At 43.3% G+C, this 72,089-nt stretch overlaps 1 long non-coding RNA gene and 1 pseudogene across 1 annotated transcript; one reads left to right on the top strand and one right to left on the bottom strand.

Annotated features, from left to right (window-relative positions):
• Positions 1-42,120: 42,120 nt before the first annotated feature.
• Positions 42,121-58,502, bottom strand: LOC125091163 (uncharacterized). The gene is made up of 3 exons (XR_007124593.1): positions 58,425-58,502; positions 54,793-54,891; positions 42,121-42,134 (listed from the first exon to the last, which is right to left on the bottom strand). It is a non-coding gene; the product is annotated as an uncharacterized LOC125091163 (long non-coding RNA).
• LOC125091162 (heterogeneous nuclear ribonucleoprotein D-like) lies at positions 48,540-49,331 on the top strand (annotated as a pseudogene).
• Positions 58,503-72,089: the final 13,587 nt, after the last annotated feature.

The following is a 72,089-nucleotide window of genomic DNA, read 5'->3' as shown; positions in this document are numbered from 1 at the left end:
TCAGGGAAATAAAAATCAAAACTACAGTAAGATACCACCTCACACCAGTCAGAATGGCTAAAATTAACAAGTCAGGAAACGACAGATGCTGGCAAGGATGCAGAGAAAGGGGAACCCTCCTACACTGTTGGTAGGAATGCAAGCTGGTGTAGCCACTCTGGAAAACAGCATGGAGTTTCCTCAAAAAGTTGAAAATAGAGCTACCCTACAACCCAGCAATCGCACTGCTGGGTATTTACCCTCAAGATACAAATGTAATGATCTGAAGGGGCACATGCACCCAAATGTTTATAGCAGCAATGTCCACAATAGCCAAATTATGGAAAGAACCTGAATGCCCATCAACAGATGAATGGATAAAGATGATGTGGTGTATATATATATATATACAATGGAATACTATGCAGTCATAAAAACCCCCCAAATCTTGCCATTTGCAATGACATGGATGGAACTAGAGGGTACCATGCAAGCTAAGAGAAATAAGTCAATCAGAGAAAGACTATTGTCCTATGATCTCTCTGATATGAGGAATTTGAGAGGCAGAGCAGAGGGTAGGGAGGAAAAAAATGAAATAAGATGGGATTGGGAGGGAGACAAACCATAAGACTCTTAATCTCAGGAAACAAACTGAGGGTTGCTGGGGTGTAGAGGGGAAAGGAGAGGGTGGCTGGTGATGGACATTGGGGAGGGTATGTGCTATGGTGAGTACTGTGAGTTGTATAAGACTGAAGATTCACAGACTTGTACCCCTGAAACAAATAATACATTGTATGTTAATTAAAGAAAGAACAAAAAATTCTCTCTCTGCCCCTTCCCTCCCCCAGCCACCATATGTCTCTCTCTCTCTTCCTCTCTTAAAAAAATGAAAATCAAGAATTCACAACAGAATGAGGGAAATAAATATACAAACACATTATTTGGACACATCGTGGCCCCTGTGGCTGCTCCACATTGGGATCCTTTACGACAGGTCCACATGCACCTCAGCAACCCTGCCCTTTCCCCCAGTTAATAGGCTCTGTGACTCTCTCCTAAATTTGGGATAGACAGATGTAACTGGCCCAGCATGAGGCCAGCTATCTGCCCCTGGTGTAAATAGCACTTGCCATAGTGAAAAGAAGCTGGGACAGATGAAAGGGAAATGAAAATGGGCTGAAGGCTAAGAAGACAGTGGTAGGAAAAGATTAGTATATCTTGTACAGACTGTCCCTCAGTGATGGGATTATAGATGATTGCTTTTTTTATAATTGCTAGTATGATCCAATTTTCCTAAAATGGCATGAGTTAGGGATAGAATGACTAGTGCTTACAGATATAAGCTCTGGAGTCAGACAAAACTGGGGTCAACATTCTTGCTCTTCCACTTCCTGCCTGTATGGCTGGAGCAAGCCCCTTTGACTCTCTGAGCCTCTCCTCATCTGAAGTGCAGGGTGTTAACCTTCCCATAAGCTCTTGTAAGCATTAAGTGAAAACCAGAAACAAAGCATTGAGCACAGCATCTCATTCATAGTGATCATTCAAGAAATGCTATTATACAGGGCACCTGAGTGGCTCAGTGGGTTAAGCTGCTGCCTTCGGCTCAGGTCATGATCTCGGGGTCCTGGGATGGAGCTCCGCATCGGGCTCTCTGCTCAGCAGGGAGTCTGCTTCCTCCTCTCTCTCTGCCTGCCCCTCTGCCTGCTTGTGATCTCTCTCTGTCAAATAAATAAATAAAATCTTTAAAAAAAAAAAAGAAAGAAATGCTATTATACATTATTAGTAGTATATATAATTTTTATAATTAAAAATTATTAACCAAGGGGCGCCTGTGTGGCTCAGCAGGTTAAGCCTCTGCCTTCGGCCAGGGTTATGATCTTAGGGTCCTGGGATCTAGCCCCACATCAGGCTCTCTGCTCGGCAAGAAGCCCGCTTCCCCCTCTCTCTCTCTGCCTGTCTCTCTGCCTACTTGTGATCTCTCCCTCTGTCAAATAAATAAAATATTTTAAAAAAAAATTATTAACCAAAACAAATTAAAAAAAACCTTTGCAAACCTATGCCATCATTGAACACTGTGGCTACTGTTTTTTTCCCTACCCCACTCCTCCTTGGAATACAGAATTTATCTGTGCTGGAAATGGCTGTTGGAAATTACCACTGTGTACCAAGTGCTCCCCTCACCATATAATCAATAAACTAAGACAGCTCCCTCTTTCTACTAGCTTTCATCACTCATCCTAATTGATCATTAGGAGGCATGCTCAGAGGGTCCCTAGACTCATATGTTAATTGACTGCACACCCACTTAATGGGGAACTCCCCAATTCCCCAAGCGTGAGCAGACTCTATGCTCCCTCCTGCACCCACAGTGCATTCTGGGAGCCTTTGGAGGAGAGAAGGTTGGCAGGTGGTGCATCTGATAATTAATTAGGAGCATGCTGAGAGGTTTGACTCCAAGCCCATCTAATCGCATCATTAAATCTCCACCCATCCTCCATCCCAGTTCCCAAACTAGAAGGCTCTCTACAGCCTGCCATTCCTGTTTGTTGATAGGCAGCTGGAGGAAGATGTGAGCCCTGCTCAGGTCTGTCTAAGACAGAGATAGTCCCTCCTCCTCCTCCTGCTCCTCATTTCTGAGACTGAAAAAAATGATGAGGAAAATACTGTTACAGAGCACCTGGGAATGAAAGTGAACTAACTTCCTCAAAAGGTTGTGTACAGATTAAAGGAAATAATAGAGAATGAAAGGAAGCTTTTTGGGGTGAAAAAACTCAACCTGTATTAGATAAGCAAAGCCTGTTGATCTTTTCCTCGGAAGATGCTGTGCCAGACACATCTCCCTCTCCTGCCCACATCCAATCTCCTCTTCTTTACCATAGAAACCCTGCTTTTATGTGCAACTAAAATAAAATGTTTTTCCCAGGCTGCCTTGAGAAAGGAGTGACATACTGCTTGACATACTGCTTTTTGGAGAGAAGTAGTAGTAGACCTCAGAGAGGGAAACACTGCACAGATAATAAATGGGGGCACTTCTGCCTCCAGCCCTTCACCTTCTCCTTCCTCCTTTCTTTAAGACAGATGCAATGCCTGGGGGTGAAGCAACCATTTTACCATCATGAAGAGAAAAGCCAACCTCCAAGGATGACTGAACTTAAAAGTGAAAGGAGTGTGGGACTCTCACAGCACTGTGGACAGCCATGACAGCCTGGGCTGCCTCTCTGGATTTGCTGCTATGTAGGAAAATAAAGCCCTATCTGGTGAAACCATTGTGGGCAGCAAGTCCCCCCTCATCTGAACACACTCCTGATACCCATCCTGACATCAGGCTGACACACAGATGTGTCAATGTATCAAGTAATAGAAACAATAACATACTATGATCACATCCTATAGAATAGGATTACTGGGATGTCTGCATGAGACAAAGTAGTTAAAACTCTTAGTACAGGGACAGGCACATGGCAAATATCCACGAATCTTGGCCTTCATTAGAACTCAAGGTTGAGAAAACTTATAAGACCTATCAAGAAGTTGGAAGGGAAACCAACACCAAGATTTGGGGAGCCACACACACACACAAAGTGATAATACTCATCCTAGGCTCAGGAAACTTCCCCCTTAGTGAAGATCCTGAACCTGCTTCTTATAAGCTGTGCGACCTCAGTTTCCTCTTCTGCAAGATGAGGTAATTATGAGGATTAACAATGAATGTAAGAACTTAACACATGTGGTTAGCTCTTGCCATTAATCCCACCTAGAAATGGGCAGGAGTCTTAAAGGAGAGAATCTCCCAAGGCATCAAGAGAGGTTGTGAGCCAATATCTCAGTCTTTTGGCAAAGGTGTTTTTCATCAGGCCCCATGAAAAGCAAGAGGAGGCACTCAGCATATTTCCCACTTTGATAAAAATCTCTCAGAGAGGCAGTGAATTACTGAATCCTTGTTTCAGCTAAATCAAAACATACTGCAGATTCCATTGGCATCTAATACTGATATTATAGCCCCTAGGAATAACAAGTGAAAGTAATTAAGTTTAATGATTCCAACGAACCCAATATGCTTGATTGCAGTGTGTATGCCTAATTATCTTCCTTTTTTTGTTGTTGTTGTGTGTGTGGTATAAATAAGGCCTATTTGTTTTAAAAAAAAAAAAAAGGCACTAATTTTAAGACGCATTAGGGAAAGTTGCATCCGCAGCACCTTTCTGAAGGGCTCGCTCAAAACCCTGAGTGGGGAGAAAGTCACTTGGCTTGTCAAAATGGCAAAGAAGGGATGATGTAATGCTTAGGTCTCTAAACTGAGGGACAAAACCAGCCTTCCCAACAGCAGAAGAGGAAAGTAAGGAGGCCCAAGCCTCTAGGTTCTCCTATCCTCTGTCCTCACCAGGGTAAAGGAAATACAGAGGTAGAGCAAAGGCTAGAAGCATACCCAGAGGAGGAAATGGTGAGGTCTGACTATTGCCTTCAGGCATAAGTCTGCTCTGCTTACCTGGAGAGATGCCCCTGTGGTAGACTGAATCATTGGTCCCAATGCTCTTACACCTCCCTCTGCCATGACTTTCACTTCTGTCCACTAAAAGGACAGAATGCATTTCCCCACCACTTGACTTTGGGTCCAAAACAAGTGACCCACTTTGGCCAATAGGATGAGGTGGAAATGATAGGGTGCTAGTTGAAACCTAGGGCTTATGAGATCTTGAATATTTCCATTCACCATCTAGTGTTTCTGTCATTGCTCTCTGATCATAGCTAGGCTAGCCTGCTGGTACCAAGTGGAGGAGGAGAGAAAAACATGGAGCAGAGCCATTGAGTCAAGCCCAGCCTAGCTCAGCTGGACTCCAGCCAAGCCACAAATATGGCAACTAAATACACGCTTGTTGTTGATTTATTTATTAAATGCCACTAGGATTTTTTTTTTAATACAACATAAGGGCTTTGGTATAACAAAACCTTGAAATACAGGCACATGGCAAATATGAGAATTTTGTGACAATAAGCAGTTTTCCGGGGAGCGGTTTCTCAGCTTTCAAGGGATTCTAAAAACTGTACCTGACCCAAGGAAAATGAGAAATGCCCTGTAACAGTTGACCACACCTACCCGTACTTGGCCACAAGCTGACAACTCCTGAGGTATTCTTGACTCTTCTCCCTAACCCCCACTGTCTCTTTCCAACTCCACATTCAGTGGCATCACATTAATAACTTCAAATCAGCCACGATGGTAGTATTTATACCATATAAACCAACAAACACTATACACCAGTGCACTTTTCCTCCAGAGAACTACCAGTATACTAGTGCTTCCTACTATCAGTTGGCCAGATTATCCTGCTGTTTTGACATCAGTAGTGTCTCTTGCTAGCAGAGATGCTTTCTCACTCTTGACTCATCCTCATCCTCATCTCCACTGTCCTGGCACAGAAGTAGCCTACAGCTACAGAGCACATGTCAGAGTCAAATGGTCTGTGTTTGAATCCCAGCTCTGTTACTTAGCAGTTATAGGATCCTAGTGAGTCCCTTAAACTTTCTCAGCCTCGTTCTCCATATCCGTAAAATGTCAATAACGAAATAGTTTCTAACTCTTACAGTTATTAGAAGGATTCAGTGAAATAATTCAAGGGAAGCACAGAGCACTGTTTCTGACACCCCTAAGCCCACAGTAAGTGACAGCCATCATCTCTTGGTCCGAGTTCACATCATCTTCTGCCTTGGTTATTGTCAACACCTTTCAATGGACCTTCCTCTTATTGGTCTGACCCTCTTTCGCTCCATCCTTCCCACAGCAGATGAACCAAACTTGCAAAAACACAAATATAGTTGTGTCACTGCCTTTTGCCTTCAGGAGACGGTCGCAATTTACAAACGGGGAATCTGAAGCTTGAAGAGGCTAAGGAATTTGTCCCAGGCCATGCTAGTAATAAATGACAGGACTGGAACCCAGGCTCCCCATCTCTACATTCTGCCTCTCTAACTGCACTCTATACCTGAAGGTGAAAAGACGGGGAGGTAGATGGGATAGATGAGTGAAAAATGGAACAACAAAAAGACAGAAAGGTGGAAGGATGGATGGAAGTCTAGAAAGGATGGCAGACTCTGGAATGGAAGGATGGATAGATGGATGGATGGATGGATGGATGGATGGATGGAAGGAAAGACAGAAGGACAGAAGCACACAAAGAGAGAAGGATAATGGATTGAATTATGGAAAGATACAGTGAACTGACCAATTCTGTGCTCTTCCAGAAGCTTAGGTTTTCCAATGACCAGGGACCAAATGTTATATCTTGATAGCTAATATACACTAGGCATTCACTATATGCTAATTACATAACTGTCTCATTTAATCTTCATGATACCCTTATACAGTAGGTACCATTATTTCTTCCATTCTGAAGATGAAGAAACAGAATCACAGAGAAGCTAAGTAATTTGCCCCAAGTTGCACAAGTACAATGTGGTGGATCCAAGATTAAACTCAAGCAATCACACCCCAGGACTTGCATTCATAATGACTGCACTATACTTCTGTGTCTCTCAGCTAGCTCAGCTGCTAGCTGCATTCTCTGTATTTGGATGGATGAGCTATTTCCAGTCCATGAGGCATCACATTTTCTCTTCTGACCTCACCTCAGCATTTCTCAAACCTCTGCCAATTTATACTAATAGAAGCAGCTACTAAATACAGGCTACGGAATATATCACCATTACCAAACCAGAGCAGTGTGTGCCTAAGACATCTCCCACATGGGGTTAGAGAACCTCTGACATCTTGCCCGAGAAAAACACTCCTAGAACGAGCATGGCCTCACTGGGGGAAAGAAAAGACCAATGGTCGTTTCAGAATCTGGCAAACCTGGATTCAGTTAAACTGTATGACCTTTGGCAAATTACTTAACATCTCTGAACCTTGGTTTTCTTATCTACAAAACGGGAAAATAGCAGCTAGTATAAAGAGTTCTGAGCATTAAATGAGATAATATGTATGGGCTCCTGGGTGGCTCAGTGGGTTAAAGCCTCTGCCTTCGGCTCAGGTCATGGTCCCAGAGTCCTGGGATTGAGGCCCGCATAGGGCTTTCTGCTCAGCGGGGAGCCTGCTTCCTCCTCTCTCTCTGACTGCCTCTCTGCCTACTTGTGATCTATCTCTCTGTCAAATAAATAAATAAAATCTTTTAAAAAAATAAAATAAAATAAATGAGATAATATGTATGAAGGGCCTGGTACAATCAGAAATATACAAATGATAGCTATTGTGCTGTGTTGTTATAACATGACCGTAGCTGCCTTTCTCTGGGTAGATTATCTACCTGGAAATTTCCTGAACAATGCTAGATTGTAGGAAAATATCTCTGTACCACTGAGACACATTATACAGTATACAACTGCCTGGGGAAAAAGGCAACATTTCCCGAATGTGTGTGTGAGTGATTTTTGTGTTTTTGTTTTTGTTCTTTTTTTTTTAACAAAGTGAAAAACTCAGTTAACTCTGACCAAAGGCCCAAGTCCCAAGGCCCTCACTCCCACTGCTCCTTGTCTTCTTTCCAAAGCCCCCTGCCTCCTGCGAGAGAATCAGTTGGTCTGGTTTGGTTAGCTTCCACTGGTTAACTGACAGGGTTCAATGCAATTTAATTTCATGGGGAGGAAGTGGTTCAGAAATCAAGGTCATTTAATTTCTGAAAGACAAGTGAAGGGTTGCCTTTCCCAAATGATCTTTCTGCCATCTATTTCCCCTAAAATAAAAAGTACAGTGGTTAATACAATGGCTTCAAGGTCATGTTAGATCACTTTTCCAAATAAGAGAAGAATTCTTTCCATGGGATTTTAATTAGGTCAAGTATAACTAATTCTTCCTTTGCCACTTATTCCATTTCCTTTCCTTTCTGTAATTACTGCCAGTGTAACGCTCCTCCAACACACAAATGGAGCTGAAGAAAGCCATGCGATTATCCTTTATTTCTCCTTCATGCAAGAAAGGTGGGAGTTATCCACTGCATTCAGTCTTTAGAAATCTGCAGACTATAGTCCCAACAGCCTTATACACGTGAGTGTCAGCATCATTATAAGGAATGCAGGGGTTCCTAATGTGATTGTAAAACTGTGATACACAGTTCTCCCCTCCACCTGGTCTATAGAAAATGACTAGTTATCAGGACAAAGAAAATCAACTCATGTGCAGGTTGTCAATTGATAGACATGTATTAAGTGCCTACCAAGGGCTCGGTAGGGTGTTCAATGCATGGGAGTGGGGGTTTCAAAAAAGACTAAAGAGCTTAGCCAGGTTTTGTGAGACAGATAATTAGCAGGTAAAATAAATCAACAATATGCAACCCAGTCCTAGAATAGCAAAAGCACTGTGTGTGGGGGTGGTGATGGGGGCTGGGGACAGACAACAAGAATGCTCTATATGAGAGGTGAGACTTGAGCTGACCTTGAAAGTACACGTAGAATTTAGATCATTCACTCATTTAAAGACTTCCTGAGTGCCTAATATGTGGTGGACAATGCGTAAGTACCTTTATATGTGATATTTCATTATTTCTCACTTCAGTCCTGCGGGGCAGATGCTATCCTTACACCCACTTTATAGATAAGAAAACTAAGGCTCAGAAACATTAAGCAAACTGCTCAAGGACACATAACAGTGGCAGTGCTTGATTTACAGACAGATTTTTCTGATATCCAGACCCCAAGACAAAAAGGGAAAAGAAGACCATATGATCTAGTAATTGCACTACTGGGTATTTACCCAAACAATGCAAAAACCACTACTCAAAAGGACACATGCACCCCTGTGTTTATAGCAGCATTATTTACAATGGCCAAATTATGGTAGTATCCCAAGTGTCCATTGATAGATGAATGGATAAAGAAGATGTGGTATTGCACACCTACACACACACACACACACACACACACACACAGGAGTATTATTCAGCCATAAAAAAGAATGAAATCTTGCTCTTTGCAACAATATGAATGTAGCTGGAGAGTATAATATTAAGCAAAATAAGTCAGAGAAAGACAAATATCATACACTTCACTCATGTGTGAAATTTAAGAAACAAAACAAATGAACAAGAGAAAAACAAAGAGACAAACCAAGAAATACTCTTTTTTTTTTTTTTTAAAGATTTTATTTATTTATTTATTTGACAGACAGAGATCATAAGCAGGTAGAGAGGCAGGCAGAGAGAGAGGAGGAAGCAGGCTCCCTGCTGAGCAGAGAGCCCGATGCGGGGCTCGATCCCAGGACCCTGAGATCATGACCTGAGCCGAAGGCAGCGGCTTAACCCACTGAGCCACCCAGGCGCCCCAAGAAATAGACTCTTAACTACAGAGAACAAACTGGTGGTTACCAGAGGGGAGGTGGGTGGGGGAATGGGTGAAACAGCTGATGGGGATTAAGGAATTCACTTGTTATGATGAGCACTGAATAATGTATAGACTTGTTGAATCACTATATTGTTCACCTGGAACTAAAATAATACTGTATATGAGCTATACTGGAATTAAAATAAAAAAACTTAATAAAAATGAAAAGTAAATTGAAGGATATATGTTTAAAAAAGGGCAGGGGAAAGAAGAATGGAACCCACTGAGAAGGGAAAGATCATACAGATTGTCTAGATATGTAATAAAACTGTATAAGAACCTGGTGAGTGCTATGAAGTGTGTAAACCTGGCGATTCACAGACCTGTACCCCTGGGGCTAATAATACAGTATATGTTAATAAATAATAAAAATTAAAAAAAAAAAAACTAACAGAACCTTTACTCAAAGTGCCACAAGCCAAGCTCTGTAGGAAGTGTGTCTCTTTTTTTTTTTTTAAAGCAAATTTTTATCTTTTTCTTCTTTTATTTATTCACTTGAGAGAGAGGAGGTGGAGAGAGAACATAAGCACTGGGGAGGGGCAGAGGGAGAGGGAGAAGCAGACTCCACACTGAGCAGCGAGCCCAATGCGGGACTCAATCCCAGGACCTGAGATCATGACCTGACCCAAAGACAGACACTTAATTGACTGAGCCACATGGGCACCCCTCCTCAGATACCTATATGACCACTTTGTTTTCATCAGAGTACTTGTCAGTACCTGCTATTTTCGTGCTTTAATCATTTGTTTTATTAATCTCCTCCTCCTCCTTATAGAATGTGAACTCCAAAAGAGGAAGGCCATATCTGGCTTGATTACCATAGCATCTAGTTCTCTGACTGGCACAAAATAGGTGATCAACAAGTACATATGGAATGACAGACTGAATATCATCTCCCAAAAGCCAAGGGAAGGAGGATGCTACATTGTAAACTCCAACAAAGCAGTCTGAGTGCCTGTCTTGTGTGCCACAGTGTTATCAGTGTTATCAGCATGTAGGATAGCACCCACAGCAGGTGGCAACTACACAAGGAGCTTAGATAAAGTGAAGAGAGGAAAAGTGGGGAAGAGAGGGAGGGAGAGTAAAAGGGAAGGAGGGAAGGAAGAGAAAGGAAAGAGGAAGAGAGAGAGAAAAAGGAAGGGAGGGAGGGAAGAAAGAATCAACTGGGGCAGAAAGACATTAACCAGTTTAGCAGAAAGCAGATTCAAGTTCAGCTAAATTATTATTCCTGCTCACTGACAGAAGAGACACCCTGCTAGAGGATGAGCCAGGGAAAAATCACTGCCCTGAATCCATTCTCAAAAAGTCCCAAATGCCTGGCTATTCCATATCCCTGAAGATTCTTCTCTGCGCATATCACCCTGACCTGAGAGGAAAGAGAAAGTGTCCTCTGGACCCTGAAGACAGCACCAAACTTGGGTTGTCTTTTCAATAATTTGCATTTTCCGAGGGAGTATTTATTCATGTAGTTACTGTTTGGGCAATTATTGAAATTATGTCTAATTATATGATGACGGTAAATAATAACCTACCTGCAACATGCTCTGTTCCTATTATGGGTAAGGATTTTGTGCAATTTACTAAGAAATATTCTAAGGTAGCCATGCTGATTAGGAAGAATGGAGGGTGTCATTTTAAATATTTGGTTGAGTGATCACTATTTCTACCCAACTGCTATGCAGGAAAGGTCCTATATCTTTCCCTATCTTTTAAAAAAAATCTAGCCCTAGGGCTACACTCTTTGAATATTATGATCATGATTACTATTAATAATAGCTACTCTTAATTCAGCATTTACACTGTGCCAGATCCATTTTAAATCCAAATTAAAATTCAATGCAAAGTTAAGTGCCTCCAGAGACAAGAAAGTACGGTAACTGACTGAAGCAGGCTGGGGTGGAGAGACGATAGAGAGCAGTGCGGTCTGAGGTGAACTGCAGCTTTCAGACTGGGTCTAATACCACTCACCTACAACTGAGTATTGCCATTTGGAGATGTGAGAATGGTACTGCCAAATCTTCTGACTTTTCAGGAGAAGCCAGAAATATGGATTTGCATGTGAAATTCCCAGATTTTTTTAACTACTGTGTGTGCCAACAGTCTGTGCACCGCCTGTTTATAACCCTTTAATCTCTGGCATCCTCCATCAGAAGCTTCTGGAAAAGACTGGTCTTCAAACAGGGGCCATGTGGACTTTGTTGATTATGGTATGGGGGGAAGGAAAGGAAACACTCCAATTAATGTGGAGCCATTGTGGAGGTTGTAAGAGGCCATTTCTCATTTTTATTTAAATTTCATGGAAGTAATTTCAGAGAACAATGAAATATCATCAGAAGTCTGATAAGAGAGGAGAGGCCAGTGAAGGGGACAGCTAGAATTACTGGCAGCACAGATAAGGAGAGCCAGAAACAGATAAGCCAGAGTCATGAAGAAAACTGTCCTCCTCCTAAAGTCTCCAATTTGGAGGCAAGGGGGTACCACATGCCCCGAGACTGGCTAACATCCCTGCATCTGCAGAGATCTGCCAGGCTGCCCAAGTCAGAACCCCCAAGATCAGGAACAAAAAGGCTGATCCTGCTCTTATGTAACAGGGGGACAAGTCCCCATGCTTTTCCTGTCTCAGTGTAAGTGTCACTGCTCAGGAAGTCTGGCCAAGTTCCAAACTTTTGATATTCCCTCTCCATACTTCCCTTGGTCACATCCATTACTCACAGGATTATCTGCTTACGTCTGATCCACTTTCCCTCATGGATATGAGAATAGGGGTTTTATCTGACTTGTTTACCACAATCCCCCCAGAACCCAGAGGGCTTGACACATAGTAGGGACTCAATAAATGATGACTTATAAATGAACCAGTGAATGAATACCCTTTGATTTTAGGCAGAGGTTACTTAATCACACAATATCTCACCTGTGAAACAGGGAAAATAATAGTACCTCTTAGAATTGCTGTCTTGTCTGCATCAGAACCGAAGGAAAATTTGTACACTTGTGTGTTTCATCTGCTATGAACATCTCCACAACAGGTATATGAAGTTGGCAGGGTTTTTCATCTCAACATTGCACTAAGGAAACCAGACTTACATAGGTTAAATAACTTGCCTAAGGTTACCCAGGTAGGAAGAGACACAGTGGAAATTCTAAGTCTGTTTGAGTCTTTATCGCTTTTTCCACAGGAATTTAGAGAGTGAGAAAGCCATTTTATCAAACTGATGGGAACCAAAGCAAGCTTCACAAAGGAGGTGCATTTATCCTGGGTCTTGAAGAATTTAAGAGAACCTGAAAGGCAAAGGAAACAGACACAGTATTCGAGGTGGAAGGAATGACTCAGCCAAAAGCAAAGAAATAACAAGTCAATTCAAGGACTGGTGAGTGGGTCATTTGAGATAAAGGGGAGTCCTGAGGAAGGCTGAAACCATATTGTGAAAACTTTGAATTGACTCATCCTCTCAACAATTATTTACTGAGTGCCTGCCATGTGTGAGACACGGGGCCAGGTGATGGGAGAGGGAACAAAGCACCTGGCTACCCGGCCCCATGGAGCTAACAGTCTAGCAGCCTGCTACACTGATTCCATAGCATTGTGGCAAGGACCAGATAAAGATGCAGACAAAAAATTACTTTGAAAAGCTAAACTGTGTCATTTAAATTCTCTCCTCTGTTCTACTATGTCAGATAGACACTTCACGGTGATTAAGTGAAAACCCTAATTCAAACTGGCTTTCACGGAAAAAGTATTCACTGACTCAGGTAAAGAAAAAACAGAGTAACCTGGCCCCTGTCCCAGGGGCTTTACTAAGTGAACAGAACCAAACTGACCAGGAACCTGCTCGTTTCCCTGTGTGGGGGGGCTTCATTCTCAAGACAGCCTGCTCACTCTCAATAGCCCCAGACCTCACACCTTCTCACGTTCATAGCCCACTGAGACGAAGCTCCTCTTCCCCAACAGCTGAATCTGAGTTCAGCTCTCACTGACCAGAAAGTGACTAAGTGCTCACCTTAGTACCAGTCACTATACCCAAAGGGAGAGACTATACTAATTTTCATAGCTAGTCAGAACCTCCTTTTTGCCCAACCAAACAAAAACATAAGCTAAGAGTTAAAGAAGAAGGTTCTTCAAAGAAAATTCTGTTAGCACATGCAATAGAATGAAACTGAACCACTATCTCACACCATACACAAAAATTAACTCAACAGAGGTTGAGTCTCAACATAGATCTTGGAGATGATTTTCTGAATCAAACATCAAAGGCAAAAATAACCTGGTGGAACTACATTAAATTAAAAAGCTTCTGTACAATAAAGGAAGCCATCAACAAAATGAAAAGGCTACCTACTAAACAGGAGAAAATATTTGTAAATCATATATCTGGTAAGGAGATAATACCCTAAATAAAGAACACAGACAACTCAATAGCAAAAAACCCACAAACAATCCAACAGGCAGAAAATCTGAAGAGCCACCTTTCCATAAAGACATACATACAGATGGCCAACCAGTACATGAAAGGATTCTCTACTTCATTCATTACTGGGGAAATGCAAATCACCTCACACCTGTTATAGTAACTATTATCAAAAAGACTAGAAATAAAAAGTGTTGGTAAGGATATGGAGAAAAAAGAACGTTTGTGCACTACTGGTGGGAATGTAAACTGGTATAGCCACTATGAAAAACAACACAGAAGTTCCTCAAAATATATAAAATAGAGGGGAAGGTATGTGCTATGGTGAGTGCTATGAAGTGTGTAAACCTGGCGATTCACAGACCTATACCCCTGGGGCTAGTAATACATTATATGCTAATAAAAATTTTTAAAAATGTAAAATAGAACATGATCCAGCAATTTAATGATTCAGCAATTCTACTTCTGGGTATTTATCCACACAAAACCAAACCACTAGCTTGGAAACATATCTGCACCCTCATGTTTACTGCAGCATTATTCACCATAGCCAAGATATGAAAACCTAAGTGTCCATTAATAGACGACTGGAAAAGAAATTGTGGTGTATATACATACAATGGAATATTACTTAGCCATGAAAAGGAATGAAATCTTACCATTTGCAACAACATGGTAGATCTCAAAGGCATTATGCTAAGTAAAATAAATCAGACAGAGAAAGACAAATACTATACACACATCTTTCATATGTGAAATAAAAGAATCTTTTTTTTAAATAATAAAAAACAGGGACGCCTGGGTGGCTCAATTGGTTGGGCAGCTGCCTTCGGCTCAGGTCGTGATCCCAGCGTCCTGGGATCGAGTCCCACATCGGGCTCCTTGCTCGGCAGGGAGCCTGCTTCTCCCTCTGCTTCTGCCTGCCATTCTGTCTGCCTGTGCTCGCTCTCTCGCCCTCTCTCTCTCTGACAAATAATTTTTAAAATAAATAAATAAATAAATAAATAAATAACCAAATTCATAAGTACAAAAAACAAACTGTGGTGGCCAGAGGCAGGGGGTGGGAAAAATAGATGAACTTTTTCTGTTTTCTTCTAGTTTAAATAATTTCAATTTACAAAGAGAAAAGAAAACTCTTGGGATAATTTTACCAGAAATCAAAGCATGGCACTCAACTTATTATCAACAGGAGGTCTGTGATCTTAAAAAATTTTACATTATCAAAAATTACATTATAAATACAATGTCAGATTTGCAAAGCCAAAATTTTATGTGGGGGGGGGGCAGAGATTTGACAGAAATCTCACTAAATACATTTGTTTTGTCACTGCAAGCTATAAAACTGACCAAACATTGCTGAGCAAATCCTCAGCAGTGCTTGAGATCAGACCAGAATCAATGAGCCTCGAGAGTGATGGTTCTCAACCCTTGGCTGCACAATAAATCACCAGGAACGCTCTTAAAAATGCACATGCTCAAGCCTCACCCACAAAATTCTGATTTAATTTATTCAGGGTGTGGTCTGCTTGTGGGTTTTCTAATTAAAACAGGGGTTCTCAACTTTGGCCACAATTAGAATCACTTGGAGAGTTTTTATATTTTTTAAGATTTTATTTATTTAAGAAAGAGAAAACATACAAGTGGGGGGAGAGGGGGCAGAGGGATAAGCAGACTCCCTACTGAGCAGGGAGTCCAATGCAGGGCTCATCCCAGGACCCTGGAATCACAGCCTGAGCCGAAACCAGACGCATAACAGACTGAGCCACCCAGACATCCCACTTGGAGAGTTTTCAAAAATCCCAAAATCCAGGGTAAAAGCAGACCAATTCCACCAGAATTTATGGATGTGGGACTCAGGCATCAGTATATTTTGAAACTCCAATGAGCACCACAGTTAGTAGCAACCAAAAGGAACTTAAAGAACATGTCCCCAGCAAGCAGACAATGGCTCCATGAAGCTGCTGGGTGTTCCTCTGCAACGTATGAGATGATTTTTCTTTTGATATCCATGCTCTGGTTCCCAGTTTGTTCCCATTATATGGAACAGAGGTATGAGTTAGTTAGGCAAGCCATGTCCACTACTTAATTGATGGTATCAGATCTATTTCTTACTATAAAAACTCGTGCGGAAGAAGAGCTAATTTTCATGGCTCACCCATGAGATACCACAAGCCACCAGCATTGTCAATGAGCTGAGTTAAGGATTTGCATTAGGAGCTAATACTAAATGAGGGTTTAAGTTTCCTCTAGGCCCTGTTCTAGACATGACTTATTTAATCTTCAGAAAACTCTGTGTTATCACCATCCCAATGTTACGGATGGAGAAACCAAGACATAGAGAGGTTCAGTGACTGGCCCAAGATACCATGGCTACCAAGTGGTTGAGCCAGGATTTGAATTTCCAAAGTCTGTACACTTAACCTCTACATTGCAGAAAGCCTGGCTGGAAGTCAAAAGTTAAAATGCATCTGCCTCTACTGCCACCCTAGAGTGATCACATTCACAGCTTGAAGGAACCCTCCCCTATGTTCTCATTAGAGACCATGCTGGTGGTCTCCAGACTAGTGGCCTTTCAGATTAGGTCCACGGGGTTCCCTCTTTCATCCACTGGCTCAAATGATTTGATGAAGGTTAAAATATATTCCAAGAGGTGGAGGAGTAAGACAGAGGGAATGCGTATTCACCACTCTTATGCCTCAGTGTCTTTACTCAAAACTAATGTTCTCTCTTCATCTCCTTCTCTAGCTAACAGCAACTTCACCTCTGTGACAGCTCAGGATTAGCATCCCCTCTGAAAAAGTTCCCCACCTTCAAACCCTTCCTACTCCCAGGTCTTCCTTCTCTCTCCCATGAAAGGTAGAGCCAACAAGTCTCAGATTAAGAGTTGAGATTCAGGCAGAGGGCTGCAATTGTTTAGTAGTAAAACCACCTGGATGAACAATTTTGGTTGTGGAAAGATGGTCCTTAGGGTCTGGAAGGATTAGGACACCCATGAAAAACTGAATGTCTCTGTGTAACAACGTGGGAGGAATCTGGAAGCTGCTGGGAAAGATGAAGAGTAAGAATGTGAGGAGATTCTTGGAGGGGAAGGATAATAGCATAGCCACAGGATAGGAAACTTGAAGAATGATGTTAGGGGAAGGTAAGTCCCCTAATATTCTTGCAGGTCTGGCAGAGGGACCTTATAATAGGATGTACTCTTCAGTCCTACTGTGCTATAACTGAACCCCTTTTATTACCACTCCTCCTCTACCCTCCACCACAAAAAATTTAAGTGAATGTTGACTTCATGCAGTTCTCTTGGTTGACTGGCATTTTGGAGATGCAGGGGAAAGTAGCTTGGTTGCATATTTGGGCTGATGCAAAAAAGAAAGAAGAGCATAGCCACAGAAAGAAAAAGACAAATGCACTGAAAAGGAAATGGAAATTAGAGCTGGAGATAGGAACAGAAGCCATAAAGATTTAGGAAAATCTTGGGGAAGACTAATCCGATAGCATGAGATGCAGTTAGGGACATGAGCCAATGTTATTTAATTCTCAAAGGACAAGGCAACCTCAGCTATTATTTTAGTGTCACAAAGTTTCTCTTAATGATGGGTCTGCTAAAGGCACTAATCTCTCCTTTGCAAGTTGCTAGCATTACACAAGAAGCTTGCACAAGCAACTTTTTAATAATCCTGGTTTGGCCATACTGAACCATTTTAAGCACTGCAAACACTTCACATGTTTATTCCCCTACAGATTTTTGTATGTTTTTCCATCTGTCTGAAACATACATGCCCAACATCTCTGCCTATTTTAATTTCTTCTACTTTTCCAGGTCTTAACCTCTGTTGTCACTTCCTGTGATGTTTAATTTTTTTAAGATTTTATTTATTGGGGAACTGGGGTGGCTCAGTTGGTTAAACGTCTGCCTTCAGCTCATATCATGATCTTGGGGTCCTGGGACAGAGCCCCCTGTCAGGCTCCCTGCTCAACCTGCTTCTCCCTCTCCCTCTCCCCCTGCTTGTGCACTCCCTCTGTCTCTATCAAGTAAGTGAATAAAATCTTTTAAAAAAATAAAATAAAATACCTTTTAAAAAAATGTTATTTCTTTATTTTGAGAGAGAGAGAGAGAGAGCACATGAGTGATGGGGAAGGGCAGAGGGAGAGGGAAAAGCATGGGGAGCCCTATGTGGGGCTCAATCCCAGGACTTTGGGATCATGACCTGAGCCAAAGGCAGACGCTTAACTGATTGAGCCATCCAGACACTCCTCTGAGGTTTAGTAAGGATGCTTTACACTGCCAGGAAGAAACAAAATTCACCTCAAAATGTCTTAAACAACAGGGTATTTACTATTGAATTCAACACCTCCTACGTGTCACTCTGATCCTCTCAGTGCACTGGGTTCCTCATGTCAGCAGCAAGGAGTCAAAGAATGAGCCACTAAGGTTCCTTGATTCTGAGTACATGAGGCACTAGGGGTGCAAACACAGAATGGGGGCAGGGAGAAGTCACTGAAGCATCATGTGCTGCCCCCATGCCCCATGTGAGCACAAGACTGGCAGTTTCAGGAACCATGGTCCAACAAGGGCAAGGGCTCAGAGAAACCTCGAAGAGGGCGGAGGGCGGAGGGCGAAGGTGAGGCGTAGGAACGAGGAGCTCCGCACCAACTGCAAGAGCAGGGATCATAGTTTTACAAACTCTCCTGCCTTGAGACTTGTCCGAGAATTTAGCTGGCTCCCAGCTGGATGCGGACTCTGTGACTAATCAGACTTGCACATTTTCTCTCCGGGAAGAAGGAAGGACATCTTGTTTGCAAAAGCAGAGGTCAACAGGGAGCTCTTGTTGATGCAAGGGGCGGACCACATGAGACACCGCTTCACCCGACTCCTACCAACCCCTGAGATGCCATGAGAAGCAGGTGCCCTCGGACTGCACATCAACTCACCCCTTCACCTGGACCCCACATTTCTCATCTTCCCAAGGCTTCCCTGTTAGTTAGTGCCAAGCTGTTGGCGCTTGGGACTTGAGCTGGTACCCTGGCATGCAAAACTCAGAAGTCCGAGGCAATCAACACACCACAGGCGAACCTGTGACCGATGGAAGATGAGAGCTGGTGGGGAAAGCATCCCCCCACACCAGCCCTCTAGAGGCACTGGCCTGACATGCAGTTTACAGGACTTCTTAGGGGACAGTCACACTTCATGGCAGCCAACTTGATAATGCTTTCTCATATGGGCTCTTCCTCCTCCCCATCCCCCACACGTGTTCTCTGATATCACACCACCCAACAAGGGGCATATTAGCCTTCTGCCCTCAGAATTCTGCTTTTATGAGCAAACCAAAGATATCACGCAGAACAAAAAGTATAGAGGTAGGAAGTTCCTGAGTTCAGATGGATATGTGCCCTTTTTGTCTCTCTAATCTTCCATTTTTGATGGGCTAGGTTTTGTCTTCACACTTAATCCTTTCCTGGTTTAAAAGGACTGCAGTAACTCCAAGTATCAGAACATCAAACAAAATTGTTTAAATTCTGAAAGAGGGGAAGAGGGCATTTCCCTTTCCCCCCTAACACAGGGGTTCAGTCTCCCAGAAGCTCCTCAGAGTTCTGCGAGATAACTTCTCACACCTCGTTGGCCAGAACTCCATCCCATTCCTATTCCTAACACCATGAGGAAGTGAATTTCTTAATCCAGGCATCACCTGGGACTGGAAAGGATCCAACCTCCCCCCAAATCACATTCCGAACAAATCCAGAAAGGAACGAATGGCACCTAGCACAGTTGGTGACTATGTCAGACAATCAGCTAACTCAAGAGTCATTTTCAGCACTCCACCTTTGTCCACCTTGCATTATAAAGGCTAAACAAGCAAGACACTCACTTTCCAGTTTCCCCTACAGCTAGGGAGCCATGTGATCTATTTCCAGACATGTGTATAGAAGGGGAAGTCCTCTAAGGGGCTTCTTCTAGGTCCTCCTTGATAAAAATATAATGACATGAAAAGAGCTCTCTCTCTCTCCCCCTCCCTCCCTCCATGGTTACCTTTCTGATTAATGTCTTTAGACTTGATCGTGTGAGGATATGATTCCCGGAGCTTTGGCAGCCATCTTGCAACCATGGGGCAATAAGCCTAAGTATGAAAAACTAATAAGCTGATACGGGGGGAGTAGAATGATGAAAAGACCTGGCTCCTGAATTACATCCCTACACCACTAAAGTAGTTCTATGATTGCTACTCTCCGAAGTTTTTAGTTATATCAGTCAATTATCTTTCCTACTTAGCCTTTATTAAAGTATTCTATTAAACGCAGCTATCTACCTGATAGACCAACCAACAGTGTCAGCCATTTCTAGGAAGTATTGCTGGACCTACAGACTACAGTAGCCATCCCATCCCCTGACACTGCTATCACAGTTATTACTGCACTGTGCTTTCACTATTTGGTTGAACAGAGAGTCCTTTGAAGTACCTCAGGTGCACAAGCCAAAGCTGAGCCACAGCCATGGAGACTGTGGTACAGGATACCAGTGGGCCAGAAAGTGACCCGCAAAGTCTCTTACAACTTGGAAATCTATTATCCCGATTCCATTCACATAAATGCCCCTTTTCCGTGTATAAAAGTCTTTTTACTTAGATTGTGTCATAACAAATTGCCAGTTTGTGTTTCAAGATGGGGAAATACAACAGTGCGAACTGTATAAATGTTCCTACTCTGTTTGTAATGTGGGGAATTTCCAATTTAAATTTCCACTTTGCAGATAATGTGGGGGTTATTTGTTATTCTGAACAGGCCTGTCCCCATTCTCCTTCAGCAGTATGGAGAATGGATATGGAAAAGAATGACTGTGTACAAACATTTCCTTCATTCTGAAATGATATTAATAAAGTAGTTCCTGTGGCTATGGCTATTAAGTCACTTGTTTCCTAAATTTTCTGTGTGCAGTAAAGGCACATGGAAGAATTCTCATCCATATGCTCTTCATGGAAATTGAGAACCCAAAACCTCTTCACACTGTGTGGTATTTGTAGAGTTCATTATTGTCTATAATTAACAGAGGAACTGCCTTTACAGAAAAACAGAAAACAGAAGATTAAAAAACTGACGAAGGGCGCCTAGGTGGCTCAGTTGGTTAAGTGTCTGCCAAGGTCCTGGGATCAAGCCCTATGTTGGGCTCTCTGCTTCCGTTTCTCCCTCTCCCTCTGCCTTTTGCTCTGCCTACTTATGCTCTGTCTCTGTCAAATAAATAAATAGGATCTTTTAAAAAAAAATCTGACCCCCCCAAAAAAATTGACCAAACAGCAAACAGAAACCTTTTATAAGTAGCAATGACACTTTAAATTTATAATACATCTTTTGTTCAGAAAACATTCCCAATATTTTCTCTCTCTTCAGTGCATGACTTCTTGCTGGCTGACCAGAGAGAAGAGAAGAGAATGAAATCAGGTCTCCTCCAATTTTGTGCCACATGCTTTACAGGTATTACCTAATTAAGTTTTTTGTTTTTTGTTTTTTGGTTTTTGTTTTTTTTTTTTTCATTTAAAAAATACTTTTTAGGGACACCTGGGTGGCTCAGTTGGTTGAGCAGCTGTCTTCGGCTCAGGTCATGATCCCAGTGTCCTCGGATCGAGTCCCACATCGGGCTCCTTGCTCAGCAGGGAGCCTGCTTCTCCCTCTGCCTCTGCTGCCACTTGGCCTGCCTGTGCTCGCTCTCTCAGTCTCTCTGGCAAATAAATAAATAAAATCTTTAAAATAAAAAAAAAAAAACTTTTTAAAATCACATAAGTAACAAACATTCATTGTAGAATTTTCCAACAATTCGTGAAAGTTTGTTTTCACCCCTTTACCTCTCAATTTCACTCACATCCCTGGAGATAATCTCTGTATCCTCATGTGTGTCCATCCAGACTTCTTTCTGTGCGTTTTCATAAATACACATATTCTTTTTTTTTTTTTTATTTGCCAGAGAGAGAAAGAGTACACACAAGCAGGCAGAGAGGCAGGCAGAGGCAGTGAGAGAAGCAGGCTACCCGCCGAGCAAGGAGCCCGATGCGGGACTCGATCCCAGGACCGTGGGATCATGACCTGAGCCGAGGCAGTGGCTTAACCAACTGAGCCACCCAGATGTCCCAAATACACATATTCTTACAAGAATACATAGAAAAATCATATTTCATCTATTCTAGGATACAGGGTTTTTTGGTCAAATTAAAAATCTCGGAAATAAGAATGCATCTTATAATTAAAGACATTGTATAGTGGCCAATTTCTTTCCTTTTTAGTGGCACATAAAATAATGGTGCATCTTGAAATAAGTGGCATTTTAGAGTAACAAAATACAATAGCTATAGCACTTATACCATTACACAGATGTACAGTTCTGTGAATTGCTATGGACAGCTTTCAGTACACATGAGTCTGTGTGATCTGTCATTATATAAATGTACTGCCTTTATTCAGCCATATCCCTTTTAGATAGATTTTCAGATTATTTCTACATCTTCCTCATGGGAAACAGTGCTCCATGACCACCCCTGTCCCTAGTCTTTGGGCCCAGCGCAAACAGTTGTGAAAAAGAGATTCTTATCTAAGTTCTCACAGTTACCCTGCATATTGGGAAGAACTGATTTGTTCAGAACTCCACTAGACTCATAGGCAAATCCTGGCTCCAGGAATGCCATGGTGAACAACTCAGGGGAGTTCAAACTGTCATCTGGGAGAGGAGTCAGCAAACTACTTCTATAAAGAGCCAGATCACCAACATTTTAGACTTTGTGGGCTATAGTGTGTTGCAGCTACTCAACTCTCCAACATAGCATGAAAGCCGCCACAGATGACATACAATAAATGAACATGTCATTCTGTGTTCCAATAAAGCTTTATTTACAAAAACAGATGTCAGGCTAGATTTGTCTCAAGGGTCACAGCTTGCTGATCTCTGGTCTTAGTGAATGTTCCTTCCTGGAGTTGTGCAGTGCCCAACTTGAGCGGCCCTACATAGCAGCCCTGCCTGACCCCTTCCCCTCAAGGATCTGACTCAGGATAAATGTTATATAGCCTTTCCAACCTTGAGTTAACCTTTAATTGTGTAATGTAATCATAAAATATTTTAAAAGTATGTGTTTTTGAATGAAAGTAAACACCTGAGTGTGTGTATATGACTCAGTTTCTTCATAAAATAAATCTCTGTTATAGCGATCATGAAAATAGATGGAATGCTACATGTAAAATGTTTACAGGTGCTTAATGAATAGTATAGCTATTTTAGAACTTTTTCTCCTTTTACTAATGAGCAAATCATTCATCATTATTAATTCACAGAGGCAGGACACAAATCAGGTGACTTTGACTCCAAAACTGTGTCTCTCCTACAGCACCTACTAGCTCAAAAGGAAGGAGCTACTGCATAGAGAATCAGAACCCAGAGAGCCTAACAGGCTTTTATAAGTCCCCACCAGGTAAGCATTGGGCATAGTGGCTCCGGATCTCAGAGTATCTGGCAAATACACACACACTACCTACCACAAGAAGTTTCTGTAAGACCCAGCATTCTGGGCTTGCAGACATCCCCAGCCAGTGGATTTTCCTGTTATTTATGCCGAATTAATCTGATTGCAATTCTATTACCAGGTTGGAAATGCAGCCACAAAAAGGTTGATAAAGCTGTCACAGCAAGATGGAGATAGTAAGTCTCATTAATATTAAGAAAAGAACAAACCCATAAATAAGAGATTATCAAGTGAAATAAGATAGTCTTCCCTCCAACTTCTAACAAATCTCGGGTGCAAAACCATGTAATTTCCCCAGGCGTACTCTCTGCCAGCCAGATGTACAGAAAATGATTCGTGCGGGAGGGAAACTGACATGCAGAACAACGAGCCGGCAAAAGCATTCCAGCCGTGAGGCTCCCTCGTCTTGCTGTTTATCTGAGAAGTCACCAAGTAGAATCATGGGGTCCAGACCACACTGATTATGGTACACATCAGTCCTTGAAAAGAGCCTGGAGATGACGGAGAGGTGATGCAACTGTCCCCTTGAAGGTAAAGACAAAGCCAAGCCCGACCCGGTGAACAGCTAAGAGCCATGTTCCCATAGGGTGAAGAGCAGGTGCTGCTCCCTTGGTGGCACTACCCTGCCTCCCAGTCACATGCCCCCTGCCCACCCTACCCACTGAGGGTCCAGCCTCCCGCCTCCCTCTCACTCTGTGGCTCAGTCATCCAGACTGAGGTGGTCACTGGCATTCTCCTACAAGGAGCCACACCCAAAGCCACAGGCAGATGGACGTTACATACGAAATAAAAGATTTATTAAGTTGCTGAAATGTGATTCATTCACTAAGAGCCCCTTGCACACATGGACTGGTTGGACCTGTATCTTCAGGGGTCCCCCAGATGAATGGCTGGTGTGTGTGTAGGGGGTCTAGAGATCTTTACTGCTTGAAACTGAGTAAAGCCACCAACAAACTATTCCTAATGGATGAGAGAGAAAGGGAGAGACAGTGAGAGAGAGAGAGGAAGGAGAGATTATAGGCACAGGAGTGAGGAGGAGGAGGAGGGCAGAGAAAGTGACAAAGATGCTTGAATGTGCATTGAGCAGAAGAGGTGGAGGAGAAGCAGAGACAGAGAAGGGAAGAGACAGGAAGTGGCCACAGACAAAAGGACAAGAGGGGAGGCAGAGGTGAGTGGGATGTGAACTGGGCAGATGGGGCAGAGACAGGGACAGAGAGAAGCAGGTGGGGGGGGGGGGGGACAGAGGGCTGGCAGCAAGGTGGGCAAAGAAAGACACACAGTGCAGGTGCACCAAACAGGAGATGGACACAGAGATTGTCAGACCCCCACACGGGAAAAAGGGACCCAGAGACAGGTAGAATATAGCCAAAGCCTGAGAAAAGACTGTGTGGGGGGAAGGTTTGGAGGGGCAAAAGATTTTCCCAGTCTCCCAAGGGAATCCACATTCTTCTCAGTTTGGTGTTCTTTCTACTCAACTAATTCTCCAACAGAGAAACGACATAAGAAAAAATGTCTTTCTGGAAGAAATGTGTCCTGAAATTCTGGGAGCCCATTACTCAGGTGGTGGGGAATGTCCTTCATCTCTAGGCTATCTGCCAACTCTTCCATGGATCTGGAGACCTGGGCTTGCATCTCAGCCTCAGAGAGCATGGATGGGGGCTGACCCTTCTGGGCTCCAGGCTCCTCAAGGTGGTTACCTGTGGCCTGGAGTGTACTCCATCTACCCTCCTAGAGTTTAAAAAAGATCAGCTCAAATAACACCATGAAAGCCTTCTGAGAAGTACACTGCCCTCTAAGAATATCCAGTGATGAAGGTGAGAACTTGGTTTGATTTGGGTTGACTCTTATTTTCATTCTCATCCCCCCTCCCTCTCTCACTCCCCTTCTCCTACGACCTTCTCCCCTCCACCCCACAACATCCCTTCTCTTTCCCACCCCCACCACACTTTCACATCTGATTTCTATTCCAAAGAGACCTTGATTTCAGCCGTCAGGTCATGAAATATTCAATTCACTTGGACACTTTTTAATTAATCTGGGGTTTGATTCAGGCCATTGCGCCTTGACTCCTGCCTCTATAACCCTTTCCTGGATCCAATTAGCTGGCTTCGAGCACTGCCCTGGAACCCGAGACAAGACAAGAGTCCCTGCTCTCCAGAAACGGATTTGCTGAGGCATCTGCAAACATTCTCTTTGCCATCCCTCCATGTGTGCCTGGAAGAGGTAGCAAGCATGATAAGATCTGTCCTCTAGGAAAGTCAGAGGTGGCTTCTGAAGGATGAGAAAAGAACGCAAACCAATGCAACCAAAGCAACCAAGAGCTCAGGCAGCAAATATCCAGATGACTAACAGGCTGACTGGATCAGGGATGCAGATGTTCCATCAGAATTCCACAGTTGTCCTCACCTGACTCTTTTCAGCAACCCCACCTCCCGTATGGACTCAATTATCACAGGATTCATTTGCACTTGTTGACATTTTGCTCTGTTTAAAAAAAAAAAAAAATTGGGTTTTTCATTGCTATTATTATATTGCGCTAGTAGGTTTTGTCTCACAGGTTGATTCCTAAATAAAATTAAACACATTGATGCACATTAAGACTTCTAGCAGAGTGCCAGGCACATGTTAAGTGCTTGACAAAGAATGCGTATTTTGATTGATTATTGTCATAATCATTATCACCATATTTATGTTGGGGACAGACCTGGTATTTAGTTCTGTGTGCAGTGGGTCACATAATATTCAGCACTCAGGTATTCCTAATAAGGTTTGCCAAGAAGCTGTGGACTGTTTTTGACATTGAGTGAGTACAAGATTCCCAAATAGCTGTGCGCACCACAGGATTCTTCCTCTTCCCTAAGCTTCAATTCACTCAACAAATATTTACTAGGCACCTACTAAATGCCAAGCATTCCTAGGAGGCAGGACAGAAAGTGTTCTTGTCCTCAAAAACGTAAAGCCACAGCACTTCACACTCATGACAGTGACAACGGCAGCTCTTCACATGGTACAGCCAGACACCATTCTCAGATCCCTACTGCCTTCCCACACTTCATCCTTCTAACTGGTCTGTGGGGAGGGGACTACTACAACTCCCATGTTACAGTTTAATGTGGCTAGAAACTAAGGCCCAGAAAAGTAGATTGGTCTTTCCAGCACCCACAGCAATGAGCAGCAAAGGTGGGATTTAAACACAGGAAATTTGGCTCCAGAGCCCACACAACCAACCACCAAGCAATGCTGTGTCATCTGGTACATGTTGCTTCTTCCTTTAGCTATTTTTTTTTTTTCATTTGTTTCTTGGGGGGGGGGGGTAATTTATTTTGAGACAGAGAAAGAGAGAGAGAGCATGAGCAGGAGGAGGGGCAGAGGCAGAGAGAGAATCCCAAGCAGACTCCCCTCTGAGCACAGAGCCTGACTGGGGCTCGATCTCACAATGTGAGATCAGGACCTGAGCCAAAATCAAGAGAGGATGCTCAACCAACTGAGCCACCCAAGCCCCCCTCAACATCTCATTCTTTAAAGATGAGAATATCTTCGGGGCGCCTGGGTGGCTCAGTGGGTTAAGCCTCTGCCTTCGGCTCAGGTCATGATCCTAGGGTCTTGGGATAGAGCCCTGCATTGAGCTCTCTGCTCAGAGGGGAGCCTGCTTCCCCTCCTCTCTCTGCCTGCCTCTCTGCCTACTTGTGATCTCTCATCCTCTGTCAAATAAATAAATAAAATCTTTAAAAAAAAAAAAAAGATGAGAATATCTTCAAACCCCATAGACAGAGGAAGCCAATTAGTGGATGCCAGACGCTAGGGAGAGGGAGAGTGAGGAGTGACCTGTAATGGGTATGGAGTTTCCATTTGTGATGACACAAAAGTTCTGGAACACAACACTGAGACTTAGCACCATTGAGTTACACACTTTAAAATGGTAGATTTTATGTTCGGGAAATTTTACGCCCCCCCCCCCCCCAAATTGTTGCAATCCTTACCTGCAGGGTTATTTAACCTCCTACAATACCTGGAATTTAAAAGTTCTCATCCTACATTTCTTCACCTACAGTTGACCAACTGCCAGTGGTCCTAGAAATGGGTCTTGCTCTGTTTTTCTCATCATCACTCTTGTGGTGACTAAAAACAGAGCCCTTTTAGGAGCACAGAAGGTACCCATCCATGTGTGAACAAGTGGAGCTGGGTTTGTCAGAGGTTTGGCATCAGGGGCTGGAAGACCAGGTGAGGATCTTCCCCAGAGTGGTGACACAAAGGCGGAAGATGGTATTTGATGGAGCCAAGAAGACAGAGTTTGGAGCCGGAGGAACAGCTCAAGCTTGAGGTCCGAGGGGCAAATCAAAATTCTGAAAACAGAAAACTACCTCAGCATCAAGAATTTAAAGAATCAGAAGCATTTTGGGGAAGCAGAAAGCAACAATAATGTAAAAATGACAATCATAGTGAATCAAACCCTTAGATAGTGCTCTCCACACACCACATACTCTTTCAGGGATTTTCACATATCAACTCATTTATTCTTTATTACTCTTATTAGTACCCTCGTTTTATAAATAAAGAAACTAAGGCACAGGGAAGTTAAGTGACTTGCCCAAGGTCAGACAGCTAGCAAGTGGCAGAATCTGGATCCCAGCCATGGAGTGAAGAGCCAGAGACTGACTCTCAACCATAGGAGTTAAGGAGTTAATCTGGATTGCAGATACTGGTCCTGCTGAGAGCTAACTGCTGGCCTGACTAGAGGAGGGGCCCACTAGAGGTGGAGGAAACAGACCACACCTGGACCTCATGGCCCTGGGCTCACAAAGGGATCAGTCATCTACCAATACCCAGAAGTAGACAAGGGCAGGGCAGCGGTTAGAAGCAGACTGGCCTGGAAGCCTGCCCTTGCACATCAGCTCTGACACTTAGCAGTGTGAAACTTTCAGCAATAACTTCACACCTTTCTGCCTCAGTTTCTTCATCTAAAATGGGGTTTTAATGGTTCCTACCTCACAGAGCTGCTGTGAAGATCACGTGACTTTGATTTTTGTGAAGCATTAAGAACAGCACCTGGCATACAGTTAGCAGAAGGTGAACACTAAGTAAAATAAATGCGTTAGAAAAAATAGCCACAATGTCATATATCTTGGGGATGGGGAGGGGGGTTGGGAAAGCAATGACTAGACTGGGTGGGGAGCTCCCTGTACATTTTGCCTTTAACAAAGGAAACCGAATCCTTGGCTGAAGAAGAACTGGTGGCTGGTGTCAAATTAAAACTTATTCTTATGCCTTAAGCCACTCCACCACATGTGTACCCCTGTTCCTGTGTTCCTCCCCCGCACTCCCCAACTGCATCAGGGAGGGAGGGGCTGCAGACTGGCCTGCCTCAAGCTGCCCACGTGGTGATATTTAATTAATCTGTTCGTTTCATCCTTGTGTTTGCTCAGTGGCTCCCTTTTCATGGTGCTCCCTGTGGTTTGAATACAGTAAAATTCAGCCGTAATTAATATTGTTGAAACACCAGCAGTCTGTGTTAATAAAACATCAGAATGAGACTGGATTTCTTTTTTTGAACAGAAAAACTCTGAGAGGGTGGGCATAGTGAGCCCAGGTGGAAAAGAAGAAAGTTAAGAAACTTTCTCTTGCCAAATGTGTGAGGATGGCATTTCTAATTCTCTCTCTTCTGGTCTGGAGCTGGAGGCCAATCCTTTGTGGCAGAAAGAACCCCAGAGTCTGTGTCCAGAGATGATCTGTCACGAACTTCCTCTGTGAGCTCTGTGAGGTCTTAGCTCACTGAATTCCCTCCAGGGTCTTAGTTTCTCTATCTGCAAAATAGGGGACACCAGACTAGCTAGTTCACTAGTCTGAGAACATCAAGTTGTCTAGTCCTTGGATTTGACCAAATTGAGGGAACTGTTGAGCCTGTTGAAGGACCATCTGCCTCCCCACACAATTCTCTGCTGTCACCATCCCGAGAAAATGACCAGAGGCAGTTCCTTCCACTCAAGTCACTAGACTTGGGTCACATAAGCTGCCCCCAGTCACGAGAGACTGCACCAGAGATCAGAGTCCCAGTTCCCAGCAGCACTGCAGATCCAGGGGTCTGAGGAGGTGTCCTGGCTCAGGATTCTCTATATTGGGTGAAACCAGGCAGATCTAACAAGATCCTCCCTCCTAGAAGAGTTTTATCTGTTCCTCTCCCTAGGTGAGGGAAGGAAAAGCAGGGGCAGCTAAGCCAAGGTTGCAAGCATGAACACCAGCCAGACAAACCTGGGTATAAAGTCCTTCTGGTACCTCCCTGTCCCATACCAGCTACATGACTTTGGATGGACATGTTGGCTACTCTTTCTGTGCCTGTTTCCTTATATGAAATGGGGATAAGTCCCTTCTTCACAAGGTTGTTAGGAGAATTAATAAGATAACTGATAACACTTATGTAGCAGGGCCTGCCATACATTAGCTCCCAGTTATGGGTAGCTGCAGTTACCACTGATGTCAGTAGGTGAAGAAACAGGAACGGGGGCAGGGGGAGAGAAGGAGAGAGAGAAACAGAAGGCAAAAGCTTAAGTGCCACAGAGAAGGCAAATGACAAGAAGGGTCCTATAGCTGAAGGCCCTGACTTGCATGTTCTGTGCATGTGTGCTCTGGTGGAACTCCACCCCCCTTTTCAGCCGTAAAGCCTGTGATAAGCCCAAGCTAAGAAGAGCTTCACATCTCCCTGCCATTAGCACTGGTCCAGAAGTGAGCACAAGACCAAAGCCAGCCTACTCAGGCTCACTCTGGAATATCCAAGATGCAGAGTTAAGTCTCTTCTCCAGTTTTTATGCCAAATCAAATCCCACTGACCATTTTGATTTTTGAGAACTCTCAGAAATTTGCTGGCTGGGTCATAGGAAAGGATCACATCACAAAGCAAGCAGCTTTCCACTAGATCACTATCTTCACCTTGTCTGAAACTTACTGCCTTCCCCTCCTGTCACTTCCCTCCTCCCCAGGTGACCCTGGAAATGCACCCAGGTGATTCTAAGACTGAACTTGAGCAATGAACATGAGCAGATGTGTTTTCCCAACAAAGTTTTCTCTTCTAAAGAGCAATTCTGGTTGAATCAAATGTCCTCTGTCTCACTTTGTGAGTCGAGTGCCAGGTAAGCCCTCTATCAGCATAGGACATTATCAGAGCAGTTCCTGGGCAGGAGATAAGATGGGCATAGCATTGCCTGATACCCCTCATTTTCCTGGGACACTCCTTCCACTCCCAGAATCAATATCTCAGGTAGAGCAAAAAGGCTTTCCACCCTCATTCCTAGAGCAAAGAGACCATGACACTCTCATTCAACTTATGGTTTTAGGGTTTTCAGGTCTCACTGCTGCCAGAATCACCAAGGATAAACATTTCAAATGAGGACTGGAATTAATAACACCACAATGGCCTTACACCGACCATGGGCTCCCCTTGCTACTTAATAGAATGATTCATTTGAACTGCCTCCCCCCTTCACTGATGGCAAGGGGCCTGCTTCTCCCCCTGCCAGTCCTTCCCTTTCTAGGAAAAGAAGAGAGAAGCTTATTGAATTCTAATATATCATCCTGGCAGCTGGCATCAATAGAAAGAGACAGATGTGAGAACAGAACACAGAGCCCCATATCCATCCTTCACAGTCCCCCCAACCCTTCTTCCTCTTCTCAGCAAATCTACTCAGCCCCCCCTCCAGGGAAGCTGAGAGTTCATTATGAACAGTAGCCAAGAGTCAATAAGTACATGGCAGAGATTTCAGTCACCTACTGCAGCTGTCCTTACCACCAACAAAGTAATTGCATGGCCCCAGACTGGTTTGTGGGGTGGGGATGGGTGGCAGGAAGCTAAAAAATCTTTGCAGCCAGAAAGATCTTTTCATAAAGCAAATGTGATCATGTCAAGCATTTCTGCCTTCCTTAAAATTCTTCAATGGCTCCATACTGTTTCTAGGATAAAAACCAAAACACTTAAAATGGGAGTGACTGGGTGGCTCAGTTGGCTCAGTGTCCCAACTCTTTATTTTCGCTCAGGTCATGATCTCAGGACCGTGAGATCAAACCCCACACTGGACTCTGCACTGGATGTGGAATCTGCTTAAGATTCTCTCTTTCCCGGGGCACCTGGGTGGCTCAGTGGGTTAAGCCGCTGCCTTCGGCTCAGGTCATGATCTCAGAGTCCTGGGATCGAGCCCCGCATCGGGCTCTCTGCTCAGCAGGGAGCCTGCTTCCTCCTCTCTCTCTGCCTGCCTCTCTGCCTGCTTGTGATCTCTCTGTCAAATAAATAAATAAAATCTTTAAAAAAAAAAAAAGATTCTCTCTTTCCCTCCCCCTTCTGCTCCTCCCCCTCACACTCTCTCTCTTTCTCTAAACAAAACAAACCAAAATAAAACATTTAATATGGCTTACCAGATTCTACAGGTCTGGCCCCTGATGACCTATCCAATCTCATATCCAACATGCTCCCCCAGCCACTGCCATTCTCAACCACTCCAGCCATACTGATCATCTTTTGCTCCTTCGGTGGCTTAGGGGGCCTCCCGAGCTCAGATCAAATATCACGTACTCACTTTGGTACGAGTCCTACTTTAATACAGTCATATAGCCTTGCACTTGCCCTTCACTGCATCTGTCACAGCCTGCAATTTTATTATACCTTCTTATCCAATGACTGGGTTGATGCTTTCTCTACCTGCTGCTGTGCAATCTCCATGTTTTGCTCACCAAGTATCTCCAGCTTCTAGCACAATGCCTGGCACAGAAAAGAAACTCAGAAGATGTGTTCTGAATGAACGCATAAGTGACTAAGCTATAAAGCAGGGTACAATCTGAGAGGTGGAAGCTGCAACTGGAGCTAGAACAATATGTAGTCTGGGTAAGAGAAGAGGTACATGGAGCAGATCACATAGCGCTCATTCTTTAGCACCTACTGTATGCCAGGCACTCTTTGAGGCACTGGGGATACACAAATGAATAAAACAGACAGCAGGTTCTACCTTTACGGAGCTTACATTTGAGGTCATTCCCCTCTCATGCTGCGGGATACTTAGAGAGCAATACTTAGCCTGGAAGTATCACCATTTGTAGTATTATTCTAAGTTGTGGCAAGAATAAAATACACACACAAGGTGTACGGGGCTTCCCACGGGCAACCTCCACGGCTGGGATCTCATCCATGGGGAGGCCAAGGTAAGTACTTCAACACATCCCCAAAATAAATCCACTCCACAACCTGTTGGTACGAAGTAGGTAGCTTCCTCCAGATCCAGTAGAGGCAAAGGGAAGGAGGTTTAAATTGCATAATACAGAACTGAAACATCATTAATTTCCCTCCTTTAATAGCCCAATTATCTCACCCCTACCAGCCACTTCATCTCTCTTCTCTCCCTCCTACACTGCTTCTCAAAATTCCTTGTGTCCTGAGCAATTCAGCATTCATCTTCAACTTGCAAATTTGCCTGATGGTCACCATCTACCATTCATCAAACATGCCTCCTGATTTTGCTGTCACATGAACACTGATCAAATATGGTGGACCGCCTATCAACAGTTTGAACTTGTCTGTGCTCCACAATCCCCTGGATGAGGGTCACTGTCACATGGGGGGGGGGGGGGGGGGCTTGTTCCTCACACTAAGAATTTTGGCCTTTGTCCAGAAGGCCATGTGGAACACAGGAGGTTTTCAGTAGGGGTTTGACTATGGACAGATTCCACCTACCACACCTAAGACTTCGCCTCAGCTGCCAGGAAAAATCTAAATGCAGCTGTGGGTGTCCTTCTTCTAGCATTAATTAAAGCTCTGCCTAAGGCCCAGCCACAGGGAAGCCCATGGGTTTAGCACAGAGGGGGAGCAGATGCAGCTTCAAAGAACCTGCAGCCAGCTCGAAGCAGGTCACACCTCCCACTGCATCTTTCCACTAGAAGCAGAGCTGGAATCACCATGGGGAAAGGGAATCTCTGAACAAAAACTAAAATGTTTCTGCTACCCACAGAAGAGGGAAATAGTTATTTCCTTGGGAAAAGTCTATGAAGTAGAATCTTCCCCAGGATTCCTTCTCTCTGATCTCCTTTTGGAGCTGACCCCTGCAGTTCAAGACTCTTCCATAGGGGACTCCCTTCACATTTAAGGCAAGGATCTGTGCAGCATGGCAGCCCTACCTCCCACCTCTGAGAGCCAACCTCCTGTGGCTCCAGGGGGTTCAGAGAGTTGCCTAGTACAAATATCATAATTATAAAAATAATTCCAGCTGCTGTTTCTAGAGAATTTACCAAGGTAATCTGCTTAACATGCACCATCTCCATTAAGCCTCAGAGTAATCTGGTGAGCTAGAGATTATTATCATCATTTAGAAGAACAGAGAGCTAAAGCTTACATCTACTGTCAAGTACTGGACTCCCACTTAAAAGCTATGTGATGTTGAGCAAGTTACTACTTAACCTTTCTGTTTCAGTGAATTTCAATGAATCAAGATGCATACAAAAGTCTTTCTCTGAAAGCAGCCCTCATCCTTATCCCCATGCCTCCTGTGCATTCTGAGTGATTCATAGACCATTCTCTAGGAAAGGGCACCAGTGTGGTCTGAGCCTTCAGGAATCCTGTAAGAAAGAGAGGAAACAGCCCACTCTAGAAATAATAAAGGTTTGATGCCTTACAGAAAATAGGGTCCTGTAGCATCCTCTTTGCCAAGGCCTGGCTACTGAGAATTCACCTCTGCATTCAATAAACACTTACACCAGCCAGCAGGTAAATATCCTAGAAGGCAAATCAGACTCATCTTTCATCTGGTTAAAAATACCACTGCTGGCTCCCTTTCTATTATAGAACTCATTGGTAGCCAGTAATAAAACTGAAATCCAGCAAATCTTTGGAGGAGGGGGAAGGTAAGAACACAGCAAATTTATGATGCTTATGGGAGTTAGTAGGAACTCCAGGTAGCATGGGGAGAAAACGGAATTGAATTTCAGTGAGCCTAGTCCTGAAAGGGTAACTCAGGAGACCAAATAAGGAAACATCAGAAAGTGTGGAGGAAGATCTAGCTTCAGGTATCACTGGAACCAGGAGCTCAAATGCAGCCAGGCCTCCCTCAATGGCTCTCATTTCTGTTTTTCTCTGAAAGCTGCCTTTATTTTTCCCATTCACATGAACCTTCACCCAGAGGGAGGGGGTGTGACTGTAACAACCCCAGCTTTACTGCTTTCATTTGAGTGACCAAGAAAGGAAAGGTGGGTTCTCTTTCTTAAGGCTGAGTTGAAGAACATGTGGGAAGAGACAGTGGCCAGAACAAAAAACAAAAGAAGCTACCCATAGTATTCAGGATGCCTATAGATCTCACTGATATAACAGAGTCCCCATATGACAGTAGGTTAAATAATTTAGCTATTTTTCTCCCCTGTAATAGTCCAAATATAAGCAAGCCACAGCCTTACAAGGACTCCATTTTGTCCAGGACCCAAGTTCTTTCCATCTTTTTGCTCTGTCATGCCTAGGTATTGTTCTCACCTGCATGGTCTAAAAATGCTCACCACCACATCTACAGTCCAGAAGGAAAAGGTGAGTGAGGAATCAATATTTGACTTTTAGGGCACAACTCAGAAATTATACACATCAATTCCACTCACATTCTATTGATCAGAATATTGTCCCACTGCCACACCTAGTTACAAGGGAAGGTGGGAGATGTAGTCTTTAATCTAGGCAGTCAGGTACTACAGTGAAAACTAGGGTTTATTATTGCTATAGAAGGAAGGATGAATAGAAGGATGTATAGAAGGAAGGGTGCAATCCATCTCTGCCACAGACATCTAAGGGCAGGAAGGTTCTGGGAATTAAAACCAGAATATGACCTGGAACTAAGAATTATTCCTATCTCCATCACTCTTCTGTTTCTGTTGCATGTCTGCTTCATTACCCTCTCCCTTCTCAGTTTTGAGCACCTTCACGTCCAGAGAAGGTAGCCTATGGCCACCTCATAATTTCTAGGCCTGTGAAAAAGTGAAGTAAAATAAGACCAGCCTAGGCTTTAACATAAGTGGAACTTGGAACAAGCATTTACAGCCAAGTGGACTTATGATTTAACTTTGAGCAAGAAAAGGGCAAATAATAACATAATGGGTATTAGCTTACAAAAAACAGATGCAAACTTATGTTAATAAGAGAAATACTAAATTATCATGCAGATCAGAAGAATGTGTATATAACAGTGGTGTAGTTTGGAAGTAATGTAAAATTGCTGGGGTGATGAGATCAGTTTCATTCTAAATATTCTAGGGAAAAACTAGCTCAGAAACCAAGAGTAGAAAGAGATGCCCCAATCTATCTACAGAAAAAAGCAGTCTCCACAGCCCAGCCAGCTGGCCCTGAGTTGGAACTGCCTTCTACAGACATCAGTAACCAAGGTGGAAGGGAAAAGTCCTTGCCTGTCACAGCCTGAGGCTGGTAAATGCGCCAGACACTGGAAGAGGCTGGTGGGTATGGACACTTGATTTTGGTGGAATGTGTTGGAGGATGGGTATGTGGATCCAAGAATGGAAGGGAAAGCAGGAGGGTGGGGGTACTCCAGGAGAAAAGGAATAGGTGGGAGAGAAGGGAGAGCACTGGGGCTGGGAGACCATCTGCATGGGACATACTCAAAGTCCTGGGGCATTCTGAGTAGTGCCTGTGGTCAAGATGGTCAGAATGAAGCCCTACTGCCCATACTGAATAGTTTGATACTTAGCACGTGAACCCTGAATCCTTGAGCAAAGAACTGCTCAAATGTCCTTCTGTCAGCGTCCAGTTTACCTGCATTCGATTTGGGAACAGCAGGAATGCTATTTCCAGAATGAGGACAGAAGCAGTCCCTTCCTCTATCACCAGGCATCAGAATATTATCACGTGGATAGGGAGGTGGTGGGGGAGGGGCCACTCTTTGGGGCCCACTGAACAGAGAAGGGATCTTTCTGCAGACTACGGCCAGATGCCCAAATCTGTTAGTTAGCTAGAAACCCACTCTATTAGTTTGCTAGGGCTTCCATAATGAAGTACCACAGACTAGGTGCCTTAAACACAGACATGGATTTGCCCTCCATTTTGGAGGTTAAAGATACCAAAATCAAGGTGTCAGTAGTGTTGGTTTCTTCTGAAGCCTCTCTCCCTGCCTTGTTCACGACCATCTTCTCCCTGTCTCTTCACGTGGTCTTCTATCTGTGTGTGCCTATGTCCTAATCTCCTCTTCTAATAACCACACCAGTCATACTGGATTAGGGCCCAGCCCAATGATCTCATTTAATCTTAATTGCCTCTTAAAAACTCTATCTCCGGGGCGCCTGGGTGGCTCAGTGGGTTAAGCCGCTGCCTTCGGCTCAGGTCATGATCTCAGGGTCCTGGGATCGAGCCCCGCAACGGGCTCTCTGCTCAGCAGGGAGCCTGATTCCTCCTCTCTCTCTGCCTGCCTCTCTGCCTGCTTGTGATCTCTGTCAAATAAATAAATAAAATTAAAAAAAAAACAAAAAACTCTATCTCCAAAGACAGTTACATTTAAGATTAGTACTGGGGTTAAGGACTTCAACATATGAATTTTGGGGCAACATAATTCAGTCCATCACATCTGTACTAATGAAACAAAAAAGGAGCTTACCTTGTGATTTCGCAGTCTAGAGACAGACAACTCTTTCTCAGCTTTAATTATAAATCTTGAGAGAGGGGATCTGGGGTTGGTCCAGATGCCCATTCCTGGTCCCTTTCAACCCAAGGATGTGGGCTCATCAAGAACAAATATGGTTGTCAAGATTCTGCCTATGGATGGTGACAACGCTTTGACAGATACCCCATATTGCCTATCAGAATCAACTCAAGCTCTTCAGTAGGGCATACAGAATCCTTCACTCCCCAACCTCTTAAACTCAGCTATATCCCCTACTCTCCCTGCACGAATTACACCCTTCATCCATGCTACAGGTGTAATTCCCTCCATTCACCTCAATGTTTCATGCCTCTAGGCCTTTACTCAGACTGTTCCCTATATGTACCAAGCCTTTCCTCTTGACCTGCTTTGTCTGCCTGACAAGCTCCCACTTATATTGCAAAGCCCAACTGGAGCATCTCCTTTGCAAAATCTTCCCAATTTCCTGTAGAGTCAGCCTCCCTTTTTTGTTTCATTCTGTGCCTTGTATGTACCTTTCATAACACTTAGAACACTGAGTCATAACTTTTGTTAGATTGATTTTTCTCTTGAAGTAGACTCTGGGTTCCAGGATAATAGGGAAAATTTACCTTACCTACCCCCAAGTCTAGCACAGTGCTTGCTTTGTATTTAAAAAATATTTGTGGGAGGTGCCTGGGTGGCTCAGTGGGTTAGGCCTCTGCCTTCGGCTCAGGTCATGATCTCGGGGTCCTGGGATCGAGCCCCACATCAGGCTCTCTGCTCAACGGGGAGCCTGCTTCCCATTTCTCTCTGCCTGCTGCTCTGCCTGCTTGTGCGCACGCTCTCTCTCTCTCTCTCTCTCTCTCTGTCAAATAAATAAATAAAATCTTTAAAAAAATATTTGTGGGATGAATGAATGTTATCAACTGGGCACAGTGGTGTACAGTTTATAAGAAAACACAAGCCCTTGACCTTTAGGAACTTCAGAGTGACTGAGGGAGACATTAATACATATAATGATGATAAAAATAAATATATAAACCAAGGGCTAAGGGAGTACAAAGAAAGCTGCCATTTAAATGGGAGAATTGTGGAAGGCTTCTGGGAGGAGTGCACACTAAGGATGAGTAGGAGTTTGCCCAGTGGTGTTTGATGGGGTGGAAGAAGAAGAAAGAGAAGGCTATATTGAGGAAGGATGGAACAAGACATGTGAAAAGGACCCTGCCAAGGCTTATAGATGCAACACAGCAAAGTTATAGGGACAAGAGAGCCATGGGTGCCAGGTAAGGACAGCATTATCTTAGCATTCTAAGAAAAGGGGTCCCTAGTCATATCTGGGCCTTTTGGGCATTCTCAAGAGCAAGCTGGGAAGAGGGAATTGCCTTGGGATTGTTACTCATGGAGCCACCAAACCCTTAGGGCATCCATCCAGAGTCTCTCCCTCCATGGATTATCTCAGGAGAAAGGGAAAAACACTTGGGGGTGCCAACAGTCTTGGAGGCAGGGAAGCCAAGCCTTCAGAGTCCAGAGCCTGCACTAACCTCCTCCACTTCCTCTCCAAATGACAGAGGAGATGGCGCAGCTGAGCCTGAAATGAGACATTCACCTTCTGCCACCTCCACTCCACAGAACTTTTTTTAAACCTCTGATTTCACTGCACTCTGATAGTCACGAACAAGTCAATTCACCATTCCAAGTTTCAGCTGTTCATCTGAGAAAAGGTGATAATGTCTCCTAAGAGGTATTGTGCAGATGAAAGTTAACTCAGGTCAAACACCTAACACATGCCCAACATCTAATAGCCACTCAGTTAAGAGTGGCCACTCCAATTCATTTTCTAAAGAAAAACGTGCTTGTCTTAACCTCCCCTGTCTAGAACTGTAAGCTCCCAGGGAGGATTCAGACCCCATGCTATCCAGCATATATTTATGCTCAATAATGCATGTAAAATCAATGACTGTCTAGAATCCTAGACTTCTCAGACTGAGTGATATCTAAGAAAACAGCTATTCCAATCTCTCTTTTGACATACAAAGGAAATAGAGACTCCTGACTCCACTACATGTAATCTTGGCTATTGCTTGCCCAGTTTCCTTACCAGTAAAAATGGAACAGCTATTTTAATGCGTTATCATGGGGAATGAGTAAATACATATGAAGCATTAAGACCAGTATCTGGCACATAATAACCTTCAGTAAATGTCAGTGCTATAATAAGATGATGGAGACTGGCCCAAGGCCACACGGTGAGTTAGCCAGAAGCTGGAGTCAGGTTCTCCTGGTTTCCAGTCTATCACCTCCCCTACTACACCTCCTGCTTCTGATGGGACTAGATGCTCCACATCCTAATTCCTGAATTCACATGTGGTGTGGAATTCACATGGTGTTCCCATGTCCTGACAGGGTGCAGGCTGACCCCTAATTCCTGGGGAGGACTTCCCAGCCAATATGACTGTCAGCCAAACCAAGGCCATGGCCAGCTCAGTGTCCCACCACCACTGAGTACTTTCTTTGCTTGCAACATCCTAAACATGCTGAACTATTTTCTCTTCAATTACATAGATCAGTCTGTCTTGATCAGGGCAGATTTTGCCCCACAGAGGACATATGACAATATCTGGAGACATTCTTAGATGTCAAACTTAGGCTAGAGGTTGCTACTGACACCTACTCGGTACAGGCCTGGGATGCTGCTACACTCACCCTGCAGTGCACAGGACAGCCCCCACAGCAAAGCTATTCGACTCACAATGTACCTGAGCTGCTGCTGACAAATGCCTAATGTAGGCAAATATGCATTCAGATGCAAATGTGTCTGTTTCAAATCCATTTTGTAGCTTCATAAATATCAGGTTGTGGAAAAAAACAGTAGGTGTGACATAAGAGACCAGGATTCAAAATCCAGGTGTGCCACTTTCTAACTGTGTGATCTTGACATGATACTTAACCTCTCTGAGCTAGTTTCCTCATCTGTGAACTGGGTATAATTATGCTATAGTGAAACTTTCTGATGATACACAGAAAGCACCAACTAGGTGCCTAAGACACAGCAGGTAGGTAGCAGGTGGCATGTGATGATTCATCTCCTTATTTTTGTAAGGTGTATATACAAACGTAGATACCTGAAAATGTTAGTTGGGGATGAGCCCGAACTTAGCTGACAGAAGACAGATGAATGGATGTTGATGGATGGCTTAAGGCCAAGGAAGGCTCTAAGGCAAGAAATGAGACCGTGGCCAAGGTGAACACGAGGGAGAGAAGGAAGAGATGGTAGAAGAAAGAATCCATACAATTATAGGAAATTATTATTTATTTTTAAATGTTACAGACCAGGCTCTATGCTAGGCATTTTACAGACATCATTTATTAATTCACTCAGTAAAAATTTAGTGAGCACCTACTGTGTACTAAGCAACAGGTACTAAGCTGTGTTCCTACCTTTACTACCCAGTTATTCATTGAGTACCTACTCTGTACCAACATTGTATTTCCATTCCATATACATTGCTCCCTCCCCATTCAAGCATGCCCTCATTGTTATTGAATTAACTCTTTCAACAATTGTTTATAAGAACCCACGCCATACCAGACCCTATCTTATCAGCACTGATAAAAGATTAAAAGCTCTAGAAGAGATGGGTCACTGACCTTCATCTAGAATGGGGATTCAAAGGGAAGCAAGGGAAGCAAAGATCCTGGGCTTTATAGAATCATGGCACAATCTGCTTCGTGATGAAAACTTTAGGGGCAGAAGGCCCTGTAGAGTAGAACTTCATTTTCCCAAGACCCCCAGGTTGGCAATGAAATAGATATGAATGATGAAGTCTGAGGTTTGAATTAGAATGAGTAGGTGATTTTTTTAGGGTATGGTTGCAGAGAACATAATCCACTTCAGCTGCTAAAGCACAGATCTGTTGGATTTGGGGCCCCGTGCATTGTCTTGTGCAGAAATGGATTTTAGAATCCTTGGGACAACTGAAGAAACAGCTTCTAGACTGAGCTTCTAGGAGTGACTGCTGAAACAACACAGAACTGAGCCCCGGGAGGATCCTCTGGTCCTACTACACAGAGGACGCTGCCTGCCAAGCTAGGAATCTATAAGCTGTAGGTCCGAAGTGCCTCTGTTGTGCACTGCACCAGTAAAAGGAGTGCCTCTGACCTTGTTCCACGTAACTCAGTTCTGAATCTGACTTTCAAGCAAGTGTGTCTAATTTTCAGAAATCCTCTCTGGGAGATGTACTTTCTTTCTAGGAAGTGAAGCACCTTTAAAGGAAGTTGGAATGAATGCGGATGGAGCCAACTAACAGTTTTCCTCACAGGGGATTAGTTTAGTTATATACATCTGTGATAAACTGGGTTCTGTAACAAATCTAACACTGTAAATTACCACCAGAATACACTATTCTATGAGTGGTTTACGCTTTCCCTTTAAAAGGCTGGTTGAGTGCAAGTATGCTGATGACCCATTCAGTGTGGAGTCATTTCTATGAAAAGGGACCAGGAATCTGTTTTGTTTTGTTTTGTTTTTTAATTCTTTTGGTAAGCTCTCTGATCAGCACAATTTGAGACCACTAAGAAAAGCTAATTCATACCACATGGCTTGATTAAGCCTCTCAGGAATACAAGCATCTCAAAAGAAGACAATTATCTATAACTCAAAAGAGTAGATGGTCTCATGTCAGAAGGACACCTGTTAGCAGAAAAGAGCTTTCTAGTTTCATCAAACTAAACCAGGTGACCACCACTCATTTCCAAATGTAGTCAAATCTTCCTTAAGAGTTTTTTGGAACTTTCCCCTGCCTTTAGACAAGGAGTGCCAACAACAGTAACTAACCAGATAGCTGTGAAGTTAGATCTCAAAAACTGAAATCAGACACACATCAAATAAAAGAAATACAGCCTCTGTCCTCACAAATGTTAACCACCTAACAGAATAAACTAAGAGGTAATCAGTCAACTATTTACTATTTAGGGATGACAAGTGCCCTGATGATAGAGCAGGAGCTATATATATGAGGCATGAGAGAAACATGTGGATCCCTACTCAGCCTGCAGGCAATGGCATGTCTTCTTGAGGGAAGTACCATCTTAGCTGAGATCTGAAGGATGAATTAGTCAGGCATCCATGTGTGCAAAGGCCTGGAGTCCTGAGAGAACCTGGCATGTTTGGAGAACAGGAATGTGTTCAGCATGGCTGGGAAACAAAAAATAAAATTACTGATTCTGAAAGCAGTCCGGTACAAAGGGAAGGCAAGGGAGCCAACATCAGCAGACATCTTAGAACGGCAGAGAGAGCTGGTACAGACTGTCCTAAGAATGGAGCATGGACCATTCAATGCCCAGAATGAAGCAGGCAGCCAGCACATCTGCTAACTGGCTGCAACTGAGCGGAACAAGGCTGTGTAAGCAGCAAGACCAAGAGGGCCAGAATGAAATGACTGTCCCAGGTTTACGCTAGTGGAACATCTAAAGAAGCAAAAGCTTTCAGTGGGCTTGCAAGAGGAGCATAATTCTAATTACCACAGGAGTCTCCATTTAGAAGCACAGCACAGATTGTGTCCTTAAGCCAAGCACATTGGGAACACAGTTAGCCATTCAGTCCATCAACACTGCATGGTTCCTTTCAGTATCTGTTCCCATTCTTGTATCTGATCGAGGCAATGGGGACGGCAGAGGGGCAGGGGCAGGGGCACACACAAACACGCACACAGAAGCTCACTGATGAACGCCGCGCCTCACCCATTCTTGGCCCTGAGCTCCACCCTACATTCAGCCCTCCCAGTTTCTGACCTCCAGGCTGGTCCTCTTGTTTTTGGCTCACCTGACCTTCCATGCTCAGCACCATCTCCGCTGTGCTTTGACCACCCTTGACCATAATTTGAATTACTCTTCAAACTAGGCGGCCTTAAAAGATGCTTTGGTAATACTTATCTTGATGAGCACTGAGAAATGCGTAGAACTGTTGAATCATTATATTATACCTGCAACTAATACAACACTGTTTTGTTACTTACACTTGCATTAAAAACAAAAACAAAAACAAAAACAAAAATGCTGCTTTGATAAACACTCTCCTTGGTTTAACCTGGAGAGTGTCTTGCAATGAAAAGATTGTAGGTCTGGGGGGCACCTGGCTGGCTCAGTGTGTTAAAGCCTCTGCCTTCCCCTCAGGTCATGATCCCAAGGTCCTGGGGTCTGCTCAGCGGGGAGCCTGCTTCCTCCTCTCTCTCTCTGACTGCCTCTGCCTACTTATGATCTCTCTCTGTCAAATAAATAAATAAAATCTTAAAAAAAAAAAAAAAAAGATTGTGGTCTGGAAGCCTTGCTTTGAAGACTGGCTCTACCCCGTCCTAGCTGTACGACTCTGAATAAGTGATGTAATCTCTCTGAGCCTCAATTTTCCATCTATAAAATGGGAACAACTATGTAACTATATCAAACTCAGCCTTGCAGTGGAAATCAAATGAAAAAATTCAGGTAAAACATTTACTGCAGTATCTGGCATATAAAAATGCTTGAAAAGTAAAATTTCCTTTCATTTCCTTTCCCCTCACCAAAAGAAGTGGTATTCTCATGGCCACTGGTCTGAAATTAAATAATTATTATGATACTGTTTTGTCTTTTCAGGTTCCCCGATTATGTTCAGCAGAAACCAGATAAGCAGCACTTGTTCAGAATTTCTTGCATTTTTAGCAATTCTAAGAATAATCTTTGCAGCACTAATAATAATGCATATATGATTTCTCCTACATTTTCTCTCACAGAGTATAATGTTTCTATACAGTTAGTTGTTTTGCGGTTCCTTTGTTTCAAATACTTTCTTGCTGTCCCTGTTAATAGTTTATCTTTTAATTATCACAGGGGCAATGATGAGTGAAATGTCAGCCTAGAGAGTCCAAATGAGTTGCTCCCATCACTCAGCAATGCCATGGTTATAGCCCTTTACCCTGGTGGTTCTCCACCAGATGGAGTGCTTCCCTGAGGGGGGCCATTTGGAAATGTGGGAAGTGCCGGCACCTGTCATAGTGACCAAGGGAGTACCACTGACATGTGGAGGAGCCAATTGCACAAGCCATCTGCAACGTTCACAATTTCTCTGCCCCCAGATGCCTCTAGTGACCCACTGAGAAATACCATATAAGGCTCAATGAAGCCACACAGAGATGTTCTGGGGGAACCGAGGCCAGGCTCAAGGGTTATTTCCAACCAGAGAAGATCTTCAATTAAAAAAAAAAAAACTTATTTAACATATGTAACAGACAAGTAACATATATGAATTTATCCTTATTGTGTAAAGAGAGTAGACAAAAACTGTCACATTTATCTTCTCTAAATCAAAGTTGAATCCCAGCCTCACTCCATTGGCCAGTCAGGAATACTTGATTCTGGCCATTATCAGACCTTCCTCTCACTCAGCAGGACCAGGAAAGGGCCTCAAAGTTAGAAAGAGCAGAATAGGCGTGACTGGGTGGCTCAGTTGTTAAGCATCTGCCTTCGGCTTGGGTCATGGTCCCAGAGTCATGGGATTGAGCCCGGCATCAGGTTCCCTGCTCGGTGGGAAGCCTGCTTCTCCCTCTCCCTCTGCTTCTCCCCTGCTTGTGTTCCCTGTCTCACTGTGTCTCCCTCTGTCAGATAATAAATAGATAGATAGATAAATTTTAAAATCTTAAAAAAAAAAAAAAGAAAAGAAAGAGCAGAATACTCTGGGAGCCATTTTGCTTTCTGAAATCAGGCAGCTGTACTGTGATGGGTCCTGCTTAGCCATGTGAGTCCCAAAGAATGCAGAAGCCCAGTGTCTAAGAACACCTCTATGGGTGCACCTTGACTGTCCACAGTGAGATCCTGACACCCCAAAGTTTGGGAGGGAGCCAGTCTCACATTCTGACATCTCACAGAAATGCCCACCTTCCTAGACTTGGGATTCCCTCTACTCTCTGCCCTTCTCACTTCTGCCCCACGCCCAGCACAAACTTGCTCCCCTCCATCCTCACTTTGTTTAGGAGCCATCTAGGATTCTCTCCCCAATAAACTCCCCAAAAAAGTCCAGGAAAGGGTCTCACATCCCATGCAAAGACATACAGTGGACTGGCTCCCTTCTTGGAAAAACCCTTCTTTCATCTATTCTAAGACGTACATCTTTTCCTGCCTTAAAACATCTCTGATACTATGAGGCATCTCATTACTGATATCTTAGCATAGCTTTTGGTCAAAGGGACTCAAGACATAGGTATCATTTCCTATGCATGTTCAAATCTGGTTGACACTCCAGGCAGTGTGACTGAACACCTACAACTCTTTGACCTTTCAGTCAACAAACCATTGAGGATCACTTAAGGGAGGAATATGAGTGTTGGTTGTTATCTGAAAACCTTTCACTGCAATATCCTGATAAGACCAAGAACATGTCAACATCAAAATTTGTAGAGTTTTCTTTAAAAAAAAAAAAAAAAAATCCCTGGAACCCCTAGGGAGGACTCTTCTAGGAAATGCCACATCACCAATACTGAACAGCACCAAAGGTTGACACTGTGTTGGAAAAAACAAACACCGGTGACCACAGACATCTCTAAGTTGAAAAGTGATTCAGAGGCATTACACATTGAATATGATGAGGTTTTAGGACCACTCTCAATAATTTTTTGTTTACATTTTCTTTTTTATATGTCCATAGGAGTGATCCATGTTGAAATCTATGTCTCAAAGGAACTAGCAAGCTCCTTTCAGGAGTATGAAATTAAGATTCTGAATGATAAGCACATATCATAGGTTAATTGGTAGTGTGTTTTGTTTTTTCTTAGTGAAATACCAAATAGTGGTACCATCTTACAATCACTCGCTTCTGAAATTCCAGGAGAGGTACAAAGATAAGGAGATAGGGAGATAAGGAGAACAAAACACAGATGAGGACTTCAGTAGGTGATCCAGCCACACAATGCCCAGCCAGGACCTTTGCCCTCTGAGAGCAAGCAGCTAAAGGCTGGAAAATGAGATGTCATGGAAGGAAGAATTCCAACCTTTGCCCATGGTCTGCAATTCCCAGGTCTGGGCCCTGAGCCCCTGCCCAAAGTCCCCAGGTATTGCCAAATGAAGAGTGAAAAGATGGACGCTTGAGTTCCAGCACAGCAAGTCCTTGGCAAGGATCGCAGTGGAAGAAGGACCTGTCTACCAAGTGGCCTTAGAGACCCTGGCTGGATGTGAAGTGGACTGGCTCTGAACATTATTTAATGGCTCATACCTTCCCTGATCACTCATCCATTTGGAACAAGATGCTGCTGTTAGAAACCTGGAGAATTGGTTCTGCCTGATGTCTTGAAACACATCTCCCCATCTCTGCCTTTCTCCTAAGTCTGGTTAAGCAGAAAGGGCATAGGCTTTGGAGAAGACCCACACAGACCTGCTTACCCACCCCTGCTTCCAAATGTATGAGTCATGTGTTGTGAGTAACCTGCATAATCTCACTGATGCTAGGTTTCTCCCTCACCTCCCTCCCTCCCTCCCTCTTTCTCTCCTTTTTTCCTTCCTTCCTTTGTCCTAAGTACTTTGCAAAATTATCTCATTTAATCCTCAGAACAACCTGTGAAGCAGAAACTGTTTTCATCATTCTCATTTACAGACTGGAAAACTAAGGTACAAGGTGTAAGCAACTCATCTGTGTTCACATAGCTAGTAGGAAGCTGAGCAAGGAAGGATTCAGATCCAGATAGCCTGGCCCCAGAGTCTGTGTGCTTCCCTCCTATGCTCAGCTACACAGTCACTATCGTCAACCAAAAGTAATAACCATCTCTGGGTCTTGTGGTGCTTAAATAATAGAAGTAAAGTCCCTGGCAAATAGTAAGGCTTTAATAAATGACAGTCATCACCTTCAATCTCCAGGCTGCCAGTCTTTTAACTCACATAAAGAATAATAATATACTCTACTTGTATTGTTCTACAAGTCTGGAAAAAGGCTCAGGTAAATTATCCTCCTTGGTTCTTTTAACAGTCTGTTTTTCTTATAATAATGTTAGCATACAGTACTTTATATGTCCCAGGCATTATTCTGTGTGCCTGTATATCTATTTCATCCTAAACTCACTGGGTCCTATAGCTCAGTGAGATAAGTAGTAGTATTATCTCCATATTACTGGCCCAGAGATGTTAAGTAATGTGCTCAGGGTCACACAGCTAGTAAGTAGTGGTGCTGGGATGAAATTCAGAGAGTCTGGTTTCAGACTGAGCTCCGATCCTCTACTCTAGGGGGACTGTGTAGGAGGCAATTCCGGCTGACAAACCCTGTGATGAGTAAGAGTCAGTAAGTGCCAGAGCCAGAACTCAAACCCAGGCCTGTCTGCCACCAGTGTCCCTAGCAGGTGATTTCTCTGACTCTTGCCTTGGACATCCGAGTGGCCTGATGGACGTCGCCTTGAGTTGGGGTGTAGAAGACGTAGGCTTTAGTCCTGCCAATAAAATAACTGGTCAACAGCAGGGAGACCTTGAACAAATCCCTTTGCCTCCAACCTTCATCTAAAAATTAGGGAGTCATACTCCCTCGATCTTTAATGTCCTCTAATTCTAAGCAACTGTTTTCCAGGATGAATTGCAATTGTGCTTGAACGAAAGGAATGCAGCATGTTTCTTATAGCTCAATGTCAATCCCACCCCCACCCGAGGAAGACTCCTGAAAACGCTTCTTTTGACCCGATGCGAATCCTACAAGTGCCATGCAATACAGGTCAAATGCACAGCAGCCAGAAACAGAGCCACTTCTCTGGAGGCCTCGCAAGCTTCTAGTCCCTTTCCCTCACCCTTATTGGTAAGAACCGTGCACATGCTACTCTGTGCTCCTGAAATACTGAGTTTGTACCTTTAGTATAATGATTCCTACATTCACTGACAGCAGCATCATGTGTGCATGTGAGTGTGTACCTGTGTGCGTGTCCTTAAGGGCACAGACTGTACTCCATTCAGTTTTCTATGCTTGGAAAGTTATGTTATATGGACCATATGTGTAAGTACCAATATTTGACCATTTTTGACCTACACAAATGGTAATTTAATATGGTGCAACCCAATATATGCTCATTAAATATAAGCTTACTTACTATTATACAACAGATGCATTCCTGAAAAACCTCATGTTCTACAAGAGGGGTCAGTTAAGCTTTTTCTATAAAAAGCCATGTAGTAAATACTTAGACTTTGTGTGCTATATAGTCTGTATCCCAAGTATTCAACTTCATTCATTCAATTCATCATTGTTATATCAAACAATCTGTCAATAAATGAGTATGGTTGTGTTCCAGTAAAAACCCCATTTACAAAAACAGGCTGGACTCATGGAAAAAACAGAGAATCTTCACAACCCTATAACAAGTAAAGAAATTGAATTAGTAATAAAAAAAATGTTTTTTAAAATTTCCCACAAAGAAAAGGTCAGGACCAGATAGCTACACTGGTGAATTCTACCAAACATTTAAAGAAGAATGAATACCACTGATTTCTTCACAAACACTTCCAGAAAATAAAGGAGGAATGAACACTTGCCAACTCCTTCTGTGAGGCCAGTATTACCCTGATACAAAAACAAAGTAAGGATATCACAAGAAAAAAAAAAATCTACAGGCCATTCATTATCTCTTAAGAATACAGATGCAAAAGTCCCCCAAAATTACTAGCAAATTCTTTAATTTGTTCTTCAGAAGTATTTTGGAGCCTTTGGAGAGATTGAAAATATTGAACTTCCCATGGATACAAAAACAAACAAAAGAAGAGGATTTTGTTTTATCACATATACAGATGAAGAGCCAGTAAAGAAATTTTTAGAAAGCAGGTATCATCAAATCGGTTCTGGGAAGTGTGAAACCAAAGTTGCACAACCCAAAGAGGTATACAGGCAGCAACAGCAGCAACAAAAAGGAGGAAGAGGTGCTGCAGCTGGTGGACGAGGTGGCACGAGGGGTCGTGGATAAGGTCAGGGCCAAAACTGGAACCAAGGATTTAATAACTATTATGAACAAGGATATGGAAATTACAATAGTGCCTATGGTGGTGATCAAAACTATAGTGGCTATGGCGGCTATGATTATAGTGGGTATAACTATGGGAACTATGGATATGGACAGGGATATGCAGACTACAGTGGCCAACAGAGCACTTTCGGCAAGGCATCTCGAGGGGGTGGCAATCACCAAAACAATTACCAGCCATAGTAAAGGAGGACGTTGGAGAAAACAGGAGGAAATTGCTAAAGTTAACCCATCTTGCAGGACGACACTGAAGATTGGTCTTCTGTTGACCTAAGATGATTATTTTGTAAAAGACTTTCTAGTGTACAAGACACAACTGTGTCCAACTGTATATAGCCACCAATTAATTTTCTTTGTTTTTACTTTGTCTTTTGCTATCTGTGTTATGACTCGATGTGGATTTGTGTTTATACAAATTTTATTTGTATGTTTTCATGTTAAACCTCAAATAAATGCTTCCTTATGTGAAAAAAAAAATTACTAGCAAATTGAATCCAGCAATATAATAAAAGGATTATATACCGTGAGCAAATGGGCTATATGCCAGGAATGCAAGTGTCATTTAATATCTGGAAATCAGGGCGCCTGGGTGGCTCAGTGGGTTAGGCCGCTGCCTTCGGCTCAGGTCATGATCTCAGGGTCCTGGGATCGAGTCCCGCATCGGGCTCTCTGCTCGGCAGGAAGCCTGCTTCCCTCTCTCTCTCTCTGCCTGCCTCTCTGTCTGCTTGTGATCTCTCTCTGTCAAATCAATAAATAAAATCTTTAAAAAAAAAAAAAATATCTGGAAATCAAGTATTAGAATCCACCACATAAACATAACAATGTACAAAAAAACATATGAACAGTTATCAAAAAAGCATTTGACCGAATTCAATACCCCCTTCTGATAAATTGTAAAAACTCGGAATGGTTCAAGCTGATAAAGGGTGTCCACAAGAAAAAAAAAAAGAAAGAAAGAAAAAGGAAAAAAAAATCACCACTAAGGTCCTACTTAAAAGTGAAAAGACTGAATCTTTTCCCCCTAAGATCAGGACAAGACAAGAAGGTTCAGTCTCACCCCTTCTATTTAACCCTGCACTGGAGGCTCCAGCCAGGGAAATTAGGCAAGAAAAAGTGTCAACATTGGAAAAGAAGAAGTAAAATTATGTCTATTTGCATGATCTTGCATATAAAAAATCTTGCACATAAGAAGTTTAGGAAAAGAACCACTAGAAAATCTTTCTTGTATATAAGAAATACACAAAAAATCTATTAGCATAAATAAATGAGTTCAGCAAAGTTGAAGGATGTGAGATTAATATACAAAAATCTATTCTATTTCAATATACTAGCAACAAACAATCCAAAAATGAAATTCACAAAACAATTCCATCTACAATATCATCAATATATTATGTAAGAATAAATTCAACAAAGGAGGTACAAAACTATAAACCATTTTTGAAAGAAATGAAAGAACTAAATAAGCAGAAAGATATCCCAGGTTCCTGGATCCAAAGACCTAATACCTAATATTGTTAAAATGGCAACAATTGGTCTACTTATATAATCAGTTCAAACCTTATCTACTTACATAATCCTGATCTACTTATATAATCAGTTCAATCCTTTTTATAAATGGGGTTGATAGTAGGGACAGAGTGGAATGCCAAAAGGTAGATAAGTAGAGATGAAGGGAGAAGGAAAGTCCTGGCTGGACTAAAAAAGAAGCTACTTTCATAATCACACACAGGGCAAAAGACAATAAGCAATTTAAGAACTGGAAATTAATATTCATAATCATTACATATAATCTATTGCTACCTGAACAATACACATTCTACAATTCTCATTCTACAATTTGGACTCATTTTTCTCAGCTTTGTCATATTCATAAAATTCAGAGTTAACTTTTGAGGAATATGATCTGAGATCGCTGTCAGAACTGAATGGACCCTCCTTGATAATTACAGTCACTATGTTGTTGCTGAAGTGGCAGACAGACCTATTTTTTAGTAGTGCCAGGCTCTATCTTTAGCTCATTTCTATACAGGAATGTTAAACAGTACCCAAATAGGGGCAGGCACATCAGTAATGAGTATCATCATCATCTATGTGATTCTCTTGCTGCCAAAGAACTGATCTAGCTGGAAGGAACTGTGTATTTCATTTCACTTATTCAGCTTGTACTGAATGCTTGCCACGATGCCACACACAGAGGTGGGTACTAGAAGATACCAGAGCCCCGACTCTCGCTCCAGTCCTGAAACTTGTAAACTGTTTATCATCTAATATCATCTAATTCAGTGGTTCCCAACCAGGGTGATTTTATGTCCAAGGCATATCTGGCAATGTCTAGCGACACCATTGGTCACAGTGAGGGAAATACTATTGGCGTCTACTGAGTCGAGGCCAAGAATGCTTCTAGACGTTCCGCGATGAATGTCTAACAGCTTCCACAACAAGAATTATCCAGACCAGAATGTCAACAGTATACCAATTGGGACACTTGATCTAACTTCATCTCCCCATTTTTCAGAAGGAGAAACTGGGGCCAATGTCAGCGATATACCCAAGATCATGAGGTCTTCAGCAGAGTCTAGATGTCCTGGTTCCATTCTGCATGCAAAAGATTTTAAGTTTAAAAAAAAAAAAAAGAGATTTTTAGTTTCCCTTTTTTGAAATGAAATTGAGGACTAATTTTTCCGTGTTTGTCTCTTCCTCAAAGCAATGAGCTCTGCAGTGGCATCCTAGTGGAAAGCTGCTTTAGATAGCAGCAGAAAAACATTCACCTTTGATCTGCATGCTTCACTGCAAGAAATGGGCTCTAGACTTGAGTGACACAGGTGGCTTGGCATGGTTGGATATGGCTTCTGGATTTTACTTGAAGGATGCTGTGAAAAAAAGCTTGGACTGAGAAGTTCCACTTATTCTTTCCTTTCCTTGTTTATTCACAGATTCAACAAAAGCATACTGACCTCCTACTGTGTGCCAACAACCAGACTAGAAACCTAAGGCATGAAGATGAATAATAAATATGTGTTCTCTCCTTTCAACAGCCTGCAGTAAACAGGAGACACACACATAAATAAGGCATTACAACATGTTGAGAGAGAAGCACTAAAGGTGGCAAGCGCAGGATGGAATAGGGATGTGCCAGTCAGAGTTAATGGCTGCAAGCAACAGAAACCAATTTTGGCTTATTTAAGCAGGAAAGAAATTTGCTGGAAATATCCCAGGGAACTCACAGCAGTACCAGAAAGCCTGAAGAACAAAGCTCAGAAAACAGATAGGAAAATGGAGGCTCAGCTGCAGCTAGTACCCCAGTCTCAAAACTACCATGGTGAAGACTCTGCAACCACGGTGAGTGAACACTGACCATCTCAGTTAAACAGCACTACCCCAGCACTAGACACCATAAGTTGCACTGGACTCCTCTTGACCCATGCCCCTGGAGCCAACACATGGTTGCCACAGCTATTCCAGGATGGATTCTCCACTCTCCTAGCTTATCTTTTTTTTTTTTTTTTAAGATTTTATTTATTTATTTGACAGAGAGAGATCACAAGCAGGCAGAGAGGCAGGCAGAGAGACAGGAGGAAGCAGGCTCCCTGCTGAGCAGAGAGCCCGATGCGGAACTCGATCCCAGGACTCCGAGATCATGACCTGAGCCGAAGGCAGCGGCTTAACCCACTGAGCCACCCAGGCGCCCGACTCCTAGCTTATCTTGCCAGATCCCAAAGCAAAGTCTTTGGATTCAATTATTCTAGATCACTCACCCTCACTCTAGCTGCAAGGCATGCTGGGAAAATGAGCATCTCACCTGATAAGTTTCTACAGTTAGAGATGCACTTTGTCTCTCATCACCAAAACTCTTATGGTAAGGGGAAGTCCTCTTTCCAGATTTTGCTCAAAAGTCACCTTCTAAGTGAGACCACTCTATTTAAAACTCTAAAACCTCCCTTTTCCAGCATCTGTCACTACCCTTCCATGCTATATCTTCCCCCATGGCTCTTACAAACATCTCGAACACACTGTATGTATATCTATTTATATACTCATCTATTTCTCCCTACTCAAATGTGAGTTCCAGAAGGAAAGATGTGTGTTTGGTTTATTCACTGCTGTGTCCTCAGTGCCAAGGACGGTGCCTGGAACACAGCAGGCTCTCAATAAATATTATTGAACAAATGAGTTAATGAATGAATGAATGAATGAATGAATTCTCCAAACACAGGGAAATCAAAGATCCTGAAAATCCAAACTTTCAACAAATTCTCACTATAAAAAGCCTATGGGAGACACATAACATAACCTAGCCTGGAAATAAATCAGACAGAGCTCCCTAAGGGAAAGGATACTTGAGCTGAGTCTTCAGAAAAGGCAATGCAGACAAATCAAAATTAGGAAAGAAAGACTGAAGCAGTTAGGTGGGATTCCACGAATGTATTGTTTTATGGTTTCATATGATCCTGGGATACTCCCTAGCCAAGCTCCCTGCATTCTTTTCTGTATGGAAGAGGCCCTCGTTTGGACCAGTGCAGCTTCAAGCTTGACTATGAAAAGCCAAGATTAGAACTTGGAGGTGGAAGAAATCTGACCAAAAGCATCCAAGAATTAGTCCTTTATAGAATAGAGTGGTAGATTCCAAGGAACACCTTGAGCCTTGAATAAAAAGGTATTACTCTGAACATTATTCCAGAGAAAGGCAATCAGAACAGCGAGAAAATAAATAATGATCAAACCTAAAAGGCAAATGAGTTTTTCTCCATTTTAAAGGTGCTTGTGTTATTACCTGGATAACTTTTTGTTTAAGTGATTATGCTGCTGTAGAACTTTTTGTAATTCATCAAAATTCATAGACTGGGAAGGCCAGGAAAAAAGAGTAGGTGGCAGGGTTATTACTTGAAGTTCAATTCAATAAATATAATTTATCTTTCTATAGAGTCCTTTATACGAAATATTGCCAGAGGCTTTACGGTCCAAGAAGACCGCGTTTGAATGACTTAAGTTATTTGCTTACAGACCGAATGGACTTTTATGAACATGTTGACTCCCCCTGCACTAAATGAAGTGATGTACAGCTATTCTCAACATAATTTCTGTCACCACCATTATCTTTTCTCGCTTCAGCTCGTTTCCAGAGCGTCAGGATGACATTAAGTGATAACTGCTGCAGTATTCCCCCTGCACAGGGAACCGCTCTTGCTTCTTTCAGTCGATCCCTTCAGAAGGGCCCTTCACAAGGTGTTGGGGATAATGTAAGAGGAAAAAAGGGAGCTGAGAAGGACGAGATCCTAATGATCATGCAGAGGATCAACTCCTCTGTCAAATACAGTGACTCAATCACGACTATAGGACAGTTTCCTAGGTCCTAGAGATGCAAATGGGACCCAAATGGGACCTTGTCCCCTTGTGTCTCAGCTCATCTCCTTACGACATTCAAATAAATAGTAATCAAAAGGCAATTTACGTCTCTGCTGCAGTATTTGCTAACAATGCCAAGGAAAAAGACTGCCTTAGCGTACAGCAAAACTCTAAACTCCTCTCCCCAGCCTGTCTCTGTTCTCTTCATTCCATGCTCTGCAAGACTGGCTCATAAATCAAACCCTTGCGGTCTTTCTGCTTTCTCTTCTCCCTATTCGGTGTCAGCTCTCTGGCTTCTCCCAGTTTTCCTTTTCTACCATCAGCAAGATACTGTATAAGAAAAGAGAGTAGTAAGCAAGGCAGGCCTGGGGCAGAAACAGATTGCAAAGATTTATAACTTAATATATTTTCTTTTATAACCTGTCATACATTCTCCCTTCAAGCCCATTCTCTGAACATGGATGTGTTTTAGTTAAACTAAGGGTGTAAAATATTATGTTATCACCTGTTTGTTTATAAATAAGCCTTAGCATTAGTCCAAAAAAAGAAAGAACGTAACAGTGAACAAAGAAGATTTAATGACCTCAAATGTGATCTAAGAATAGCTCATTTGTGAAAGTGGAGAAAACAGACCTGCTTTTTCCTAATTCCTTTAGCCAATGGCCAGTTCTTTAAAATCAACCTAGGAGTCAGGACAACAGTTTTTAAGACACACATCTCAACACGTTTCATTTCTCAGCATAGAGTTAAATTGCATTAAGGACACTATCGTTGTGCAACCATCAACACTGTACATCTCCACAATTTTCCCACCTTCCCAAACTGAAACTCTTGTCCTCATGAAACAATACCTCGTTCTCTCCTCCTTCTGGTCCCTGGTAAGCACTTTCTGACTCTATTATCTAGGTTACTCTAGGCATTTCATAAATAGAACCAGATAGTATTTGCTCTTTTCTAGCTGGCTTATTTCATTTTATGTAACAACCTCAAGGTCCACCCATGCGGTACCATGGGTCAGCATTTTCTTCCTTTTTAAGACTACAGAATCCTCCACTGCAGGTCTATGCTACCTCTGTTTATCCTTTCATCCCTGACGGACATGCGGGGCACTTCTACCTTTTGTCTATTGAGAATAATGCTACTATGAACACGGGGGTATTCAAGCCACCATTTTGTTTGTCTCTTTCCAAACTCCTTTTTTTTTTTTAATATTTTATTTATTTATTTATTTAGAGAGAGCGTAAACACGGGGAGGGGCAGAGGGAGAGAGAGAGAAAGAGAATCCCAAGCAGGCTCCCTGATGTGCACAGTGCCCAACATGGGGCTTGATCCCATGACCCCGAGATCATGACCTGAGCCAAAGTCAAGAGTTGGATACTTCACCCACTGGGCCACCCAAGCGCCCCTCCAAACTTCAAACTTATTAAGAGACTATGGGTATCCATCAAAGGAGAAATGGACAAATGGGGCACATCCATACAATGGAGCCCCACTCAAGGAACAAAGTACTGACAGGTGTCACGACACGGATGAATTGGAAAAACACTAAACTAGGTAAAAGAAACCAGTCATATAAAGGTCACATATCAAATGATTTCAGTTATTTGAAATATCCCAAATCCCAAATCCAGAGACAAAAAGTAGATGATGTGTTGGCAGGGACTGAAGGTGGGGGGATGGGGAGAAAACTGCTTCATGAGCACAGGGTTTCATGTCAAAAATGTTCTGGAGCTAGTTAGAGGCGATGGTCACACAACCCTGTGAATGTACTAAACGCCACTGAATTAGTCACTTTATTTTTTCATTAATTACCTTTCATTCCAGTATAGTGAACATGCAGCCCTCTATTAGTTCCAGGTGTACAGCACAGTGATTCAACAGTTCTGTACATCACTCAGTGCTGCCCACGGTAAGTGTCCTCTTAATCCCCTTTAGCTGTTTCACCCATCCTCCCAGCCACATTTTGCTGCTGCTGTATTGTACTAAGATTGCACAGTCCAGTGTGGGAGCCACTAGCACATGGGGCTGCCAAACGCTCCACATGTGCTTCCTCCAAGCTGAGACATGGCGTCAGTGTCAAATACACATTGGAGTTCAATGACCAACTGATGCAAAATATCTCATTAATACTTTCACACTGATAACATGTTCAAACGGCAATATTGTGAATATACTGAGTTAAAGAAAACCTATTAGTATAATAAATTTCATCCATTTTATTATACTATTTTCAGGTGGTACTGGGAAATTTTAAATTACATACGTGGCTCAAATTATATTTCTCCAGAACAGGGTCAGGTGAAGGTCTAAGCCAGTCTTGGAGTGGAGGGAGGGGAACGGCCAGAGCATCTCTCAATTCCAGGATCCCTCTTGTCCTTAGTGGGCAGGTCAGACTGACCACAGAATTAAACTAGAGTCACTGCAGAGGAGCAAGGAGAGAAGGGCTGGTACCTGAATGGAGGACAGAGGAGTTTCACCCTGAAAGAGAACTGGAGTCCCCAGGACCAAGAGGGTACAGCAAGGCAGACTCGAAGTGCTGGAGACTTGTGCTCTTCTCCCTTGCAGTGTCCCAAAGGAGGCACCCCTCAGATGGGGTGACACTTGAATCCTAGGGGTGATGACCAACAACATGATTTCAAAGGCTATGAGGAGGTCCTTATCTAAGCCACAGCTCCACTGAGCCACTGCAGGGAGCACTTCCCAAAACAGACAGCTGAGGACCACATCCCAGGGGGCACCAATGGAAGCTCTAGTATTTGATACCGTCTCACTGCGGGGTAGGGTGGGGGGTGGAGAAAGCCCAATGATGCCCAGTGATGACAGACACTGCCCATCCCATCAGTCATGAGAATTGGGGCTCAGAGCCAGATTTCATTTGACTTAGAAAAATGAAGAAATGTAAAGTTTTCTGCACCTTAACACTGTGGAGCAAGTTCATGCCTGTTTCACAAATAATCTTGGGTTAAGGCAGCTGTGTACCTGCAAGTCTTCAAACATTCAGAGCATCTGAAGCTGAAAGTCCATGGGCTTTTATGCATACGGCTGCTTCCAGGTCTTCACTGCCATAACCTCCACCCTGAAGCACCAGGACCCATACGCTTCCCAAATGGATACATCTTCTTGAGAATATACTGAGAACTTCCAGGGGCCAGAAGCCAAGAGAACTATATCACAGAACCTCTGAGCTGGGAAGGACCTATAGGGTTAACAGTCCAACTTCTTTTTTCTAGTGAAAATAAATACAGCCTAGAAGTGGGCAGGCAGGGCTTGCTCAGGGTCATACAGTGGTGGTCAGGTCTGTAACTCGAAGGCACCCCTTTTTTCCTCTCCTGGACAGCTCAAATGGCCCTAAGCTGGGTCCTCAATACTATAGCCTCACATCTTTCCCTCTCCAAATAAACCAAACAATTTGCAATATTCTTGGCAGAGTCTTTCTAGCTGGATAACAGGCAGATATCAAACTGGAGACATTCCAACTCTACAGAGAAGAAATTGCCTTTACCAGAAACATATATACGCATTATATTGAGCTACGATAGACTTTCATTCAGCTTCTGTAGCTGCTGTCACCAAAACCCAAGAGAGCAGCTTAAATAAGAACCTCCTTGATGTCTCATGAAACAATCTGGAATAAGCAGGTAAGGGCCAGTAAAGAAGCTCCAGAGTGTGGGCAGCCCAGGATCCTCCCGTCATGTTGCTGTTCGTCCACACAGGGGGTGTTGCCCTTGATGGTATGGTCCAAGATGGCTCACCTCCCCTGTACCTGCATTCCAGCCCACGGGAGTGAGGACCCAGGGAGAATGGGGAGAACACATCCTGCCCTGCAGAGGCATGCCCTAGAGGTTCTTCACAGCATTTCTGCTCACACCCTATTGATCAGAACTTACATGCCTAAACCACACTGCAAGGGGACTACAAAGCAAATCTCGATTCTGAAAAGCCACATAACTAGCAAAAAGTCTATACCATACAAGAGTAGAATAATGGATGGGGGACAACTAGCAGTACGGTTTTCATACTCATGGACACAGCTGCTTGTGTGGCCACACTCACCCATAAACCTGCAAACTCAAACAGAAACACACGTATGTATCAATGCATGCACACAATACCTATGCCTCTAAATACACATTCACACACACTCAAATATGCACACATTCCACTCCTGTGCACACGGGCTTACTCATTCATACAACAGGTCATACAGCTACACACCAAGCACACATAGCAGTGTAGTGTGTCACTAACATACATATATACACAGACACACATACACTCACACGGAGAGAAGGAGAGAGAGAGGGAGGCTGCAAAACCCGTTATTCTATCATTCTGCTCTGCCATGTACTGGGGATCACAAGCCAGTTATCCTACATCCCTGCTCACTGGAGATTCCCCTAGTTCTATGTTTAGGACACACTCTTCTTTCTGTATTCAGAAGGACATCCAGAACAAGATCAGGGGTTGTACAAGCAACAAAGTGTAAATGAAATGAGATAAAATGGAAGTGCCTAAGAAGAGGACCACAGCATACTCCACATGCAAAACTACTAGGGGCGCTGACATCGCACACCATCTCTCAGCAGTCGGCCTACTGTATGCTGGGGGCTGCACAGCCCTCTAGGACGACACCTAAGGTGAGAGAGCCAGGATTAAGAAGACCTCTAAGCCATTAAAATTAACAAGTCAGGAAATGACAGATGCTGGCAAGGATGTGGAGAAAGGGGAACCCTCCTACACTGTTGGCAGGAAAGTAAGCTGGTACAGCCACTCTGGAAAACAACATGGAGGTTCCTCAAAAAGTTGAAAATAGAGCTACCCTACAACCAAGCAATTGTACTACTGGGTACTTACCCTAAAGATACAAATGTAGTGATCCGAAGGGGCACGTGCACCCAAATGTTTATAGCAGCAATTTCCACAATAGCCAAACTATGGAGAGAACCTAGATGTCCATCAACAGATGAATGGATAAAGATGATGTGGTATATATATACAATGGAATACTATGCAGCCATCAAAAGAAATGAAATCTTGCCATTTGCGATGACGTGGATGGAACCAGAGGGTATCATGCTGAGTGAAATAAGTCAATCAGAGAAAGACAACTACCATATGATTTCTCTTATATGAGGAATTTGAGAGGCAGGGCAGGGAGTTTGCGGGGTAGGGAAGGAAAAAAATGAAACAAGATGGGATCGGGAGGGAGACAAACCACAAGAGATGCTTAATCTCACGAAACAAACTGGGAGTTGCTGGGGTAGAGAGAGGGCGGTTGGGTTATGGACACTGTGGAGGGTATGTGCTATGGTGAATGCTGTGCAGTGTATAAACCTGGCGATTCACAGACTTGTACCCCTGGGGCTAATAATACATTATGTGTTAATAAAAAAATTTTAAGAAAAAGAAGAAGACCTCTAAGCCAAGTGATACGAGAAAGGCGGAAAACTTAGAAGCAAACCTGAGATACGGTCAAATACCCAGGCAGGTCAGTGAACACTGCCTGACACACAGGAAGTACTCAGTGAATACTTGTTGGATGGATGGATGAACAGACACATGAGTAGACAGCACAGAACACATTCTGTACCCTGTTCCCACTGTCACTCCCGGAACTCGACCCCTGGCACAGCAGCAGACATACCATAGGTGCTCAAACACTAATTAAGCCAGATCGATGGCTGACTGGATAGAGGAATAAATGATTCTGAATCTTCTCCATCCTTTTTTGAAAGTGAGTGTTTACTCCAAGCAACATTTGGGGTTAAGTAAAGTAAGGCCTGGGGAGGGAGAGGAACCGGCATTTATTGGTATTTATTCCCCACTGAACGTGTGCGTGTGCCATCACACTGAATTCTCAAAAGAGGTCTGTGAGCAGGTTCTATTATTATCTTCTCCATTTCAGACTGGATAAACCTGAGCCACAGACAGATGGAGTACCTTGCCCAAGGTCATTTGCTCAAGATAGCAAATGGAGAGCAAGGATTTGAACCAGGCCCCCTGACTCTTGCTTGCAACCATGCCGCACTGTAGAATGCTTTCCTGGAGTGCAATGCACTGTGGAAGCCCAGTTTATATAACAGTGAAGGAGAGGCAGGGCTGGCTGCTCTGACTCGAGATCCCAGAGGTGTTCTGCACTGCTTCACCCTGACCTTGACTCCTAAGATAACCCCTAAACCCACACAGCCCCAGGAAGCATGCTGTGAAAACTGCTGTTCTGCGGGATAGTCCAGGGCCCTTCCCTGTGCTCAGAAGCTTCCCAGGCAAAAAAGCTTCCAACCCACAGGGAAATAGCAGTGGGTAGGACACAATGTAAAGAATCCAGACAGACCTGAGCATTGTTGCCTCACCATGTGGAGCGTCAGCTTCCTCAGATGTCAAACAGGAAAAATAGCACCTTCGGAAGGGTGACTGAGGATGAAAGGAAATGACACACCTCAAGTGCTTGGCTCTGTGCACAGTGCACCATCTAAGGGCTCACTGAAGGTCAGCTGGTGGTCGTGGTCATGGTGGAAGCCTCAGAATATCCTCATTTTCTGAACCCTCATAGGTGCCAACTCCTTTTGTCTCTTTGACAGCAAAGATGGTAAAAAAGAATTAGAAAGATTTGATTTAGAATGCCAACTCTGCGAGTCACTAAGTGACCCCGGGCCAGTCACATCATCACTCTAAGCTTTCCTTTCTGTTTACTTAAATGGAGAAAAGATGTCCTAACAGGTTGTAAAAATCAAATTAAATGAAAGGTGTCACTCAGGAAAAAGAGTATATAACACACATCTTTGTTCCCTATTTCTGAGGGACCTAGAGGCTTGGAGGGAGACCTGACAGCCCCCACCCCCACGATGTCCACAGGTGTTTCCTTAGGACAAAGTGATCGCAGCTACTTCTCACCCCTGGGTTTACCATCCTTCCCACCAGGCTCAAAGAACTGCTGGCTTCAGTTCTGCTGCTGTGTGACAACTCCCTCCTCGTTACTTATCTGGAAAAGGGGAGGCTGGATCTTGCCTTAAGCTGACTACCCTCAGAGATATAAATCCCTCCTCTAGCCAGCCCAGACCAAGGTTTGGAGTCCTGGGTGGATTTTCTGCAAACTCCTACCCCACACCCTGGGCCCAGGGGAAGAGGGGGATCACCAGAGCTCTATCATCCAGTTGGCACCACGGAAAATAGGAGTTGCTGGGATTCCTGGAAAAATGACATGTGAGAGGAGGCTCTTCAGGGCCAGTAAGATAATTTACTAGACTGCAGCACCATCTAAATACCCAACATCCTCACGATGCCTCCACCATCTTGTGAAAAGGCGCTCTGAGTGAGGCAGGAGGGCAGAATTCATAATAGCGAGAGGTAATTAGCTGTCACATCTGCCTCTGCCACTGCCCCAGGGGTCTGAGTCTCTCTCTCTCCTTGGGTTTCTCATGCTGGAGTGTATATCTGTGTAGGGTGGGGGATCAAAGAGGGGGTGAAGCTCTAAGCCTGACATTTAATACAGACGTAAGAGAAAACAAGAATCATGAATAATATCTTCTCCTCATTAGATTGCCAAGTACTCTCCCAAGGCTTTTTGCAAGTACTAACTCATGCAATCCTCACAACCACCTTATGAGGTAGGTGCTTTTATGACACCCATTTTCAGATGTAGAAACTAAGGCATGGGAGGGGCCCCTAACCTCCCCAGCTGAGAAGTGGCAATCTGAATATGAACCTGGGCTGTCAGGCTCTCAGTGATTCAGAATGACTTGCAGGACCATCCATGGAGTCCATGCTTCCTTAGGTACTAAGATCCCGTTTGGCAGGCAACCCTTCATTCATTCAATCTACTTGTTGCTTCAACAGACCTGTCCTGCATCCCAACCATGGGCCTGGTGCTGAGCACTGTGGCATGGAGATGAACCAGATCAGGATCCTGCATAGGAAGAGCACTCGGTTGGGGGGAGGGGGTTGGTCAGACATGGACACAAGGTGTCATATGGTCATAATCATTCTGTTGGGTGTTCATTCATTTTGTCTACACCACTGCCTTATGAAGAAGGTGCAATGATTATCCTCATTTTGTAGGTGAGGAACATGAGATATAAAAGTTTAGTGACTTGCACCAGCTCACAGTCAGCAAGGGTCAGAGGCAGAAATGAAAACAGGGAACTGTAGCTGAACAGCCTCCCTCTTAACCACCCCCCACTCCCACTCAATACCACAAAGGGCAGGGAGCACTAAGGCCATATGGGCATTGGGCTAACAGACTAACAGCAGCCTACAAAGGGAGCCGGGGAACGCTTCCTGGATCCAGTACTGTTTGGGAGCCCTTGGAGGATAGGGTGGATTTAGACAGATGGAGATGAGGGAAGGGTACGGTGGGGGTACTGTATGCATAAAGCAATGGAGGGGCTGAGCCCCAAGGTGAGGGATGGACAGGAAGGTGCAGGTACTTACAGATGAAACTGAGAAATGTGAGGAAGAAAAGGGGGGAGGGAGGAGAGAGAGAAGGACAATGTGAGAGGGATGAAACCCAAGGAAAAGAAAAGGAGAAAGGAGTAAAGAAAAGGCAAAGAGAAGAGGGAGGAAGGAGGGAAAGACGGAAATGATTTGCCAGAACATGCATTCTCTCAGGGTTTTTCCTAAGTACATGGCTCATGCATGTGGTGGCAGGGACACACCAGAGATGCCACAAGGGGGGAGCCTGGCTATGGGATTAGACAATGCCAAAGTCCATAAAAAGAAGGGTGTCGTCTTCTGAATTCTCTTCAATCCTGATGACATCAAAGAGAAAACTATAGGGGCACCTGCGTGTCTCAGTTGGTTAAGTGTCTGACTTCTGCTCAGGTCATGATCTCGGGGTCCTGGGATGGAGCCCCAGGTCAGGCTCCCTGCTTAGCAGGGAGTCTTCTTGTCCTTCTCCTTCTGGCCCTCCTCACCACTCATGAATGCTCTCTCTTTCAAATAAATAAATAAAATCTTTAAAGAGAGAGAGAGAAAGCTACAATTTGGTGCCTCTGATGCTTGCCAGTCTTTCTAACACAGTGGGCCTTGGGCCCACAGCCTTCGGTAGGTAATGGTAAATAGCCAGTGTTTGAGAACATTATTTTGCTTTCATTTTTATTATGGGGGCCAAAAAGGGCAAAACCCACAAAGGCAATACCCAAATGACCAAAGCACTGGTTTTCCATCCTGGCAGAACTTTAGAATCATCTGAGAGTTTAAAAATACTGATGTCCAGGCTCTATTACCATAGAATCTGGTTTGACAGACCTGAGAAGGGGCCAAGGCATCAGTATTTTTTTTTTAAGTTCTGGAAATGATTCTAAAAAAGAAGCCATACCTGAGAATCACTGACTGGTCATAAAAATAGCTCATTTTCTCATTGAAATAATCACCTATATGGCATAACTCTGGGGATGGAGCAAAAAGTGCCTACCTCACACCATTGCTGAGGACCAGGGATCTGACCCTGTGGGTAGTTCAGGTCTGTCCCTTCTCCTATGATCATGCCCTCTCCCCAACCTTCAATCTAACACCCAGGAGGTGAGGTCCAGACCCAGGATTGCAGCACTGGAAAGTCTTGCAGGATTCTCTAACTTGACCAAGATCATACCAAAGCTACTTTGTGTGAAGATACATCAGTTTTAAGCTTTCTATCCTAAGCCATGATGCATTCCAAATGCCTATAAACCCAGCTGTGATGGGCGCCTGGGTGGCTCAGTGGGTTGGGCCGCTGCCTTTGGCTCAGGTCATGATCTCAGGGTCCTGGGATCGAGTCCCGCATCGGGCTCTCTGCTCAGCAGGGAGCCTGCTTCCCTCTCTCTCTCTCTCTGCCTGCCTCTCTACTTGTGATCTCTCTCTGTCAAATAAATAAATAAAATCTTTAAAAAAAAAATAAATAAAATAAACCCAGCTGTGATAACATTACAATTCAACCAGCCTTGCTAGGGAGCCTGGGGAATCTGTGCCCTCTTCCCAGGCCATCCGTCCTCAGTAGAAGGAAGCTGGCATGTGGTGTTCTTTTAATTAAGTCCCACATCAGTGCCAAGTGCTCCCAGAGACAGTGTGGGAGGAGTCTCTGAAGTATGAGGCAAGTTGACAAGGTGGGGGTCATGATAGATCTTTTCCCACCAGGCTCAATTTGCTTCTAATGACTTGCGATCCAGTTAGCATCAATCAATCCAGACTAGCAGGGACCTCCATAATGCTTTTTTTTTCTCCTGTAAACCAGAACCAAGTTTTCACTCAAAGGAAGTCAATTCCTGAAGATGCCATTGCCTGAGACACACTGATCCATAAAACAAGAATTGTATCCTTAATGCCTACAGGGGCCAAATAAGAAACATAAGTGAATGACACAGAATGAGTGCAGTAGGAATAGCGGAGACTATGACGGACTGGAGAACAAATGCTGAGGAAAAAGCAGATGGAGACCTCTAGCCATATGCTGTCCAGTGTAGCCCAGTCTTCCGAATTACTTAGGAGAGAAGGCTTCGCATTTCTCCAGAGTAAAGGTCAAAGGCCTGCCAGAAGCTTGCAAGACCCTCAAGATCTGCTTCCCTCCCCTATGCCCATCATCTCTGGGGCCTCATTCCCTAGCACTCCCACCCCACCTGCTCTGCTCTAACCCCTCTGGATCCCTGGCTGATCGTCAAACACACAAGCCACTCCCCCATCTTAGGGCCTTTGCACATACTGTTCCCTCTGCCTAGCAAGCTCCTGCCCTAGACATCCCCATGACTCATTTCCTCACTGCCTTCAAATCTTCACTCTAATCTTCATCCTCTCAATGAGATCCACTCTAAGTACATTCTTAAGTACTACCATCTGCCTTCCCCATAGCCAGCCCTCTAGAACCTTCTTCCCTGCCAATTTTTAATTTTTTTCTATAGCTTTTATCACCTATTAGAATATAAGCCCTACAAAAGCAGGTTCTTTTATTTACCACTATTTCCTAAGCACCTAGAATCATATAGTAACTGCTCAATAAACATCTGTTCAATAAATAACGGAAATCTGGTGTCACAGACTGAAATTCCTATGATGAAGCCCTAACTTCCAATATGACCATATTAGGAGATATGGCTTTGTAAGGAGATAATTAAGGTCATAAGAGTAGGGCCCTAATCCAACAGGACTACTGTCCTCATAAGAAGTGGAAGAGATGCCAGGAAAACACATGCACAGAGAAAAGACCATGTGTGGCCTTCTGCACGCCAAGGAGAGAGGTCTCAAGAGAAAATAACCTGCCGACCCCTTGATCTTGGACTTTCAGGCTCTAGAACCGTAAGTTCTTTGAGGAAGAACTCCTCCTCCTCCACTGCACATACTGGAAAAATGGCTGGATATTTCTCCCATCTGTGTCCTCTTCCTTGGTACAAAAAGAGACGGACTACGGGGCGCCTGGGTGGCTCAGTGGGTTAAGCCGCTGCCTTTGGCTCAGGTCATGATCCCAGGTCCTGGGTTCGAGCCCCACATCGGGCTTTCTGCTCAGCAGGGAGCCTGCTTCCTCCTCTCTCTCTGCCTGCCTCTCTGCCTACTTGTGATTTCTCTCTGTCAAATAAATAAATAAAATCTTTAAAAAAAAAAAAAAAAAAGAGACGGACTACATTTCCAGCCTCCTTTACTTTGAAACCATATGACTGTGTTCTGTTAATGGGAGGAACACAGAAGTGATAAATGCCACCTCCAGGTATAGGCTCAAGCCCCCAAGTGACCACCCACATTCTTTTCCCTTATATGGCAATCATAAAGCTCTGCGTTGAAGATGGCAGCATCACATGATGGAGGGAGTTATGGCTTAGATGAGAATCAAAAGGAGGGCTGCCTAATTTTCACCCAGACTGTGACATGAGTAAGAAACAGACCTTTACATCGGGCTCTCTGCTCAGCGGGGAGCCTGCTTTCTCTCTCTCTCTCTCTCTCTCTGCCTGCCTCTCTGCCTGCTTGTGATCTCTGTCAAATAAATAAATAAAATCTTAAAAAAAAAAAAAAAAAGAAAGAAACAGACCTTTAATGGCTCCTGGCTGGCTCAGCCAGTGGAGCATGCAGCTCTTGATCTCAGGGTTTTGAGTTCAAGCCCCAGGTTGGGTGTACAGATTGCTTAAAAATAAAATCTTTAAAGAAATAAGAAAAAAATAAAATTCTATTGTTTAAGCCACTGAGACTTGAGGGTGGATGTGGTGTTGGGTGTGTTGTTACTATAGCACAGTCTAGCCTTTCCTGATAAATCCAGCACAACCATCAATCACAACAACCTGCCTCCCTCATTTGATTCAAGCCAGCTAGATTCTTTCTCAGGATGGAAAGAAACAGAAAACCAGTGGTTCTAATTCACAGCAACACTGGTGCTTCAGACATGTCCTGGCCACATCAGGAAAGCCTTGCCTATACCTAGTCCATGATACTATGATTTGACATGGCCATAGGGCTCCTTTATGTTATCTCCTTTCCAAATTCATTTATGAGCCTTTAAAGGTTACAGGACAGAGGGGTAACTGGGTGGCACAGTCAGTTGAGCATCTGACTCTTGGTTTCAGCTCAGGTCATGATCTCAGGGTTGTAGGATTGAGCCAGCATCAGGCTCTGAGCTCAGTGTGGAGTCTGCTTGAATTTCTCTCTCCCTCTTCCTCTCCCCACCCCCCACCCCGCCCTCATGCTCTCTTGAAAATAAATAAACCTTTAAAAAAAAAAAAAAAGGTTATAGGATAGAAACAAACACATGTAACCCAATGGTTAAGGTTGGGCTCTGAAGTCAGATTGCCTTTATTTAAATCCAGTCCCCTAGCAAATGACCTTGAACATAACTCTCAGAACCCCAATTTCCTTATTGGTAAAATGGGCCTAGTAACAGTCCCTAGTCTCAAGGTTTAATGGATCAATATATGTAAATACTTAGAGCAGGGTCTAGTACAATGAATACAATGAATATGAACTATTTTTAAATTTTTTTTTTTAAGATTTTATTTATTTATCAGAGAGAGAGAGGGGGAGAGAGAGCGAGCATAGGCAGACAGAATAGCAGGCAGAGGGAGAAGCAGGCTCCCTGCAGAGCAAGGAGCCCGATGTGGGACTCGATCCCAGGACACCGGGATCATGACCTGAGCTGAAGGCAGCTGCTTAACCAACTGAGCCACCCAGGCGTCCCTAATATGAGCTATTTTTACATGCCACATACTAATTGTATTTCCCACCTAACCCTGTCATAAATAATATTATACTCTCCTGTGTGCAGAGGAGGAAATTGGGGTTCAGATAAGTTAAGTAACTGGCCCTGGATCAAACAGCTTGTTTGGGATGCAGCTAAGATTCCAAACCATGTGTTTGTGCCCCATTCCTACTACTTGGCTTCCCCAAAACCAGCAGACAAGGGAAGCCAAGATTTATTAAGCACCTATTAACATTCCAGGAACCAAGCTTGATGCTTTTCACTATACGGTTCCAATTATCCCCACATAAGATGGCACTGCCCCCTACCAGAGCATTTTATGAAATTTGTCATATCACCCCCAAATAGCACACGAAGAAGCTGACTCTTGGCAAGGTTAAATAAAGTGCAGAAGGTCACACTGCTAATAAGAGCAAATTTGTTCTCTGAATCCAGGTCAGTCTGACTCCAAAAGCTCACTCCACTGTGCCTGGCTACCTCTCGCAATAATTAGAGCTATTTATTGGGCTTGCTTTTATGTTCCAGGCAAAATAGTACTATCACAGCTCCCTTTGAGGGAGGGCATATCGTCTTCAGGAAACTGTGGCTCAAGGGTCTAAATTCATCACGCAAATACACACAGCTATGAAGCAGCAGAGGCAGAACTGGAACTCAAATCTCCTGTCTCCACAGCATGTTTGTTCTTTCCCAACACGAAGTTGCAGAGGCTAAAGAGCTCCTGCAAAGATGAAATTCTTCCCATCACCTCACTGGCCACTATGAGGCAGTGCCACTTACGCTCATTGACTTGAATGCTTTTACTGTAATTCACAATTCACAATACTTTGACAAAGATGGAAGTTTCTCTGCATGCTACAAAAAAGGACTGGCCTAGCAAATGAGGAGTGAAAAAAAAAGATTATAGGTTGTTCTTGACATAAGCAAGGCATTTTTTCTTCCAAAACTCATGCATCTGAAAATTGCATCCATTTGAGGAAAAGGTACCCGAGAACTTACTGGGAAGGACTTCAGGGTTCCAGCTTCAGTAGCTGATTAAGGGTCTATGAGCTGCTGATATCAGGAGCTGATGAGGCTGCTCAGGCCCTACCCCACAGATGAGAGAGTCTCCCAACTCTGAACACCCCTCATCCCTCTTGTGATGCATCCAGCCTCCTATCTGCTACCGCTGGGGGAGACCACGTCCTCAAAGCAGTCCCAGGAGGGTCCCAGGAGCAGTCCCAGGTGGGCTCTGAGCTTCCCCACATAATAGATTACTTAGAATCCTTTCTGCTAAGGGGCAAGAAAAAGTTACAAATGGTTAATGAAACAAAAGCAAATTTTGCAGTGAGATAAATCTTCTCCTGGACTTTTCCAATTACAAGAGCCAATAATGCCTCTGGCTAGAGACTGAAAACCTGAGGGTGCAGAAGGAAAGGTAGCCTGTGGCACCACATAGCCTGGCAATGCCCCTGTATTATAGGAACCTTGATATTCTTCATACTGGTGCGCAGAAGATCCCAAAAGAGCCAAAGACAAAGCTGCTAGTTCAGAATCACATAAGGCAAACACAAGTAAACCCAGAAAGCCTTGATGTTTTGCCTTCTTAAGAGGACCTACTGTTTTAATTCATGTTAGCATATTAATTGCCCTTATGCAGCTGGGTGCTGCTAATTACAAATGAATGGTGTTTATTCATTATAGAAGACCCAGCAGGAAAGTCTCTCTACTTAGCAACACTATGTTAATTTGAGTTTGGCTTTCAAAGGTCATAAAACTGCTTTGAGTTAAAAGATTTTTAGAGAGTTGTTTCCCCTTCTCCCCTTCACTCCTTGCATGGAAGTTCTGGGTGGAGAGCTTCTGGCCCTTTCCCAGCTCCCTTATTTGCTCCTGTGATCAGTGTCAGCCTGTTTTACTAGCGGGCAGTGTTAACAGCTATTGCAAATGCATGGCACACACCCACGCTGCCTCTTTCCCTGTTTATTTGCTTTTTCAATATCTGCACGTGAACCCATCTCTCCTCTTGTATCTGCACGTACGAAACACTCCTCACCATCAACCAGATTTTGTTTGCGCGTCCTTGAACGTGCCTGGGTAGTCAGTCTGCACTGACCAAACAGCTGCTTTCAAGTTAAGAATTAAGGAAGTAAGAATCTGGGCTTGGATCTAAGCTATTTCCTATCCCAGTTTTTTACCTGGGATCCTTGAATTTGAGGGGTGGAAGTGGTAGAGTAATTTTCTATGTAATCAAAGCATCATTTCTCATTTAGCCATGATGGCTGTGTACAGGGTATCCTGGACAGAGCATGCAAGAGGTAGTAGGAAGGGGGCTCCCTGAACTCTTAGTCTATGATATAGATATTTCTAATTATCTTTATCATGATTAGTCTAAAGTACTCAAGTTCAAACCTGTATGTTTACCTCTCCCATAGAATTACCTGAGTTCACTGCTATCCAATTCTACAATAAAAGAGTTGATATTTATTTAGGTACCAACCTTCATCCTAATTTTTTACATGCATTATCTCATTTCCTCCTACGACAATCCTAAAAGGCAGTACTATTATCATTCCCCTTTTTCAGATGAGGCAACCAAGTCCCAGAGACCTCAAAGAGCCTTCCCAAAGTCACACAGCCGAACAATATCAAAGTGAAAACTGACTATGCCTGACTCCAAAGCACTGAATCCCTACGGCTCTCCAGTGACCCAGCAATAACTCAGGGCTTTTCAATGTAGAAAAAGACACTGTGCTGGGAAAACTGGGAGAATCCAAACTTTCAATGGATAACCTGACAACAAAATTCCCTCCAGCACTTCTGGAGCATTGGCTGCAAGCTATATAAGATGGCATTGCCCCCTACCAGAGCATTTTAGATGCCCAGGTATTAAAAATAAATAAAATTTAATCCATCAAACTACTGAGGAGTTCAGTAACTGACAGGATGAGACATAGTCCAGAAATGCTCATAGCCACCATGAGGGAAGAACTTGTCCAAAAATGCAGATGACATTGAGGAGAGAAGGTGAGACACTGAGACCGGGGTAAAAGAAACCAAAGGCTGATCTCATGAGGCCAGCCCCCGGATCCAGCCACACCTGCATATTTAGTTTTCTAAAATTACTTAAATGAATTGCTATCCAATTCTTCCATGTCCTGGTATTTATAATTAAAAATCAGTTATGAACTGTTAATTCTCCTCCTGAAATTTTTCAATTACACGAGCCCATACATCTTCTCTTCCTTATTCAATTATGAGTTGGGTTTTCTGTCATTTGCACCTATAAGAGTCTGGGGTATACCTTGGTTTTATATTGCTATTGTTTTTTTTCTCTTTATTAGTAGTATTATTATTTTTATAGCACATGGATAAATCACTTACCTATGGGTTTAGAGGACCTCAAACTTTACCTCACACCAAATACAAAAATTAATTCCAGATGGATCACAGACTTAAATATAACAGCTAAAACTATGAAAACTTCTAAAACAAAATGTAAGGCAATACATTTGAAATCTTGGTTTAGACAAAAATTTCTCAGGCAGAACAGAAAAATATTAACTATAAAAATTTTTAAATGATAGATTAAACTTTATCAAAACTAAAAACTTTTGTTCTTCAACAGACATCATTAATCACTATATTGTACACATGAAATTAATATAACATTGTATGCTAACTTGATTTTTTTTAAAGATACATTAAGAAAATGAAAAGGCATGGATGGCATAGAGAAAACATTCACAATACATACATCTGACAAAGAACTGCTACCTAGAATACATAAATAAGTCATCTGGCCCATAATAAAAAATATCTAATGGGCAAAAGACTTAAACAGATATTTCACAAAAAAGATTCTCAAATGGCCAATGAGTCATATGAAAAGATGCTCTATATCATTAATCTTCTGGGAAATGCAAATTACACCTGCAATGAGATGTGTGTTCATACCCACAATAAAGGCTAAAATTGAAGACTGGTAATCCCAAATACTGGTGAATACATGGACCAGCCAGAACTCTCATACATTGCTGGTAGAAGCGTAAAATGTTAAGAACCACTCTAGAAAACAATCTGGCAGTTAGTTAAAATATACCAGGAATGATCCAGTGATTTTACCCCTAAGTATCCAAGATAAATGAAAACATGCGTTCCCCAAAAAAATTTTTATAAGAATGTTCAGAGCAGGGGCACCTGGGTGGCTCAGTGGGTTAAAGCCTCTGCCTTTAGCTCAGGTCATGATCCCAGGGTCCTGGGATCCAGCCCCACATCAGGCTCTCTGCTCAGTGGAGAACCTGCTTCCCCGTCTCTCTCTGCGTGCCTCTCTGCCTACTTGTGATCTCTCTCTCTCTCTGTCTCTCTGTCAAAATAAATAAATAAAATCTTTAAAAAAAAGAATGTTCAGAGCAGCTCTATTAATAATCAAAACCTGTAAGTGATTCAAATGTTATCAGAAGAAATCTCAGTATATTCATGCAATGAACTGATATTTATCAATAAACAACAAATATAAACATTAACATACCTGAATCTCAAATACATTCTGCTGAGTGAAAGAAGCTTGGACACAAGAAACTACATATGGCCTGATGCCCTTTACATCAAGGTTTAGTACACGCAAAACTAAGCTATGGGAATAGAAATCAGATCAGTGGTTGCTTGGGTGGAAGTGGGAGGTAATCGAATTAATATTCCTTTCTTCATAAAGGAGGATAAAAGATGTAGAGCAGAACAGTATAAACGTAGAGATTTTGGAACAA

The sequence above is a fragment of the Lutra lutra genome, chromosome 18 (assembly GCF_902655055.1).
Source record: "Lutra lutra chromosome 18, mLutLut1.2, whole genome shotgun sequence".
Classification (NCBI taxonomy): Eukaryota; Metazoa; Chordata; class Mammalia; order Carnivora; family Mustelidae; genus Lutra; species Lutra lutra.
Note: the sequence above shows the minus strand (reverse complement) of the source record. Positions and strands in the feature narration are given on the sequence as shown.